General features: G+C 40.4%; 1 protein-coding gene across 1 annotated transcript; it reads left to right on the top strand.

The window, feature by feature from the left end:
* The first annotated feature begins 50,463 nt into the window (after window positions 1-50,463).
* On the top strand, window positions 50,464-71,442 carry syt9a (synaptotagmin IXa). The gene is made up of 7 exons (XM_087792916.1): window positions 50,464-50,959; window positions 60,351-60,846; window positions 61,154-61,709; window positions 66,836-66,956; window positions 67,027-67,198; window positions 67,277-67,406; window positions 70,835-71,442. The coding sequence occupies exons 1-7, from the start codon at window positions 50,812-50,814 to the stop codon at window positions 70,901-70,903; spliced, it is 1,692 nt and encodes a 563-aa protein (XP_087649042.1). The 5' UTR covers window positions 50,464-50,811; the 3' UTR covers window positions 70,904-71,442.
* The last annotated feature ends 647 nt before the right edge of the window (window positions 71,443-72,089 follow it).

Below are 72,089 nucleotides of genomic sequence, written 5' to 3'. Positions count from 1 at the left end.
ATAATCAAACTATCGAGTAAACTAATTTAAATATCTAGGGCTGGTCCTTGACCCCCAACTGAAGTTTGATAAATATATATAAAAAAAAATAAAAAAAAAAACAATCAAAAGCTATCTAAATTGTTTCAAACTAATCAGGCCGCCCAAGCTAGTCCGCCCTCCTGAACATGTATGCTATGATATTTTCACATATATCATAGCGTGCATGACAGCATGGGACTGAAGCGTTTCGCTCCCCCAGCCACAAAACACTTTGGCTCTTTGTACAATCAAGCCATGATCATTATGGACGAAAAGCCAATCCGCTCACATCACTGCAATATACTGTACTTGAAGAGCATACATTTCTCGGCTTTGAAAGCTTTGGCAATTTATGCTTTCTCAAATGAATATTCAAATTTACCATGATTTAATTTAAAATCATGCAACTTAAGTTATCTTTCTTTTCCAGTCAAGAAGACGTGTAAGAATGCATATTCATCTCCATCATAACTACAATTTCAAGGGTTTGGAAAATCTCCAGAAGAGAAGAAGAAGATACCAATTTTATTTTGCTTTCTTAATTCATCAGTAAGTACGTTTTTGCCTAATATAACATTAGGCTTTTGATCTACTAAATTTGTTTTCATGTTAATTGCTTGGAAAAGAAGGCTCGTGGGCCCATGCGGCTTAGGATGAATCTAAATGTGCCCCTGATAAATGTATATTGGCATCGCAGTGAAATAATGATATCATTTGGCAACACATTTTGGCTTACTTTACCGTCTTAGAAGATTTAAAGATGACTTCTTGGATTCAGTAAGTTTTAATGGTGGTGATGGGCTTATAAAGCTTAATGAATTATTTTCCTTATTTTTAGAAAACACACAGTGGCCCTGTGTTATATAATATTTGGTTTTAAGAAGCTTTTGATGAAACCATCTATAATTCTTTAAGCTAACGGTGCCATGAAGCTATCATAGGAGGAAAGTACATTACACGTTCTTTTTTTATTAAAGCAAAAACAGTGCTCTGGCTTCGTGCTATGCTAGAAAACTGATTTATTCGACATCCGTCTTACATCCTGATGACAAGCTGTAATTTGAATTTGCAATCTCAAACAATGACTTGAGATATTTGTCGCTGGCATTCATCTACAAGAAATAGAAGTTGGCAAATTACACTTTGGTTTGACATAGTCAGTCCCTTTAATTATCTCCATTGATTTTTTTCTCAGGGAACAGATGAAGAGTTTCTAGAAAGAGAGCAAAATAAACCAGTCACGTTCCTTGACAAACAAAAAGGAAATATAGGATTTCTCAAGCTAAATGAAAATCCATAAAGCGCCTGCCTCTGCAAGCTCCTAACTCCTTAAATGAATAGCCCAGTAGCTGAATTAATGATCTCCATTTTATCTCATGCTCAGAATTTAAAGCGTAGAAAGGTGAGAAATGTCTTTTCAACTATCTTGAGATTTGCAGACGAAGAGCAAATGGGGCAGTTTGATGTTGAGTCAAAGCATGTGAAGTCTTTCACTCACGATCAGCTCCCAGAAGGTTTATCTCATTATATGTCCCCGGTGAACATTGATTTCATAAGATGCAAATGGGTTTTATAGGTTTTTTCTTCCCTTCTTATTCAGGTAAACGTTCCAGTGTGCTCTCTTAAAGGAGACAAGGAAATTCCAGTGGAGAGCACAAAATGATTTTCCTGTCGTGTTGCCGGCCGTGTTGCTGGGGAAACAAATTGGACTGGAATTCACAGAGCAGTAATCTGAAATTGACTGCCGGAATCTCACCATGAGGCTGGGACATAGTTCTTCTCCATGAACACTATTGAAAGTTTGCACTTAGAGAAAGGATCCGTGTTTGTGCGCAAACAGAACCGAAACGTGAAGAGCACTTTTGATTCCCAACCAATGACTCATGAATAAAACGGCATAATTGAACTGTGCACATCTCGTGATAATCACAGCAGAGTGAACCACCTTGTGACCATTTTTTGTGGAGCTTGTATGTTCTCCTGTGTTGCGTGGGTTTACTCAAGGCACTCCTGTTTCCTCCCACAATCCTAAAACATACAGACGGCGATTGGGAATTTGGGGAAATTGTCCGTAGGTATTAGTTTGTGTGTGAATAGTTGTATGACTTTGTGTGGCATGTGACAGACCGTCCAGGGTGTCCCCCACCTCTCACCTGATGACACCGGGATAGGCTCCAACCTTTATGCTATTATTCAAGTTTTCCCAGCAGCAATAATGCCTCAAATGTAATTAATTTCTGAGGCAAATCCTTCATACAGTATTTCTCAATTCATAATTATGTGTCCTGGCAACTACGTGACACCACATTTAATCTCCTGAAGTAATTATTCTTTGTAAAGCTTATGGGTGTAAATGAGTTTTGCACGGTTCACTGAAGGATATTTTTTTCATGCTAATGCTCCTCAGTCTGTTTCTTTTTTAAAGAAAAACAAATCAAGACGGTTTTATGTGTCTTTAAATTAGTTCTGAAGTTATTGCCAAATAATATAAAAGCTTTTCATCCACAGCAGTGAAGCTATTTTAGTTCAATTTATAGTTTCAAAAACAAAATATTGGTGAAAGACACATCTTGCAGATGCGCTCGGACACATCAGTGACGCTCTATCCTGGGATCCTCTGGGGTTTCGGGTCTTTCAACCCCCTCAGCCCAGGGACCCGACCAGGGGTGATCAATCCCCGGCCTGTGTCCCAGCCTGCGGCTTCAGTTGCGGATCTGATGGCCATCTGTTTTGCCTCCCTGATGAGTCCTAGCTTTGTGAACCGCCCTGCAAATCCCCGGCAGCCCACCTCCAGAGGCTCACAGACAGACAGGCTTGCCTCCTGCACTCTTCCACTAGCTCCTGGTACTTGGCACGCTTCCTCTCATTGGCCTCGTCCATGCGTTCTTCCCATGGCACGATGAGCTCCAGAATGATCAGCTGCTTGGTGGAATCTGAGACAATGATTTTGTCTGGGTGAAGCCTGGTTGATGTTATCCTGGGAGGAAACTTCAGTTGTCTGCCCAAGTCTACTTCCAGTTGCCAGTCGTTGGTGGAGGTGAGAACGCCGAACTTTGCCCGTGGTGGTATACTAGGCTTCTCTCTAGCTCTGTGAAACTTGATGGTCTTTGGTTTGTGGTGGCCTTTGCTGGTGTTGATGGTGGTGGCGATGCTGTCAGCTACTGCTCTGAGCACCTGGTTGTGGCACCAGCGATAGTGCCCATCTCCGAGGGCCTTTGGACATCTGCTGAGTAGATGTTCCAGGGAGCCCCGTCCTGAGTAGCGGGGACAGGATGGTGTCTCCATTTTAACCCAGGCGTGAAGGTTTGCAGGCGCTCCTTGCCGAGGACGTTGTCAAACTCTAGTTGACGAAGTCATGTTGCTTTATTGTTTAAATAAATCAAGGTTGTCAACAATAATTATACGAAAAATATAATTCTTGATCGCTAAAAATAACTCGGTTCACCTTATGGGGAGAAATGTAGTACTGCATGTCTACATCTTGCTTCTCTGCACTTGATCGATCACCAGCGATCATTACATTTGAGACATTGACTGTAGAGATTCATGCACTAAAATAAATGTGTATGTTAAGTTGGAGATATGCTGAGGAAAGACCACACACAAGCGTCAATTTGGATTGGATCAGTCAGATAAACCTGTTATTAGCTGCCTCGAACTTCATTTTCAGACTAAATGCTGACACATTAACATTATTTAGACAAATATAATATCCGAAAATGTATGTTTAATCTTGTGTATCATCACACAAGTATATATTTTATTGGATATTGATTTAATTGGTAAAGCACTTTGTGACCCTGGTCTGGAAAAGCGCTCTACAAATATAAATGACTTACTTACTTACTGACATGGAGGTAATCGCTGTTCTTGTGAAGGTGCTGAACATATTGAAAAAAGAAAAATGCCCTGCTTTTCGTTTTACAATTTTCGTTTCAAAAATGAATATTAAATGAACGGAAGGTACACAGACCAATTTTTTTTACGACTGGCTCTAGGCTGCAAAAAATAATGAACTTCTTGTTTGATAAGCAGAAAAAGAGGCTGGTGTTAAACAAGAGCGAAGTTCAGACCTCTAACCCTGTTCCAAAAAGAACAAGAGGACATGCCAGAAATGAAAAATTGGCTCGAAAAAAGACACAGTGTGGATGGTTTGGATACACAATGGCACACATTTGATAAATTCATTCATGGTGACTTGGATTATCAAGAGAAAGCCATTTCCGAAAATAACGTTGCAGTAGGTGATCTTAATAATTCACTGAATTTTAGAATAGTAAGATTTGATCTTTAATCTTAGTTATTATTTATTGGGAAGAAGATAAAGATGGGGGTTATGATCAAAAGATTTAGTATTTTTATCCAACTGTGTTTCAGAGGAGATGCTTGTTGAAAGTTTTCTACTTTACATCACTGAAATAGCCAGAGATTTAGTTCACTTTGCTCTAAATAAAGATCTATCTAATGTAGAAAAAATGAAAAAAACAAGCTCCTGGACCTGATCGAATGTTTGAATATAGCAGTTCTACCTACCAGAGTAAATTGAAGCAACACACAAACGCCTCATACATAAACCTTGTTTAATGCTGTCAACAGATATTAGCACCCAGCACAATTTTTTTACCTTCCACAATTCCTCAGCATTTCTTGGCTTTTCTTCATTAACATCATTGTTTATGTCAGTCAAGAAGTGTTCTATGGGATTAAGGTCCATTACTTGAACTTTGTTTGTCCGGAACCATAATGTTTCTTGCTTGCTGTGTATTTGGGGTGATTGTCTTGTTGAAACACCCATTTCCTCTTCAGCATATGGCAACATGACTTTGTCCAGCATTCTGGTGATCCAGGATCCTTGGTATGCAATAAATCAAACATCTCCATATTGTGATACTTGCACCACCGTACTTGACCGTCTTCACTGTCTACTGTGTCAGACGTCCTGAAAACTGTCTGTGGCTCTTGGACTCGTCTTGTCTTTATTTTAACAATGGGACTTTGCGGGGCCTTCTTGCTGGTAGTTGGCTTCACATAGACATCGACTGATTGTTACAGTACTCACAGTCCATCTTGGATTCTTTGATCCTCGTCGAGCTGATCATTGGCTGAGCCTTTGCCCTTTTGGTTATTCTGCGATCCATCCAAATAGTTGTATTTTCATTTTCTTCCTCACTTTTCTGGTTTTTGCTGACATTTAAAAGCATTTGATATAATTTTAGCTGAACAGACTATCATTTTCTGCACTTCTGTATAGATTTTCCCATCTATTATTAATTTCTTAAGCAAAGAATGTCCTTAATTTCAACATTGTCTTGATCGACCCATATTAGTTTTCCAAAGAAGAATACACAGTCAGCATATGCAGCGTCAGTTGCCTCGATCTTTAAATAAGGGCCACCTGTTTAACGCCATTATTTCTTTCACATAAAAAACAATTGAGCTCAGTACTGCTATTTTTTTTAACACACCCCTTTTAATTAATGATTTAGTATCACAGAATTATAGGCATGCATATGATGTATATCGGTTTCTTTAATTTTATTAAACCTTCTAGAAATTTACTTAGTATTGAAGTTGAAATTCTAATAATATCAGCGGTTTATCTTGCTAATGCTGTGGGACTGATATTATTTTGAACACAACAACTATATTTAACAGTGTAAAACAACAGCAAACTTATTCATTTTCATATTGGTTTGTCTATGGTTGGTCTGTCTATGGTTGGTTTCATATTGGTTTGTCTAGAAATTTTAAACAATTTCCCGAAGGAGACCTCCTGAGTGATCAATAAAGTTTTACCTATATAAAGCAAAACTACCACCATCACAAAAATATATTGAGTGTAGGTTATTCCTAATATTTTTCTTAACATTCAAAAAGTGAAGAAAAAGCAAATTATAAAAAAAAAATCAGTTAAGTAAATCGTAGAGCTTCTGTATGTGAACACAGATGTAGAAGACAAACTACTTGGATATCAATTCTTTTTTGTAAAAGATTGACAGTTTCTTGAGTCACAATGTAAGCAGCTTGGCTACAGCTCAGATGGTGGAGCTTGTATCCATGGTGTCTTGTGTGTCCTTTTAATCTTTGGATGAGAAATTATTTCATTTCAAACGGATCACTCTCAGTTTTCCTCAACTAACTGATTTCTTTACGGGTAATGGTTTTCCACATTAAAGTCACATTTCAGTACCAAGCCTAAGATCTTTGAGTTTTATTCATGCATGTTTACTATTTTATATCAATTATGTATGACGTGAGGAAGGAGAGGCTTATGTAGTAGTAGCAGAAACTTAGGTGGGCCGTGAATTAATTGGTTGCGCTGTGCGAACGGACCGCGATTGATCTGATATAGCAGCAAATAATAATAATAAAAGGAAGTTGTATGAAGCCTGGATGATTGTTGATGTTTTGTGTGCCTCCTGAGAGAAATAAATAATAATTAAGCAAAAACATTGTACAGAGACAAGAATGTAAGTAAGTAATTAATTTTTATTTGTAGAGTACTTTTCCAGACTAGGGTAACAAAGGGCTTAAACAATCAAAATAATACTCAATAAAATATATGCTAAAAGGAGTCTCAGAAAATCATAATACACATCATAATCAAACATAAATCAACATAAAGAGCGGTTTATCTTGCTAATGCTGTGGGATTACAATGTAATTACTTGATGTACAAGATCAAGTGTCTTCATTACAGTATGTCCCAATTTTATTACCTGTTCTACTTTCTAGCTAACCTTTTGTGGGTTTTTTAGTTCACATAGGTACTTTTTGAATTGTGTGTTCATGTGTGTTTCTCCTGACCTCCTCTTCCTTTTCTTTTCAGTCTCCCTCGGTTTGTTTTCTCTGCAGGTTTTTGGTGCACTTTGTGGTGGACAGAGATATAGACTATTTTATTTGGTGGATCTTTTCGTTTGATGAATAGTGAGTGTGTAATTATTTTTTGAAATTCCCGCTTTTGTCTGTTTTCTTGTGATTCCAAACAGACTTAGGTCCGACTTGAATCACAACGTCACAATGGAGTTAAGAAACAGGGGAACCTGTTGTGGACATAAATCAAATATCAGCATCACAATTTATTTATTATTTATTTGAACATGATTTCTTTTACATAATTTTAGATCAACTATTTATGCCAAGGTATCGAACAAACAAACAAATGTTTTTCAACTGTATATGTTGTACTGATCTTTATCTTTTACTCTGTCTGCAGCCTTGAGCTAAAATGAGAGAATGAAAACAGTTTCATTAAGAAAAATGTACTAGGTTTAATCACAACAATAATATTAACCAATCAATACAACAACAATACTACTACTACTAATAATTCCACTATAGTGAATGAGTGCATATATTTTAGCACAGCAAGTGGATTGAGATCATAAGTGTTAGCGACAGAGTGTGTCAACATCACAAGAGGCACATCCAGGACTAGGTGCTGCTAGTCTTGAAGTGAGATGCATAGACGGATCACCTGCAATTCAATGAGACCGTTTATGTAGATGGTGTCTTTTATAGTATATAGTTTTAACTGTGTATTGTTCTTGATTGTTAGATCTTTGTGAGCCTGGTCTAGAAAGGCGCTTTAGAAATAACCATCACTTACTTACTACTCATCTCCACAGCTCGCAGACCCTCCAGGGTCATCAGTGCCCCCTCAATCATCACTTCCATGTTCAGAGTTCATTATCATCAAAGACAGCTATTCTCAATGATCCTCTTTTGAAGATGAATAATGATTCAGTTTGTTGCCCCGATATTAGTTCAAAGACACCTGGCAGTGTGAGTTTTTTTGTAAAACAGCAAAAAGGAGAGTTGTTGCGGTTGTCCTGAGAACACCCCATATCTGAGGGAAGGTGATCTACGCCTGGCCTTGGGAAATGGTTGGATTTCTTTATTGAAACCTATGCTTTAATTACCTCTGCCAAGAAGGTTATGTGAACGCTTGTGTTTTAAAAGTTTTTTTCACATTTGTCTTGGTTTAAAGCAGTTTGAGAGCTTAGGAAATTCTTCTTTGCTTGCTGTTGTGTCAGTAAGCAAAGAAGTATTGCTACTGCCACCTACTGCCCCATTAAGGCGATTTAAATAAATGATAGTTCAATTAAAAACAGTTATATAGGTATAGTAAATGTAGAGCAAGCAAGCATATATTCAATAGGAAACAGCTCAAGACCTTTGTGGTGACATTAAATAAATCATTATGAGCCTGTCCTAGCTACTTGGGAAGAAAGGTGCATCAGTTCATAATACTTTTGAAGATTACAACTTGGTGAAGATCCTGATGACTTGGTGTTGGAAGAAGGGGTAGATCACTTTTAAAAAATCACATCCTGTGAAGAGGTTTAAGATGATATCTCTTCACGTTTCACCTCATACACAACTTTCCCCGACTACAACCAAGGTTCTATTTTCCAAAACATTAATAATAATTCACTTTGTCTGTTATTTGTTTGTGAATACATTCAACGCTCCATAAATCCACAAGTTCTTGCTTAAACTGAGTTTTTTAAGAGCCTGAAGATTTCATTTTCCTGAAATTATTTGAAATGTTGCTTAGTATGTTTTGCAAAGAAGTGCCTCAATCCTAAAGTTTACAACTCAAACTTCAAATTAAATGCAAAAAGAAAATCAACACATTATAAACGGAGTAAGTAAAATAATCCTTTTTATATGGCCTAATTTTTCTCTCAGTGTGTTTCTGTGAAGAAAGAATTCATGGCTGGAGGATTCTTAGCTTCTTAGTGTTTTCACTGTGGTCCAGAGCCTCAGGTAAGTTCAATCCAAATGTTCTGCGTGAGCACCACCTTGATTTGACACTTGGCCGGCACTCTGGTGATCAATGCCTCTGCCTGAGAATGGAAATGTACATCCATAACCAGAGACATAGGCACTGGAGGTGCTTGCTGCACTGTTACCATGGTAACACACCATACAGCTGCTAGATGAGCTGTTGGTGGTTTGGTGCAATGGTTCAGCGCTGTGATCCGATGAGCAACACGGAGAGCAGTTGAGAAGGTTAGACATAAACAAGCAAAGGGTTTGTCACACACAGACCAAGCATCCCAGAACTCATCTGGAAAAAAAACATTTTTTAATGTCACACATTGCGTTAGCAGTACTGAAAGTGAAGTCTAAAAGAGACAGTGAATAAATCTATGGTTAAAAATTCATGCACCTTTACTTTCTATTTCATTCTACTAATGCATGTTAACATAATGAACCCATGAGACTCGCTGCCAAGAGAAAAACCTGCTACCCTGTGTATATAATGTGAATGCAATATAATCTAGGATGAGAGATGGATGAGTTCTACAATATGTGTACTTATACACATTAACACTTATTGCATACACACAAACAAAGGAGTGCTGCTGTGAAGCCCATCCTTGCTCCCTGGAGTCTACTTACAGAGCTCTTACAGAGATGCACTGAACCCCCTCGTGCTCAGGAGGCGACCCCATGAAAGAAGGATAGTTGCATCATTCTGTCTTTGCCCAGGGATGTGAGTCATGAATAATCAATTGATGGAGATCTGAGCATCCTGGTGTCTGATTTGCAAACATTTTACGTTGAATAGATTTACCTCACAGGTGAGAAATGTATTAATTATAGTGACAAACACACTCTGTCTCTCCCTTTAAGCCGCACTATACTTGTATCCTACATATTTCCACACGAGACCTTTAGTATGCAGCTTCCTTAAAAATACAAGAAGCACATCAACAGCTTAATTAGACACAATATTTTTCCCCATCTGGCCTTTTAATGACAGATTTTCTCCACCAATGCAGGGATAAGAAAAACTTAAACGTTCAGTCGTCTTACTTTGAGGTTTTATTTCAAAATACTATTACTTTACTATTATACGGTATTTTTCCTCAAGGTCTTCCAAAGGAAGTCTGCCTCCTTATGCTCACTCTTGCCCTTGTCCATGTGTCCGAAGGCGTTCCTAACTCTATCTGCAAAATCTCAGATATCTCAAAAAAGCTTCTTTCTGGTTACTCCTCGTAAAAAAGCGAGTATCTTTAACTGATTCTTCTAACTACCGTTGCTACACTTAGCAGTTGTCTGCACTGCCACAGTGATGGTATATCATCAACAAACATCATGGTTCATTTAGATGCCTCCCTGACCTGTGCTGTGTCTCAAATCGAGCAAGACAGTGCACATATCTCTGCAGTGCGCAAATTTTGATAGGGTAGTAGTCTCAAATTAAAACACTGCGGTTTGGCGTCCATTATAGGACATCGTCAGGTCACAGACCAAACTGGCTCAGACAAACCTTGTCAGACTAAACTGCCTCAGGCTTTCAAACAAAACAACATTAGGTGGATACCTTTATTTATTTATCTCCGTAGAAAAAAATCACAATTTTAGCAGCACCATTTACAGATAAACACCGTTCTTCTCACATAGCCTGGTTCTGGTGAAGCGTAGTGCGTAAGGTGTCCTTAAGTCTTTGTTCCTGGTCAAAATAAGCGGGAGCTCAACAATATGTCTTTCCAGGGACCGCATGAAAAACATCCTTTGTTCTTTTTCTTCCTTTTGATGTCTTTGCTCAACTGTGCTTTACAAAAACCCAGTTAAGCACATTTTGACCCTAATGTCCAAAAATCTGGAGTCAGAAATAGCTGCAATAAATCCCCAGGAGTTGTAGACTTGATATTCGGTCAAATTCATCTGCTCGTTTTATTCAATTATTTTTAAGAACTGCATTAGACTTCAGAGCATAGTAAGATTGTGTATCAAAAATGTTGGCACTCCACTGACAGATTTATCCGTACTGTTCAAAACCAAGGCACTGAACAAAGCAGCACTTGTTCTGTCCGTCCTGAGCCATCCCTTTGCTCCTGTATTTAAAATGTTGCTATCCGGATGCAGATTTATTGTGCCCAGGAGCAGGACTGAAAGAAATTCTTGGTTCCATTGGCCATTCGATTTCTAGATAGTGAATATCACAATAGTCTTTTAAGTCCCTGTTTTAATCCATTGTTCTTAAATATTTTTATCTAGTTTAATCCAATGTGGCACTCTGGCAAGTTTGCTTGTTAAATTCATGCTAACTGTTCCACCCCAGGTGTGTGAGGGTTATTTAAGGCGCCCCAATACAGTCTGGCATCCAAGTGGTGTTATTAATGTCATAACTATACATCAATGGCACTAAAATCTTGTGACCAAGACCAATTGCATCACACCCCATGAGCTGAATGTATCTGGTAAAACAATACATGCCCCCACTATACTCTGGCCACAGATGGAACCAGCGGAGCAGGACCAGAATTTGCTTCACGCCGTAGGAGTACAAGGCCACAGATTTTTAACACTGGAGTCCTAAGTTGGTGAGATAAGAATCTCCATACAAGGTCTCACTTCAATGATGGAACAATTGGCTGCTCACTTTTGGCCCGCTGTGGAATCTTCCACTGCTTCCCCTTCAGTAGCTACCCAAGAACCTACCATCCCACCTCCAGAAACATAAAAGACCCAGGACGGTGCAGCTGTTTTATTTTGCAGTGCAACTTAATGTTTGATCAGCAAACTTTTTCTTACTACTTCAACAGGGCTAAGTTCGCTTACAGTATGAACTTGTTGAGAGGTAAAGCAAGTGAGTGGGCTAATTCACTTTGTGAGGCTAGATCACCTGTTCTTGATTCTTTTGAAGATGTGTCGAGTCTTCGATCTACCCTATCGTAGTAGTACTGCCTCTTCTAGAAAATTGCTCAGTTTATCACAAGGCTCCTCCTCAGTTGGAAATTTTTTTCTTGATTTTAGAATTCTTGCTTCTGAGCGTAACTGGAATGAACCTGCTTTAAAGTCCGCATTTATTTTTGGGTTATCCGAGGAGATTAAGGATCAATTATCCACTAGTGACAAACCTGACTCCCTAGAGGGCCTGATTAGTCTTGCCATTAGAATAGACAACAGATTACGTTAGAGATGTTGTGAGCAGAGTGTCTAGCAGGAGCATGCCCCACAGCAAGTCTCTATACCCGACTTACCCACCCGATTCTACTTTTCCAGGACCCCTGGTTGTTTCACTGGAAAAACCTATGCAAGTTGGTCGCACTCGGCTAACACCGGAGGAACGTGGACGCAGATTTTCAGAGGGATTCTGCCTATACTGTGGTCAATCTGGACACGTACTCCCCCGGTGCCCTCATCGCAGCAACTCCCCCCCAGAGATTCCCAAGGCTTCGGTGAGTTGTGTAGCTGTTACACTTTCCCCTAGCTCCCGTGTTAACCGGCTAGCTATAATCTCTACTAGTCAGGGAACTTCTCAGGTTGAGGTCTTGGTGGACTCTGGGGCTGATTGGGGGTAATTTTATTGATTTTGCCAACACTAATAAGATTCCTTTGACTAGGCTGGACTCCTCCCAACCAGTGAGTGCTATCGAATGTCGACCTTTGTCTGATATAACTCACCAGACAGCTCCCCTATTTTTCACAGTTTCCGGTAATCATAGGGAACAAATATCCTTGTTAGTCATTTCTTCACCTTCTTCTCCCATTGTGTTAGGGCTACCTTGGTTACAACGTCAAAACCCCCACCTTGACTGGGTTAATTTTTCAGTCTCGGGTTGTAGCCCTTTCTGCTATTCTAATTGTCTGGGTTCAGCTCTATCCTCCTTTTCGGGTTTCTCGCCTCCACTTATGGCCCCTCTAGACCTTTCGCCAGTGCCTGTAGAATATCATGATCTTAGAGAGGTGGTTAGCAAGGAATGGGCCATGTCTCTTCCCCCTCTTCTCGTGGCCTGATCGCCACTGTTTTGTCAGATGCTTGCCACCGCTGTGCTCTGCCTCGTCACCAAGTGAATTGAAACCTTTTTTGATAATTTAATCTCAAATCTTGAATTTTATCCTAGACTCTTCTGTTGCTTCCGCTTCTGGATCCACTTGAACAAGACGTCACAAGTTCACCCATTTGCTTCATTAAAATGGATGTCATTTTTTCCTTTAACTCTAAAAGAGAAAAGATTACTCTCAAAATCATCCAAACCATTAGTCGACATGACGGTGAGTAGAAAATGAGTGAAGTTTTAGTTGATTTAAAAGTCAGTCCAAAGAATTTTTTTTTTCGGGCAATTTATTGTGCAGCCAGAAGCAAGAAAAACAGTTAAATACACAATATTGATAGAACGATGATGTGAACTAATAAAAAGAATGACAGTGGAATACAATATAGATGATATAGATGGATAGGTTTTCCTTTATCAGTCCCACAAGGGGAAATTTTAGTTACAGCAGCATCAGGGGAAAAAATACAATAAACATAAACAAACAAGAGCGCACAACAAAAATTGAATAAAATACTTAAATAAGAATACAATACAAATATAATTCTGAATTTAAAGACTTGGTATTACACACATATATAGAATATACAAAAATTACAATATTTACAAAAGTCCCTCTGTGTCATTTTCTGGTGCAGTTATTGTAGCAGCAGGAGGAAGGACCTCTATCGGGGTCAAAAGCAAGAGAAAAGCTCGCACACAGTGAACTTGTGGCGCAGAAACAGCGAGCACAAAAAGCTAACGTGGCGTGCCAAGCGTGAGGAGAAAAAAAGTTCAGAGAGCGCTCTGATCTCATGAGAGAGAGTGCGGTCGAACGGCCGATTCAGGGGCGAGCGAGTCATTGCTAAATGCACGCACGTTGATCCTTTTTAATCGCCACAACATCATGTTGGACGCCCCACGTGAGATTTTTGTGCATGCTTGTTTGTGTTTCTGCGCCACAAGTTCACTGTGTGCACGCTCTCTTGCTTTTGACCCCGATGTGACACCATAGTAGAGTGTAAAAAGTCTGAGTTTTTTCCATGGAGAAGGAGTAGTTTGTCTATTTTATTGGGCATAGAGTGGACATTCGCCAGGTGAATGGATGGAAGCGTAGGTTGGAGCCCCGCGCTGATGTACCTTCACCAGCGCTCCAGTGCGTTTGCCCCGTCTGCGTCTCCTCCATGTCCTATACAGAGCAGCCCCTACACCGACCAAAATCTCGTGAAAACCTTCAGGATTTGTGTAGAAAGTTGGTAAAACGAGGATGACACTGATTTTAACCAGTTCTTCTCTGCTTGTTCAAGAGGTTTACACGGCAAAAAGCAAAGAAAATAAAAATAAAAATAAAAATAAAAAAGGTAATGGTCTTCATGGGTAGAGACAGATTCAGTCCACAAACACAAGGGAGGACCTGCAAAATGTTTTTTTATAATCATATTTAAGTTCACATGTGCATGAATAACTGAATACTTGACTCAAGTCAAAAACAACACATGCATGCTCAATGCTGTTTGTTTTTCTCTCTTTTATGTTTTTTTTTTTGCATTTTCATTATTCTTTATTGTGATGTACTTTCTCTTATCATTGCTACAGAAGAAGCCCTGAACCAACTATCAAGTTCACTATTGTAGGGAGCTGTCAATCATTTCTACTGTCTTTTATTGCAGATTGCTTTACACATGGCATCAGAACCTAAACACTTCTAGACTTACAAAGACGAAGAGATACCACTATATCTAGAATTGAATCAAATCAGTGTTCCAGGATATAGCTTTATTCGTACCATTGTATGTTTTTATACATACTAAATAATCTGTTTCTCTGAAACACACTTCCAAGCCTTACTATGTATTCCATATAAATTACTTTGTCCTATTGTACCAGTTATTATGTTTCTTTTTTCATTCATTAATTTTGTTAAAAAAACAACACCACTGTTCAAACACATCTGCTGCAAAAAGAAAGAAGACGTGTGACTGAGGAGGGTTGTATCGACCAGCTGAGGGGAGGTTTTAAAAAGAAAAAAGGTACCTTTCATGGCCTCTTCAGGGTGAAGAGATTACCCTGCAGCTCCTTATTAACGTGGTTAAAGCATATTCCACAACCACTTTAGAAATCAACACAAACTCAGAGCAGCCTTTACTGTCATCATACATTTACTTGGAGTAATTGAATTACTGTTTTCAAAATACTGTTTTACTAAAATATTAGTTGGATTGTAAGAGCTGAGATCCTTCCAGCTACCTTTACATTTGTATTTACATTTGTATTCTTGATTTCTCCGTTTTTTTCTGTTAAGCTGAGTATTGTCACTGGTTCATTGAATAATTATAATAATCATAAGGTGACTAAAATAGTTATACTTCCAAAACATGTGGTTTAAGGGTTTGATCAGGGTTTTTTTCTGTAAACAATTAAAAACAAATAATTAATATGAAAACAAATATGACGCATGTGATGATTTTTCTCCTAATGTTTTTCCCTGTTCTCCCAACTCAGCTTTGCTTGAGCAAGTGGACAGAAGATGTCCACTTGTCAGAGATGACATCAGTGAAATCACTTGTTTACCTCACAACAACACAAATAATGATGTAGTTGGTGGCTGTGGTGAAGAGGACAGCATCATGTTTGTCAAGGGATGAACAAGCCGTTTTGTTTTCTCCTAATATTAAGTGGACAGCAGCTTCACCACAGATCTGCTTGCAGGTAGAGAGCTGTGGTGATCTGACTATACGAACAAAAAAATCTCTTTCTGTTTCTAATCTAATCTATACTCAGATAGGGTTGTGTTTTTCCATAAGATATCAGACACTCAGTGAAAAACTGCAATTAGAGTGAGTTTGCACTGATCGGCTGGGACTATAGATTGTGCTTTATATAGGACAGGAACCTTTACTATCCAATACATTTCAAGAGTCAGATGTTGCGAATGTGTAGAGGGTCAACATGAGTGCAGCCAAGATAGATAAGAAAAACAGATAGTTTCAGTAAAAATCAGACAGTTTCAGTAAAAGATCTATCCAGTTGGTTTTACTGATGATCACTTTTCACTTTAGACTTTCACACATCTTAAGCTAAATACAGCTTATACTGGCACATTTGGCTCCTCCTCTAGGATGCATATTTAAAGAAAAAAGAAAAGAACTTTGAATCAATTCATTCATTTTTATCACAACCTGGAAACAGGAATTACGTATTTAGAAGAAAGCATAGCCACTGATAACCACACAGGCTTCAATAGAAAAGATTCAGCTTATTTCTACAGAAAAGTGTAGTGAAAGGTTGTTAGGTCACGTTTCAAAAATGTCAAAAGAAAGTAACAATGACAACAAAGATAAAAACAATATACTGTAAGTACGGCTTCCAAGCACTTTTATGGAACAGGGAGAACAGAACATTCCATAGAAATATATTAATAAGGAACAGAAAATACATGGCAGGAAAGATGCTCACAGTAATGAAAACTGAATGAGAATACAGATAAGTAAATAAAACAAAGGACTGGCAAGCATGTAACAAAAAATGACTAAATGCAGAACAGAAAGCATGTGGCAAACCTAGCTCTTGAAATCAAATATCAAGCACAAGCACCAGAAAAATGAACACGAGGGAACAATTGGCAGAGAATATGTGGAAGTAATGTGTGAGCCCGGTGAGATGTTCCATATTTTTTTAAAGCCTTCTGGGCTATCCTTGGTTCACACAAGTAAAAACATGTTTGTGCATGAGATGTGTTGTGGGAATGTGTTCCAGCAGGTACTTGCCAAAGCAGAGCAGTATCCTTTTGACTTGACTGTAGCTGAACAAAAGTGCATTCTCACAGCTACAAAAGAGGCTGTTAGTAGCCCTGTCTTGACTCTTATCTTAGAACATGGTCGGCAACCTTTAGTTGTCATCATCTTCATCTTCCTCCAAAAAGACACTTACCACCACGGTGCTCGTCTGTAATGTCCATCTTTTATTGAAGCCTCAACGTGAGAAATTGTTTAGAAAAAACACATACAAATCTATAGTTTGAGCTGGTTTTTAGTGGAAGATCCCCGGCAATCATTATGAATCTTGTTCACTGACTCTTGCAATGTGTTTCAATGTGCAGTCACTTGTAGCTCGAGCCCGCTTTGTTTATACAAGGAGGTGGCGTCGCTCAGTATTGATGATGCACTGTGACGAATCCCGATGCTTGACCAAACAAACAAAGCGTTTTCAGTGGGTGGGGCTTAAGTGTTTTTATTACGTAATTATTTAAATTAAAAGAGAGTTTTGTGTAAACAGACACATATTGATGAGAACAATGAAGGTCGAAGATTAATATAAATCAACACACTAGTAATATTTTATTTTCAATTCGAAATTATATTATAGTATATTCTTAATTTTAAAAGGAATAAAAGACATTCTGAAGGGTTATCTTATCCTTGCTTACCAAACTAAAGTTAAGATCAATAATCATGGTTTATAAAAATGTACCAGACAAAGCCGGTCACTGATTAAAACAGAAAAGTGAGCTACAAATTGCAACAGAATACCACGGGCTAGATGCTGCCCACAGACCTTGAGTTTGACATGGCTGGTTTAAAGCTTACCTGATTTACTACAGAAGCCTAAATTATACATGTAATTTTGTTCTAAAGTACATTAAACAGACCCTGGCTCTAAAAACACCAAATGGTAGCTGATTGGCTGAGAAAAAAATATCTGCTCAGGCTTCAGTGTAAGTTAATTTAAAAGAAGCATAAAGTCATTTCTTATATCTAATTCAATCTAGTCCAATTCTCTTGGGCAGAAGGGAGACTGGAACTTGCATCGGTGCTATTTTTAGCATCATTCAAACTAAGATTTGCAGCCAAGCTGAAACAGTCGCAGCCACACTTTCATTCAGGTGCTCTCAACATTTCAAATTGAATCGAGCTGAGAGTAATGACTTTTGTGTAGCTCTTGCAATCAGATGATTTGAAATTCAATTGAGAAATTGGTTGCACAATTGGACACAATGGTAAGACTTTTGGACAAACCATTGCAGATAAGTGATGAAATTAAAGTTCAAGCTTCTGGCTGATTTAACAAGTCTTGAGCTTTGAGATATTCCTCCATGTTTAGAGGTTATATCATTCAGCAACTGAAGACTCAAAGTCTGTAGGACAATGAGCTCAGCATTTATTCTCTTTCAATGTGTAGAAGAGCTGGAGGGAAGTCAAGACCTCTTTGCTTATCCCTACAACCTGACAAAAGAAAATGCATGTGGATGGAAAACACATTTGTACTGATAATATGCATTTTGTCTTCCATGGTACAGCCAACTGTGCATATATCTTGATGTGTGAATTTCTGTCTGACCCGTGCATTCCACTTTTATATATGAATGTATATCACCCACGGATGCCCTCGCCCTAGATGGCGACCTTCTTAGTCAAGTGACTCATCACACCTCTCCAGTCAGCCTCTCTTTACATGAAGGCAACACAGAAAGTATCCAGCTGCATGTCCTCAATTCCTTGCTCCACTATGATCCTTGGGTGAGGTGGTCATTAAACTCCATCACTGAATGAACTGCTGTTTCAGAGCCACGTATGTGGTCTCTCCCGCCTCTTCGGTTAACCTGTCCACTGTCCGTTTTTGCTACCATGACCTCTGGGAGGTTTTCAGTAAGCCGCTCGCAGGGAATTTACCACCCCAATGTCCCCATGACTGTGCCATCAACTTGTTGCACGGTTCAAAGCCCCCTTGGGGCTGTTTATTATTATTATCCGAAACCTGAGACTGAGGCCATTGATGCTCCATTAAAGAGTTATTAGCTATTGTCATTATTTGCAGGCGTTTACTTTGTGTGTAAAAAATATTATCTGTTGATGAATCAACTGTTTGTTAAGGCAGAGAAATGCTATTTTCATGTTAAGTGGTCACCTAGTTGCATCATTCATCCTGGTAGCATTCAGAAGTTTTTGCTGTCGGAGATTGGTCGGTTCCAATCTCACATAAGGCATTGGAAACTTTGTACCCCCCTGGCTTTTTGAGTAAAGGCTCCACAATGGCATGTTTAAATGCATTGGGAAAGAACCCTGTGGAAACAGAGAGGTTTACCATTATGGTACCCAAGGGCCAATTACATCAAACACTTTAATAAAGAGCCTACATAAAGGAGGTCAGACGAGCAAGAGGAGAGTTTCATTTTGCTCACCAGTGCCGAAATATCAGCCAGAGTTATAGGTTTAAAGAAGGCCCACAAGGTGGAAACTTAGGCTCAGTGACTGCAGGGGTTCCACACAAAAGGGGGAGGGATTTTTCTCTTTGATCGATTAATGTTGTCTGTGAAAAATCTCAACATTGCATTGCTGAAGACAGGGGTAATTGGAGCAGCAGGACACACGAGATCATTTATCATGTCAAACAACCTTTTGGGTTTTTTTTTATTTACTTTTTTATTTTGACAAAGTCTAATTTTGCCACATGGGATATCAAATAGTGGGTGCAAAAGGGTTCCTTATACACCTCCTCCAGCTGCCTACCCTGCTACTAAAGTTCATCTTCAATCTCATGTGCTGTATTTGTGCCATTCTGCCAGGTTGCTTTCCTGATGCGTTAACATATCTGATGGCCTTACATGCTCAAGGATGTCTGGGATACGGTGTACATTTTAGGACATCGTCAGGTGTTAGACAAAACGGCTTCATCCGTCAGACGAAGCAGCCTCAGACAAAACGGCCTCAGACGAAGCAGCCTCAGACAAAACGGCCTCAGACAAACCTCCGTCAGAGCGAACTTTGTCAACCTTCAATATAAAATTCCCCAGACAAAACTACATCAGAAACAAAAAAAATCGCTCCTTTTTATTTCAAATAAAACAGGAAATGCATGTGATAACGACGTGATATTAGACAAAATGACATCAGATAGCATCTTGTGAAAAAAATAACGTACCGTTTTATTGCGAATGAAACCAGAAATTCACAAGATAACGATGTGATATCAGCCAAAAGGACATCGGATAGCATATAGAAGAAAAAATAAACGCATAATTTTATTTCGAATGAAAACCAAAATTCATGTGATAACTATACTACAAAATCCGATGGCATGTTGACGTGTGACGTCACATGTATTTCCGGTTTTATTCGAAATAAAATGGTCCGGTGATTTTTTTCCCAGATGCTATCTGATGTAGATTTGTCTAATATCACGTCATTATCACATGCACTTCCGGTTCAATTTGCAATAAAATGTTTCGCTTATTTTTTCCAGGCACTATCTGATGTAGTTTTGTCTGGGGACTTTTATTTTGAAGGTTGACAAAGTTCGATCTGACGGAGGTTTGTCTGAGGCTGCTTCGTCTGAGGCTGCTTCGTCTGAGGCCGTTTTGTCTGACGCCGTTTTGTCTGACGGAGGTTTTTCTGAGGCTGCTTCGTCTGAGGCCGTTCATTCTGAGGCTGCTTCGTCTGACGGAGGTTTTTCTGAGGCCGTTTGGTCTGATACCTGACTATGTACATTCCCAAAGTTAGCAAAACTTTGTATTCTTGCTTTTTATTTTTTTTAAATCTGTAAATCTTCTGCTTGAATTGTGAATTTCCGAACTCAGATAAATAAAATTATCTATTTAATTATCTATCTAATGTTGTTTTGTATGAAGCCTAAGGCTGCTTCGTCTGACGGATGTTTGTCTGAGGCTGCTTCGTCTGAAGGATGAAGCCGTTTGGTCTGATACCTGACGATGTCCTAAAATGTACACCGTACTGGGAGTAAGTCACTTCCTGCATAGTCTGTGCTGCCAGAAAGTCCTTTGGAATACACCACCTGGCAACGTCCACCCTTGTCATTTTCTCCTGGCCCTGGTCCCACATATCAAGGGACTCAAGACCCCTAGAGCATTACAATGGTCCTCGCAATGGTGGGCTGTTTTATAAAGATCTGAAATGCCAAGGAGACCCCTAAGGCAGTTCTGCATCTTCCGGATCATCGGTCTCCCTAGAGACCTGCTCCTCTACTGGTCTTTCCCGGTTCTACTTTGCTCATGGCCACCAACTACACCCATTTCTGACTTGGGGTGAGATGCCCAGGTTCTCTCTACCACAGCCTGGTTTATAAATAAAATATATATTATATATATTGATTATAATTTATGCAATTTGAATTGTGTTATTATTCAAGGTATTGTGTAATTATTTTCTTAAAGCAGTCATAGTTCCATCCTGGTGCCATGAAAAAATCCAGATGCCACAGTTAAGCCTTAGCAAACATCTCTTGAGCACTAAATGAATGAATATAATTTGATCAACCATTTAATTTGATCAGGAGACGAAGGAGACCAGGGAAAGTTCCTTAGCTCGCTTACATTCTTGGGCTAAGACATCTCAGTAATGGCAGCTGTCTTACTTGGGTCAGGGCTGATACCCGATGCAGAAATTATGTGACCTAAGAAAACCACCTTGTTCTTGGACAGTTTGCACTTTTCCACATTCAGAGTGACGCCTGCCTTTTTTCACTCTTTGTAGAACAGAATGGAGACGGTTGTCGAGCTCCTATTGGTCTTGGCCCCACACTAGCAGGTCATCATTGTGGTAAACAACACCTTCTAACCCCTCGATTACTTCTGCCATCATTTGCTGAAAGTGTTCTGGTGCAGAGTTAATACCAAAGGGAAGGCAATTAAAGTGGTCCCACCCAAAGGGAGTTATGAACGTGGTGTATTTCGAGGATTATTTTGTCAATGGAATCTGCCAGAATCCCATGTTAGCATCAAGTTGTTTATATATATATATATATTTTGGCAAATATGAGCATGTTTTGTTTAATGTTTGATGCTCTGTAAATGATGTTGTTATATATTCTGTTTGTGTTTGTTGTTTTGAATGTTGGGAAAATCGGGGAGGAGTTTTTTTAAGTGGTTGAGGGGAGGGGAGATGAGGTGGAAGGTGAGGGGAGCCACCTGTGTGGAACCAGGGGAACGCGGAAGAGAAGCACGATTCAGGTGGACAAACTATCCATACACATCAACCGGGGATTGTTCAATCTTTCATCACGCCGACACTACGGATAAGTAGTTTGTTTTTTCATCGATCGTTGTGGCAGTGATTGCGCGCTAGATTACGCGACTTCACGGCGGGCCGACTAGCGTCTCTGCACCTCACCGTGAGGGGTTTACTTTTGGATTTACTGCTCGCTGATCGCAGCCTCTTTTGGACCCTTAGTTGGACAAGAACATGGGACTTTGCCTCCTCCTCTTCAATATACTTGAGCACCTTACCTGTGAGCATCTTACCCTTTTTCCCACAGGAATGCGACATTAGCAGGGGACTCGTGTTTAGGGTGAGGTTGGCCTCCACATTTATAACACTGTGAGATATTCCGATTTTTATTCCATCTGCCACTGCCACTGCTGTTTTTGGGTCTTACGGTTTGTTGCCTGCTTTTAAAAATCTGTCCACAGAACACACATCACTCTGTATCACCGTGCTGGCCTCATTTCTCAAGGTGTTTTGCTTCTTTTTAATCTCTTCAGACTGTCACTCAACTTTAGTTCTCTGAGAACGTCATCTGCATCATCTCCCATGCAATGGGTTAGAGTATTCACTTGATTCTCCTCGGAACTTGATGACAGATTACTTGCTTGACGAAATCTCTCAAATCTCCAAATCCATTTTGTCCACTCATGTGATTTGGAAAAGTCGAAGGGCTCCGGTGGCTGAATGCTAAATGCAGCACTGGGTGCGCTCGTTCTCGCTGTCCCTCTCCATTGTAAGTCCTCTCTTTTCCTCCCAACAGTGGTAGACCGTATTATCTTCTTTTTTTTCATCTGCAGAGCACTTGTCGAATGTCGAATTTTAATACGTGTAGAAATAGACTTGTGAATCGCGACTGTGAGCTGACATGTTCACAACTTTATTGAACTCCCAAAAGCTCCCGGTCTTCCGCATCACGTGCCCAAAACACGCACAAGTCCACATTCACTTACACCACAGCCGTCTGGTTATATCAAGAGCTCTAGTTAATTCTTTTAATTGTTCATCTTATTTCACATTTACTGTACAGCTTATTAGAAAGTCATATTTCTGTCTTATATAGAAACATCGCAACCTGGTGACGAATGTAAACATGAGCTCAGCAAGGAGGTTGACTTATACAGCAGCGACAAAGAAGTCCTACAGGACACAATAAGCCCACATTAGAAGTCTGTATTTCTGTTATTACTTTTGTGTTAATGATCAATATTGCACCTGATGTTGTACTGCCATTATTGTCAATAGGTGTTCATAGTGCTTTAGATGCTGGATTTGGTTAGAAAGCACAGATTAAGCGACATACGTTGAAATATATGAAACACATTAGCACAGACATGTGGTGGTCATCTCTGTCACATCCATGTCCAATAGTCATCTGAGTTGCAGGTCTTAGAAGTAGAAATAAAATAAAAAGGAATGGCAAAGATAAATATTATAAAAATCTAAGACATACATTAATAAGAAATAAAATATTTTGATGATAATATGCTGCAAAAAGGCGTGTTATGTGTGTTAATGCATCAGGTGTATTAGTATTAATGGACATTTTTGTTATTCCACTTTTCAGATTCAAAACAGCAACACAGGCTTTAGTGAAGTGCAGAAGTGTTGCTAAAGACAGCGAGTTGGACACAGAGCTTTTTGCTTCGTTCCACATCAATCAGGGGAAATTGGATCGTACCAGTGTTCAGATTATCAAAGAGACCACGCCTAAAGATGCTGACGAAGATCAAGGACCGGACTCTAGCTCTTGCTCTCTGCAGCATGAGTCGACTTATGATCCTCTGTATACCTTGACGTAGCCATCCCAACTGAGGTAACACATTTCAAGTCTGTAGTATAGTGTATATATATATATATATACAGTATAAGTATAAGTATAAGTTAACCAACTTCGAAAAGGGACATTTGTGGAGTTCAAACAACTTGTCCCAGAATGTGAGCAAGTGGCAGAGACATCTGTGGGCAACATAATGACATCTGCAGCAGTTTATTTTACTGGTCAAACATTGAGCTAGCAAAGGTATTAAGATATAATTTTCATTCAGACATTCAACCATTATTTTCAACTTTGTGCACTTGTCTCAGGTAATAAAAAATAGGAATGTCGAGATCTCCAAGTACAATACTTTACGAGAACATGCTACTAACCAAATTAAACATGCCATCGTCCATAAGTGGAATTCAGAGCAACATTATTTACAGAACAGCTTCAAAAGAAAGACAAAATGGTGGTGATATGAGAGCTGACTCACCAGGTGATGATTTAAGAATCATCTCAGAGTGTTGAATGAGCCCAAAAACATGCATATTGAATATTATATGAATTCACAGACTACACCTGGCTGGTTTGCATCACAATGAGAATGTTGGATGAACTAAAGCCACGACTCAAGAGTGTACAGGTCGTCTTTTCTCAAGTACAAGAAAGGCCAAGGAACTGTCAAAGCCATGAGGGAAGCACTGACTTTAGGTAACCTTATGAAATAAAGAAAAAACAAGTTTAAATTAACAAAAGAATGATTGTTGATCTAAATCAAAATTATTTTTTGAATGATGTTTGAATTGTTTGTTTTTGTTTTTTTAAAGATCCTGATATTGATGAAAACTGTATTTGAAGAAGTTCTGGTGGAGCCACATACATTTGTGCATGAGTTGAAACAGATTAACATCCCGAATTCCCTGAGTGAGGAGCTTGTTGCCAGAAATGTGTCCCGGTTTGGAGAAGAACCAGAAGGTCACCAAATGTTATAGATATGTTGTAGTGGTTAAAAATTCAGACAATTTGGTTCAAATCACAGGTCTTCTGTGATGAACTTTACCTGATGAATCCACCTCAATACCTATAATTAAAAAGAGCATGTTACACAGATTTTACACTGCAATAGCCAGATTAAATTGGCTAATAAATGACGTTGAATTCACTTGACTATACTGAGATACATGTATTTAAACTTAGTATTTATTCTCCTAATGTTATTGTGAGGCCATGAGTGACAGCTGCTACACTGCATTCTCCCAACTTGGAAAAGTTCAAACTGAAATTCTCTGATATCACATTTAGCTGTAGTCACTCACCTTATTTATTTCTCTGCAGCAGATGTCCTGGGTGTTGGTTGCCATCATGATGCAATTCCCACACAAGCACCTCAAATTATTAAAGCAAATTATATGTATATATGTATGTATATTATATTAACATGTTGACGCAAAATCTATCACAGTATTTGATATACTGACGTCAGGTACTACCGTAGAATATGCCATGTATGATCTATGTTTGTTTGTCCCTGTAGGCAGCAGTCTGGAGAGTTGTGGTCTAGTCACTACCTACCTTTGAACCCTGACAGAAGAGTGGGCGTGGTTGCTTGCGCAAGACTTCATTTTAGCCAAAATCAACTGTTTTACTTAATTTCGAACACGAGTTTGTACTGCCATTTGCTGACATCAGGTCGTATCAAAAAATAAAATGGACGACATAGATTACAAACAATGCGTGGAATGTGACGCTTTCACAATGAAGAGGGATTTACACACCCGTTGCATTCGCTGTCTTGGCCGGAGACAAGCAGAAGCTGGCCTGTTGCACGACTGCTCAGCTTTGCCTCTACAGGTGATAAGCCACAGAGTGGCTCTATTTTCCGTCATGTACTGCTTCCGATCCTACGACGCAGACATAGTTTCTCCTCCTCTATTACCTCCTTCGCAGCTCTTGTAATCTTCGCGGGGGGCACCACAAAAGACCCGCTCTCCGGTACAAGCTTTCAGTGCTTGGTCAACGTTGGACACAGAGCCTGGATTAGGGCTACCTCACCTGTCTGAAACAAATATGACAAGCATCAAATGTGCTTCCCCCTCATCCTCCATCAACCACCACAAAGTTCCAAGTGGAGCTGGGACACATTCTCACACAAACGCGCACCTTAACAGTCACAAACGTGACCTCAGTGCCCTAAGAGGACCTGATGCCTCTTTTGAGGCCAGGACAATTTTTTACAACTACCCAGATTGTGCCTGTGACCCAACAGGCTCTACCGTGTGGCAGCAGAGTGAACAATTCTTTGACCAGTGGAGAAGCATGTGTCCTCTATCCCTGTGGTTAAAAAAGACACTAGAAAAGGGTTATGTATTGTAGTTCAACCAGTCACCTCCAGGATTCGCTGGTGTCATTCAGACGACAGACACAACTCGGACGATTTTCTCAGGGGAGGTCACCTCCTTGCTGAAGAAGGTGCCATTCGCCAGGTGAAAGCCGAGGAGGTGAACAGCGGGTTTTACTCAAGATATTTTCTCATTCCCAAGAATGACAACTGCTCACACCGTCCAGTATTGGACCTGAGAGCAATAAATATGAAATTTAAAAAGCTTTCACTCCGAATGTTAACACCGTCAACTGTTCAAGTCCATACGGAGGAGCGATTGGTTCACGTCTGTGGATCTAAAGGATGCTTACTTCCACATCTGGGTTTTGTGGTGAACTGGGAGAAGAGCACTCTGAGTCTTTCCCAGAACACAGTGTATTTGGGCCTCGAGCTGAACTCTGTGTCTATGAGAGCTCGTCTAACTTGGGAGAAAAAAAACAAGATCATTATCGCTGCCCTTGTGTTAGTTCAAAATCACACGGTCAGGGCACGGCAGGTAATGATTCTTCTAGGGTTGATGGCCGCGGCATCAACTGTGGTTCTGCTAGGTCTGCTGAAAATGAGACCTCTTCAAAGATGGTTTATAACTCAGCGTGTCAATACAATGAAGGATATGTCCAGGGTGCTGACCATTTCAGCACCATGCCTCCAAACCCTGGATTTCTGGCTGGTTGCGGCCCATCTGGGCGTAGGTGTACGGATGGGTCTTTGAAGAGTGATCACGACAGACGCTTCCCTCTACAGATGGGGCGCAGTCTGCGAGGGACGGACAATCAGGGGCAGATGGACTGGTTCGAGAACTGCCACATCAACGTTCTGGAGCCGTGTGGCTCCCTCTGAAACAGTTTGCGTCTCACTTGAAAAGGAGACACGTTTTGATACTATCAGACAACACAATCAATCGAGTACGATCACAGGCCATGCACCAGTTAGCAAAAAAGATATGCAGGTGGTCACACGGTCGGTTGTGTTCACTGTCAGCCCTCCAGATTCGGGGCAGTTGGAACTTGACTGCCAACCTTTTATCGAAAGGCAAACCCCTTGATGCGGACTGGTGCCTCCACCCTTATATGGTCCCATTTTGGTGGACAGTGGACTTATTTGCTTCTCGAGACACAGCTCATTGTCAGCTGTGGTTTTCCATTCAGAACGACAATCCACCTCTGGGTCAAGATGCGCTAGCTCATCTTTGGCCGAAGAGTCTGCTTTATGTGTTCCCAGCTTTTCCCTTAATAAAAGTGTTGGACAAGATGAGAGAAGAAGGAGCTCAGGTGATTTTGGTTACTCCGAATTAGCCAACTCAGTCATGGTTTGCAGACCTGAAGTCCTTGCTGTCAGGGACGCCATGGCCACTCCCTTTACATCACGATCAGGCGGGGGAGACATTTTTCATCCAGATCCGCAAAGGTGAAAGCTGGTTGCTTGGCCCCTGAACAGGATCACTATTGGGTGAAGGATTACCTCTGGTGGTTGTAGAGGTAACACAAAACGCCAGGGCTCCCTCCACTAGGACACAATATGCCTACAAGTGGAAGGTTTTTGAGCAATGGTGCACAGAGCAGAAGGTTGATCCTTTTTGTTGCAAGATAAATAGTATTCTACTCTTCTTGCACGGCCTTCAGAAGAAGGGTCTGTCGCTCAACACTCAAGGTTTATGTGGCGGCGATATCAGCATGCCATGTTGGCATTGATGGAAAATGACCAGGCTCACATACTTTGGTGGCTCGTTTCCTGCAGGGCTTTCGTAGGCTGCATGGTCCAAGCTGTTCATTAACTCCCTCATGGGATTTGATCACAGTCATTGATGCATTAACAAGGGCTCCATTTGAGCCTCTTCACAGTGTGGAGTTGAAGATGTTGTCTTTGAAAACAGCTTTTTTGGTTGCAGTTCTGAGTGGGAAACTTGGAAGCTCTGTCTGTTCATGACTCTTGCTTACGTTTCACTCTAGATAAGAGGAAAGTATCACTGCGTCCAAATCCTGCTTTTAACCCAAAAGCTTAAAAGCTTGGTTTAGATCTACTTACCTGGAATTTGCTGTGTTTTCCCCTCCTCCTTTTCTATCTAAGGAGGATGAAAGTTTGAATAATTTGTTCCCAGTTCGGGCTCTCTTTATTTATTTGGAGTGCACTAGGAATTTGAGTCAATCTAGACAACTCTGTCTGTTTTGGTTCTCAGACGGTTGGAAAGCCTGTGTCTAGAGAACTCTAGCCCGCTGGATAGTGGAGGCCATTTCCTTCTAGTGCAGGCTCAGTGCCTCCAGAGGGCCCGAGAGCTCACTCAACTTGAGTTATGGCTGCCACCTGGGCATTACTACAAGGAATTGCTTCACAAAAATATTTGTGAAGCTGCATCATGGTCTACTTCTCATACTTTTGTGAGGTTTTATAACTTGGATATGACTGACTGGTGTTGCACATTCCATTTTAAACGCAGCCAGAAAGTGAATTTTTAATAGCCATAAGCCTTATTTGTTGCTTCCAATGGTTCTGTCTATTGTGTCAGTAACAGGTGGGAGCACACAAAATGGCAGTACAAACTTGAGTTCGAAATGAAGTAAAATGTGGGGGTTGTGCTACAGCCCTGGTTTTACGAATGAGAAAGAGAGTTTTTACTAACAGGCCTGTCCAGCAGCCTTATCATTACTGCTAAAGGATGGTTAACAGACAGTGATGGGCATTATACTGGAGGCGGGACTGGTGACGTGTCTGCCCAGACCAATCACAGTCTGTCAAGGCAAATCGAATGGCTTGGTTGGGTGTCGCCAAGCCATCCCCCCAAAATATTTAATTATTACCATGAGGTGTCTCACTTTTAGGATTCATCAAATAGACACGTGTTCATGATCAGATCTGAGTGTTCCCCCTGGTTCATGAATCTGGAGTAGGTTTCTAATAGCAGAGACCTTTATGTGAAAATATGTGCAGGGATTTACTCACGCTTCATAAACGAGACACTTTATTATTATTTTCCAATGACATGTAGATGTTTCTGGCAGCTCATGATGACAAGCCTGGCAGTGGTCGTCTCTCTCTGCAAGCATCTGTGTCTAATTTTATTACCCACCTGCCACCTACCTGGCACATTTCTGCTGCATGTCCACCTGCGTCTGTTGCCTGATTACCCCTGTGACTCTGGCCTCCCTCCATGCGCCAGCTGAGTCTCATTATGTTGAATGCACAGTTGCATCCTGAGGGACTTGTCACATCCATGCCGCCTGATCCAGTTCAAGTGAATCTAATTAACATGCACGTTAACTGCTTCTGTAACTGTGTGTTGTTTATTTCCTGTAGTCCACATGAATGAATCATAATCCTGTGATCATGGTTTTCAGTATGCAAACTAGCTGAGCTATAGGTGCAGCCCTTGGATGGTACCTCCTCACAATAGACTCTTCCAAGGTTTAATTTCCCCTAAGACACTTTCCCTGGAAAATTGACTTTTTATTGAGAGAGCTTTGCAGTATGTTAGCCAGATCTTGATTACTCAGGATAAAACTGTTGGAATAGTCAGAGTGCTGGAAAAACCCAAGTGGTGTTCAGCTGATAACCCCTGAGTTATCTATCATAACCTCAGGTTCTACGAGTTGGTGCGAAGCCCTCTAACGGCTTCGCTATTGGTTTACCCCGAGGCACCGCCTCGTCTCTGAGAAAACTTAATGAACTCGCCACCCAGCAAGGGGCAGTCCACTTCCTATAAAGGCGGGAAGCACCCGCCGCACTTTCTCCAACTGAAAACTCAGCGAGAAGGGCGGCCGCTGGGCGACGAGGTTAGAGGGCTTCGCACCAACTCGTAGAACCTGAGGTTATGATAGATAACTCAGGGGTTCTACGTCATTGGTGCTCCGCCCTCTAACGGCTTCGCTATTGGTTTACCCAAAAGGCGAAGCCTGACGGGATAAATGTACCCCCAGCTGGACGCTGCTCCTGAAGCAGCATCGCTAGGGCCCCACCGGCCCAGGATCCAAGTCCACTGGAGCCGTGGGCCTCGAGGGGGGGCACAGCAGCGCTCAAAACCGTATGAGCTACTGATCCCGCCGTCATGTCGAAGAGATAGGCCTTAGCAAGGTAGACGTGGACGCCCAAGAAGCAGCTGAGCAGATATCCTCTGCTGCCACACCCCGCAAAAGAGCCATTGAGGCTGCCACGCCACGGGTGGAATGTGCCCTCAGACCGCTAGGAGCGGATCCACCCGCTGCTCGGTAGGCCCGGATAATGGCCGATCTCACCCAATGAGAGAACCTCTGGGGGGAGACCGCCTCTCCCCGTCGGCATCTACCGTGGCAGACAAAGAGGGCATCAGAGCGCCTAAACACGGCCACCCGCCGCAAGTACCAGGCCAACGCCCTCACTGGACACAACAGGTGGAGACGTTCCTGACCCGGGTCCGAGTGGGGCGGCGGGTGAAAGGCCCGCAGCGTGAAGGTCGTCGCCCGGAACAAGGAACTCAGAATCTTCGGGCGGAACGCTGGGTTAGGACGCAAAGACACCGAAGACTCCTCGACGCCAAAGGAAAGACACTCAGGGCTAATGGAGAGGGCACAAAGCTCACTTGCTCTCTTAGTGGTTGTTAGGGCCAGAAGGAGCGATACCTTGAAAGACAAGATATCCAGTGGGACTTGGTCAAGAGGCTCGAAGGTCGGGCCTGTGAGAGAGTCCAGTACCAACTGGAGATCCCACTGAGGGCTGGAAGGCCTTGCAGGAGGTCGAAGCCTGCAGGCACCCCGCAGGAAACGCGCCACCAAGGGGTGGGCGCGAACCGAAGCACCCTCAAAACCGACATGCCTCGTCGCTATGGCTGATGCGAACACTCTCAGTGTCACCACAGTCCGCCCGTTATCCAGCAAATGTTGCAGGAAAGACAGGATAGCGGAGACCAAACAAGAGCTGGGGTCCAAGGACCTGTCTGAACACCAGCGGGAAATCCCCCACTTTGAGGCATAAAGCCTGCGTGTTGACGGGGCCCAGGCGTTCTCCAGCGTGTGGAGAACGTCCGGGTCCAAAGTCCCGATCAGCTCGTCCCGTGCAGGAGCCACACCTTGAGAGGCCGGCCCAGCATCGGGGGCGCTGTCAGAGTCCCCCCCGCCTGACACAGGGCAGCGGGGCCCCAAGGGATGGCCCACGGGGCCCCGACCGCCATGCGCACCAGCTCTGGGAACCAGAGCGCCCCCGGGGAGTCTGGTGCTACTAGAATTAACCTCAGCCCCCCCCGCCTCGCCCTCCGAATCAAGGGGAGAAGGAGCCGCGGAGGAGGGAAGGCGAACAGTAGACCGACCGGCCACCTCGAATGGGCTAAGTGTCCACGCCTAGTGGGGGGCAATCCGAAGCCCTGAGGGAGAACCAAAGAGGGCATTTGAAGTTCTCCTTGCTGGCGAAGAGGTCTACAACCGGGTGACCGAATCGAGACCAGATCTCGCTTGCCACTGCCTCGGACAGACCCCATTCGTCCTGGACGGCCCCCCTCGACAGTCTGTCCGCTACTGCATTCAGCTCGCCCGGTACGTGCTCAGCTCTGAGCGAAAGCAGGTGACAGTCTGCCCACAGCCAAATCTTCTTTGCCACACTCAGAAGGGCTGGGGATCTGACTCCACATTGGCGATTTACGTACGCCACGGCGGTGGAGCTGTCGGATAGTACTAGGACGTTGGACCGTGACAGTTGGGGAGAGAGGTGAAGCAGGACAATGTGAATCGCCTTCAGCTCTAGCCAGTTTATGTGTCTGAGCACCGGACTGCTCCAGACCCCACTGGCGTAGGCCTGACCCAAGGTGCCTCCCCAACCTGTCAGAGAAGCGTCTGTAAACACTTGAGTGTAACGAAGGACGCAACCCAATGGAACTCTCCGCCTGAGGTTGGCTAGAGAGTTCCAAAACTGGATGTCCTGCAAAACCCGAGCGGGAAGGCGCACTTTCCGACCTCTTTCCCGCTTTAGGTCTAGCTTGAGACGACCAAACCATCTCTGAAGCTCCCTCATGTGCAGCAAGCCCAGCCGAACAACCGTGTGGGCTGCTGCCATGAGCCCCAGGAGGGACATAACAGTGCCTGCTGTTGTCACGTGACACCGAGCTTCCAGCAACTGTGTTGTCAGTCGGAGAATGGGCTGGATACGCACGTCCGGGAGGCGCGCGTATCCCTCCTCCGAGTTCAACAGTACCCCCAGGTAAACTAACTGTTGAACTGGAGTCAGAGCGCTCTTGCTGAGGTTCACTGTGAACCCCAGGGTGGCAATATGGCTCAACACCTTCTGTGTGTGAGCGTAACTTTCTGCCTCTGACCTGGCAAGGATCAACCAGTCGTCCAGATAGGTCAAGATCCTTACCCCACTCACTCTCAATGGCTCCACTGCCTCTTCCACACACTTGGTGAAGGTCCTGGGTGCCAGAGAGTAGCCGAACGGGAGTCGAGTGTATTGAAACACCCGACCCTCGAGGGCGAAACGCAAGTACTTTCGATGTCTCTTGACTATCGGTATGTGAAGTACGCGTCGGTCAGGTCGATAGATGTCATCCAATCTCCTGGACTTACACCTGAAAGCAGTTTCTTGACCGTCAACATGCGAAACGGGTGGGTAGCTATGAACTTGTTCAAATAGTTGAGGTCCAGAATGGGCCTCCAACCCCCGGTCTTCTTCGCCACGAGGAAGTACCGGGAGTAACCCTGTCATCATCTCGGCTGCAGGGACCAGTTCTACGACCTCCTTCTGCAGCAGAGTAGACACCTCGTTTCTCAAACAGGATCATTTCTCCTGCTCCGCCATACGCGTCCAGAGAATCCCTGAAAACGCGGGGGTTGACGGGCAAAAAGTAGCGCATAGCCCCACCTGATTACTCCCCCCAGCCAAGTGGGTCTTAGAAGTAAAACCAGGCGACTCCAAGCCGAAAAATGTTCTGTCAGAACCGCAGCCCTGGCGAACCTTGGGTAGTCCTCCGGCCCGCACCCCAAGGGCGGGCCGTAGACGAAAGGGCATCACACAAGCCGCGTCTCTATCTCTTGAATCCACAGAGCATGTACTCGAGTTGGATTCACTAGAACCCCCACTCTCATACATAAAACCGGCTCTGTGGGAGAAGCGCGCAAGTGCGCGTGAGACACCTCAGATGCGCGTCGTGCGTGTTCCCTCCCCCCCCCCGGAAGTCTTCCCAACTCCCTGAGCACTTCTTAGTGTCACCGGAGCTGACAAAACCCGCGATGTGGAGGAATGTGCTGGAGAATTAACCCGGAGCTGAAGTGAGTTAGGTCGCGCGCGCGTCGGCACCGCATCACTCACCCGGTCCCGTACATTCTCAAGCTCCGCTGGCGGTCCAGACCTGCTCGTCACTCGTGAGATCCGACCGCCACGCACCTCTCCAGTTGATCGACCAGATCTTCGCCCTCGCCTGGTCTCAGGACGGCGAGAAAACTCGCGCGTAAAACACCAGGTTGCGTCAGTTCCATGGCGTTTCTCCGCCGCCAAACGTGACGTCCTCCACGGTGCCAGTGCTTGTAAACAGCGCTGTGGGGGAAGGAACAACCTCCGGTCATCATAGACATGTCTGGACTAGTTCCACTCACCTCCGCTGTCAAGCTCTGTCGGGCACGAGCGCTGGTCGACGCGGAAGTAAACACAGCTGACTCAGCCGGTCTCGCGGACCTCTGCTCGTCTGTAAACAAAACACATGTGGTTGGAGTCTGCCCCTCATTTGTGTGGACAGACTCCGTTATTACAGTCTCGGCATGACCCGGGCGAAGGGGTTTAAACCCTCCTTCGAACTGTGTTCTGAGAGGAAACTCTCGCCGTCTATGAAAGGCGGAGCATGTTAGCTTAGCATTAGCGGCGAAAGTCTCTAATGACGCCTGTGAATACGTCACACTCACAGGCGGAGCCACATGCACACTACTAACATCTCTCAGAACGAACCACAGAAACGTCATACGTTCTCTTGTTTTATTCCCGACACATTCCCTTGAATGAATAGGGTGGAGGAGCCCTCGGCCGTCGACTCTGCTGCGGCTGCTGGCTCCCCGGCTCGCGCTGCGGATCTTGGCGACGCTCACTCGTCGCACGCTGCCGCTGTTGCCGATGTTGTTGGTGCTGCTGGGGTGGCTGGTCTCTGGTGACGCTTCCCCCCAGCACCAGATGATGATGCCGACGAACGGGATCTCCGTCTCCGCGTATCCCCGTCGCGCCTCGTCATCACGCCAAACGTGACGTCATCCATGACGTTTCTCCGCCAAACGTGACGTCATCCATGGCGCCGGGATTTTCTTGACAACGCTCATCGGCGGTCAAACCCCGTCAGCGCATGTCAACACGGAAGTAAACACAGCTGATCAAGCCGGTCTCGTGGACATTTGCTTATCAGGCCGACGAACGGGATCTCCGTCTCCGCGTATCCCCGTTGCGCCCCGTCATCACACCCATGCAGGTGATGGCGGAGCTGCGCCGCCTCCTGCCGGGCCATTCCTCTCAATGGTGCGTCCGTTCCATGGCGTTTCTCCGCCAAACGTGACGTCATCCATGACGTTTCTCCGCCAAACGTGACGTCATCCATGGCGCCGGGATTTTTTTGACAACGCTCATCGGCGGTCAAACCCCGTCAGTGCATGTCAACACGGAAGTGAAGTAAACACAGCTGATCAAGCCGGTCTCGTGGACATTTGCTTATCTGGAAACAAAGCACATGGTTGAGTCTGCCCTTCATTCGTGTGGACAGACTCAGTTATTACAGTCTCGGCATGACCCGGACAAAGGGGTTTAAAAACCTCCTCCGAACTGTGTTCTGAGAGGAAACTCTCGCCGTCTATGAACGGCGGAGCATGTTAGCTTAGCATTAGCGGCGAAAGTCTCTAATGACGCCTGTGAATACGTCACACTCACAGGCGGAGCCACATGCACACTAACGCCTCTCAAGTGAACCCGTCGAGTGCGCTGCAGGAGGGCCATGTGGCCTGCAAGAGATACTTACCTGATCGCTCTCGCATACCCCATGGTCGACTCCATGCAGCGAGCCAGTCGTCCTCCTAGTCGACGTCTGTTCATGATCGATGGACGACTCAGCTCGACTCATCAGGGCCCAACACGTTGGAACGTGAGCTTGTCGAGTGCAGCTCACAGGACTGCCATGTTGCTTTCTTAAACAACATGGCAGTCCTGTGTTGATCATAATCATGATCTGAGGCGGCGTGGGTCGACAAGCCTCGAACGCTTCCCATCAAAAACCGTGGGAAGCGCTCGGAAGGCCACATAATCATCACGTGTGATTTGGGCCTCTAGGCAAACGAAGCAGACATGTGTGTCTCCTCTTCAGGGAGTCTTCGTGCACACATGGTTCACTTCAATATTCATTCGCCATCATTACATTCCACTGTCAGGAGCTTTCTCGCTGAGTTGAAAAAGGAGAAAGTGCGGCGGGTGCTTCCCGCCTTTATAGGAAGTGGACTGCCCCCTGCTGGGTGGCGAGTTCATTAAGCTTTCTCAGAGACGAGGCGGTGCCTCGGGGTAAACCAATAGCGAAGCCGTTAGAGGGCGGAGCACCAATGACGTAGAACTGAAAAGACTTTATGTCCCATTCTGATGGGTTGATGACGCTTCATGAAGCAGTATCTTTTTCTTCCAAGCTCAATAGATGGCTCCGTTGGCTTGAAAAAAGTTAGGGGTTATTGATTAAAATTCGGGAGAACATACAACTAGAAGGGAACCAAACAAAATATGTTATCATGCTTACTTATCTAACGGGTAATTTTTTTTAGCACCATTAGGTTTGAGGTTACCTCACTAAAATAAAGGCTTTACATTTGCACAAATAAATATTCATGGCTCGAAGAAAAAAATGTATGACTAATTAAAAAAAATCTGTATTTAAGCAAACATTTATCATAATGTTTTATAGTTTGTCACTATTGTTATTAAAAATATATTTAATCAGTCTCTCCTACTTCATATGTGCTCTGCCCTGTACAGAGTGTCGTTATGGGTTACCTCTTGCTGAGAAAGATCAATCCACTTGGACATCATGGAGGTGAGGCCATTCTGCCCCACTTTCCAAACAGAAGGGGGCACCGCTCGTCAAGAAGATCATTGCCAGTTCATCATCATGGAAATTGATGCACCGCACATGTCAGGGTTTTGGTGTGACCCTATCTACTGCAGAGACTATGTTTTGTGTGGTTGGGTACCTCTCATACCTCGTACCTCTCAGGACCGACGTGGGGCCACTAGCCAGGAATGTGCTGTGGCACAAATATAGGGAGGACAATCGATGGAACAGGGCCAGTCCAGGCCAGCAGCTTGGTAAAGTCAAGGCGGTGGTGGCCTGCAGAGATCTAGCTCACTGACGCCGCCTCTAGTCTGACAGGCCCTGAACTGGTATGATGGGCGCACCCCAGGGATATTTCCAGCTAGTTGTAAATGTTGTGGAACCCTGTGAAGGTTCAAATCCTAATTTGTAGCACCTCCTGTTGTCAAGTGCCATACTCATCTCTTAAATGGCATCTATGGAAGAAGGGAGTCACTCTGGCCTTTGCGGTGGACCAACTGTGCTTAACATCCTGGTCCTACCTCTGTTCAGGTGAATCCAAGCTGGCTCCCTCAGTGATGCGGGACTGATCTTCTGTCATGTCTTGCGCCAGCAAGTAAATGGTGGCCCCAAGAGGAGTGGCCATTGCGTTAACTTATCCTCTGTTGCGTATCTGATTATGTTGATTATATCTCAGTTAAGATGCTGTGTGTGACAGCAGAATTAGTGAAAACAGCACAAAACTGCAGCATTTTTCCAGCGGTTTTCGGTCTGTCTTCTCTGGAAGAAGACATCTGGATCTCAATAAGCAGAACAGTTCATGTTCAACCTGTGGTTCTGACTTCAAAGTGTGTACTGGATTGCAGCAGCGTTGCTGTCATGTGTTGACTGTCTTATCACCCTGTCGCAATAACTCTGGACTGTGTCTGTCCAGTGTTATATTTCAGAATGAGTTTGTCTGAGTAGACTGCTATTGAATGGTGTTCCCCATAGAGACAGCCAGTATGTGGAAGGCAGTCCCAGCATTTCATTGAGCTTTCTCAGCAACAGGTCAGAGCCTCCAGAGGTAACTTACACAGACTGAGAGCGTCTAACACATGTGTAGAACCACTGGTATGTAAATGTGGATTATGCTGTTGTCTTACTGGGACACAGTGAATGGAATGACAGTTTCAATTATTAAATCATAAAACTCACTCCATTATCATGATTATTACAAATCACATCTTTGCTCAGAAGACAGTTTAGTGCTTCAATTAAAGAAATGACATTTCATCGCATTGTACCAGATGCAAAAGAGGAGCTGATGTCATTAATTGGCTGCTCAAAGGTAACAACAGAAACTGTTCTCATAGCTCTTGTGCAACAATTTATTAAGCAAAATACCCAAGTGTGGAAGAAGATAAAGATCAACTGCAAAGGTAACGATAAAACACAGTATAATCACAATACGATACAGTCAGTGACGTGTGGTAAGGTTCATGGTTGATCTCCTTCAGTGTCAGTTTTAAAAGTATGTAAACCCGAAAGGGAAGCTTATTCAATGAGGTACTGGTTATTTCATACACACACACACACACACGCATGGTCTTGGGTAAAAAAAATGTAAATGATAATATATATGATTTTATTAGACTGATGTCCTCACCGCAGTTATAGTATAAATATGTCATCTTTGACAATATCATATGACTAAGATGGTTTAAAATAATGTGATTTAATTAATTCTTTCTGAAAAAGTCTATATTGAATTGTGATGTTTTGTGGGATGCATCCTCCGATTCTTTGGTAGTCATCGATTGTGGATAAATATAAATTTTAAGCATCATAAACCTGTCAACTTTGACATTGACATAAGAATCATAGCTGAAATATGTTTTAATTAGCAATTTATTTAAAATTATATATTCAAAATCTTTAACCTCCCATATTTAATTATTTGAGACCTTTCAATTGGCTGAAAATCAAAATTCCTTTTAAACAATCAGTAGATATAGAAAAAAAAAAAAACTGATTCTAAACAGTAGAGAACGACCATGATATTAAAGAATTTCAAGACAGACACAGCTTATTAAATGCTCTTTATTTGAAAGCCGAACGTTTATTATACGTTATTAGTTTAAGTTACGACGACTCGATCACATGAAAGACCCGTCTTATGTTGCTTCTGATTGGTTAATATTGTGTGGTGCTCTCTGTGATAGGCTATATTTACACAAAACTGATTTTTTTTATTATCATGAAAATATAAAGACTGAGTTTGAAATGGGTCAATATAAGCGTCAGAAAAACAAAGAATATTTTATTTAAGGCCAAAACGTAGTTTTTAAATATTCTATTTTTCTTAGTCTTTCTTTTCTGGTCTTACCTTTGTAGATCTGTAGATAAACCTTTTACTTTGATGTAAAAGTCCAACTTTTCTTTCTTTAAAAGTCTCTCCGCCTCAATGGAGATGTGACGTGGTTCATTAGTGTTTGCCTCCAACTTTGCCTTTTCACTGCAGTTTTATTTCCGATCAGTGAAACTAAATAAGACCCTTACAAAAACTTTAATGATGAAAGACATCAGCCAGACTGTGGAAAATCAAGGCAAATAAACGTATCTGAGATATTGGTGACATTTAGAGATACGGCAATCGGCGCGCGTCAATTGCATGTATCAACGCATTTTGTGATGGATTGCGCATTGATTGAGGCACTGAATTATTTGAATGGTCCGAACATTCCCACCCCACATTTCTCTACCTCTCCTTTTTTATCTGCTCTTTCTTCTTCAGATTGTCCTCTCAACCCCATCCCCCACACAAACTACCTCCATTATTCTTGTTGTCTTTTTTTCATTTAGACAGTTCGAAGATTTAATCACGCTTTTCTCACGTACTGCCAAATACATTGAAATCCATTTTGCATTAAAAGCCAGGCCAGACATAAAGAGACATTAAGTGCAAAGTATTGTTCACTCCCCTCATATCTCCACAGCATCTTCATGAACCACTGTGTTCAATCAAAGAGTAGTAAAGTACCTGGGTGGAACACAAGACATTTGATGTAAAATAAATCATTATGAATCTCTTCAAATACATTTTCTTTTTCTTTATTATTATCACATTTTCGTTCAACAAAATATGTCACTTGGGCCTTTTCAAAGCGAAAGTGAAAAATATATTTTGCTAAACCTGAAAAATGTGCAGAATAGCATCATCATACAATGGATGTCCCAAAGTAAATCGAGGTGGTGGCTCATGGGGAAAGCTTCTAGTTCAAGGACTAGTGAGAAAGGGAAAAAAAAAGAAGTAAAAATAGGATCTGCACCTGCGGACATTTTTATTAATTTGATTTAATTAATTACTTATAAGTCACATCATTGCTGTGTATGTTACTTTAAAAAAGTAATGTAGTTACATTAGTTACTTATTTGGAAATTAACTTGGTTATTTTAAGTAACTCATTAATTTCAAAGTAACTAGTTACTAGAAAAGTTACTTTTTTGTAAGAGGTAGAAGGGCAAATTTGCCAAGCGTGAGGGCCAGATTAAGTTTTGATCAATAATAATAATCAATTCAGAAAAAAGGTAAAAACACTAAATCAAATAAACAAAAACAAATATTGATCACACAAACCTATTTAATAAAATCCTTCCCCGGCATCAATACGTGGTGGTGATAAAGAAGGACACAGACAAGAATGAGTTTAAGGGAAACTTGGAGAAATCTGTACTTTGAAGCTCTATACATCGACCATTATTAATTCAAATGATCTGAAACTTTTAGAGGTTCTTCATGTTCCATTTGTACACATATGTTTTCAAGGGCGTTTTTCTAGGTGCTTCCTGAAGCTACTTCCGGTTTGGGAGGAGTTATCATTATGGTTCCACGAGCATATGATTTAAGAGGTGTCAGAGGTCACGCAGACCAAGTTTCATATGTCTGAGGGTCACAGAGGTCACATAAGAGCAAAAGAGCAACAGTCATGAAAAATATGTTTTTGGCCCCAGTTCATTCCCAGCGGCCCCTGGGGGTCTCAAAATGAGCATGATAGTTCACACTAGCCTCAATATCAAACCTCTGTTAATTAATGTACATGTTATTGATTACTAATGTATGATTATGTTTGTACTTATGCAATTCATATTATTGATTACATTGATTATAGATGTAATTATTCCAATAGTAGTAAACTTTTAACTTTTGACACTGGATAAGCTATTAACTCCAATATGAATATTGTACATGAGATGCTATTTATCAACCTGTCATAATAAAAGATATGAAGTGTTATCATAAAAACTTCATTTAAATTTTTTAAGCATTCATTGGTATCAATTATAGGCATCTCTGAAGTTACAACTGCATTGATCATGTTGGGATGAATACTATGGGAGCATTATTCAAAATTATATCAAATTGTGCTTTATTACAGGTTTCATATCAAACAAATGAAGATCTGAAGATCCTTCAAAGCCTCACCAGTCAAGCCCATGGTGCATCTTAAAATAATAAGACAATAAGAATGAGCAGCTGTACTTCTGTTCTTCACTTGCTAAATAAAATCTTACCTTGCTGTGACGCTGCCATGCGAGACAACTCTTTCAGGGAATCACAACGACTTGACAGAGACCAGAGGTGGTTCATCTCCTTCTCAAGAATCTTTCACTTCCTGCCGTCTCAATCGAAAGCTCTTTGTCTGAAAGTCAACAGAACCTGGAAAACATTGTATTAATGAAGTCGTATGATTCTGATCATTTGAAGTGTAAAATCTATTGAAAAAGACTCTTCAGTCTAGTGTACCTTCCACCTTGACAGGCACGACCAAGTGTTTCCAACAACAGAAGCCAGAAAACCTTGACCATAAGCATGTCAGCATGTCAGTGCGTCCTGCCACAGAAATGTATTGATCATTATTATCAAACATGACTATTTTAATGACCAAAGTGTGTATGATGTAACCACCTCACCTGCTTTTGACATGTGTTGACCCCTTCCACCTCCGATGGTTAGTCCAGCACCTGATATGCAGCACTCCATCTCACCTAGAAAAGAACATAGAATTGCATTTTAGATTATTTCCATGATGGGATGTGCTGTAGGTTTACAAGTTTGTGTTCACTATGTTACAAATATTACTCACTTACTTCACATTTGAAATCATTTGTCAGGAACCACAGAGAGAAAGGTTTCATGTCAAGCAGGTCTGGAGTTCTGGGCAGTTCTTGCAGGTCACTTCCATGCAAAAACAAAACAAAAACATACTAGTGCTCCCTTTTGAACATAATAACTAAATAAATACAAGCAAGTATTGATCATTCAGAGATAAGCTCTCCATGTTTCCTTCATCCATTGTTTGATTGTGTTTCCATCTGGTTTACCTCTTTATGCTAGAATTTAAATTACTTTTCATTATTATTTTATATATATTCTTTCATTTAAAGAAAACAACGAAAGATCAAATCCCTCATCCAAAAGGGTTCAAATAATCTTATATTTATATAATTAAATACGATAAATATGTTATCTGTATTAATATGCGGAAGTGTTAAATGAAATCAATATCTTGAATATTAATAAAATAAATCGCCTACCATGACCTACCAATATAGCAAACTTTTTATTGGAATATAAATATATTTTCGTCCTTTAAAAATAAAAAACAAAATACGTGTGTGGGTTACATTTTAATTAAAAAAGCTAAGTTTTAGCGAACTAGCTCTTGTGTTAACGCACCACAGAAAGTTACATTACACGCAATGAAACATTATTTCTGAGTCTTAAAGCAATAATTATATCTTACCTCAATAGACGAGTGACGCGCACCTGGTTCCGTCAAGTTACTGCACAAACGTGTGGACAAAAACGCATGTTCTGGGACGAGTAACAACAAGTCTGACGTCATCACCCGGGGGTTTGGCGGAAGTTGCGTGTGCGGCAGTTTGAAAACTTTTTAGCTGACGCTAAATTTAAACTAAACTTAACTCGGCCTTTATACAAGCACACATCTACAATTGTATTCCATGGCGCTTTTAACAAACAAGCACAATATCTCATTTTATTCCTGTAGTGTGACGTCACCTCTGCACGATCAATTTATTAGCGTGTGTGACGTCACCGCTGCAGGATCGCGATTACTGTTGACAAACGTCACGTAGACGCTCATAATCGCAGCTAAATAAAAAGAAAACATACGTCCATAAACGCAATCTCAATGAAAGATTCTATTTTCATAGAAAAGCGCACCAGATTATAAAGAGGATCAAGCGAAATAGCACATCCAGACTTTATTTTACTCATTCATAAAACATTATGGAGTTGAAACACCTACAAATATACAATATAGTCACTTTTACAGGACCTTTTAAGCATGTATTAATCCGCGAGAGCCTCTTGACTTCTGCGATGCGTGAACAATCCAAGCTTCAAAAAATTAAAATTAAGCATTTTTACCGATTTATATTCACTCTGTACCTCCTTAAAGTGGTTTGAGGTCGTTAAGCACAATCGGGGTTAGAATCGCAGTGTTGACATGAAACATTTCAAGTGCGCTTCATAGTTCTAGAATTACGGTAGCCAAAGGACAACAGCGACACGTCACGTCACCATGGCAACGAAGAGGTGGGCGACGCGTCAAATGTAACCCGGGTCGTTTGAATCCGACGTCGGGGAGTGCTCTGTATATTACTGGGTGACCCGGGTAGGCGAAAACCGACGTTTTTGTCCATGGACATTGCACGGTGTCGGACGGTATGACGCCTTGGGTGTGAGGACGTGTTGATACCGCGGATGACAGGCACGTACACATGTGTGACACGTTCCATTTTTGTTTGTTTTCGTTGTTTATGTCCTCAGCAAGGGTTACCATAAACAAGTACTTATTGTATTGCTATGAACTATGAACTCACTTGTTTATTTTAACCAATAAAGATAATCCCTCAATGTTTTAAGATAAAAAGTTTCAGCATATTATCTCAAAATCAAACGTAAATTAGTGTTTATTGGTATAAAATCCTGAACAGACACTGAACACTGAACACAATATCTTGTCATTCTTCGAATCTGAATAAAACCAACATAAGGCTTAAATATGAGAAACTTTCAACAGTAGTTTCCTCTGATGTATTAATTTTTGTATTGCTTTGAAGACTCATTTAGATGTTAACGACACATATATATAAAATGACATTACTGAAAGACACACTGTTCATAAAACTGTATTTACATAAAACATCCAAACAACAAAAAGGAACAAACAAATTTAACCCAAACTATGAAATATAAAACTAATCTCTCTGTCATCGTGGTTTTCTGTCCTGCAATGATCTGGTTAGACGTGGATCTTCAAACTTCAATGTTGTAGGACTTTCATGGAAGTCCCCAAAGTTCTCCCTCAGAACCAGGTCCACCATCTCCTTATGGTTGGAAGGTCAGACTGGAAGACAAATATGTATTGGAAGAACTCAATGTTTGTTTGAGAAAACAACAGAGGTTAATATTTTCATTTGCACATCCTGCTGTGAAGTTGTTCGGTGCCGCAAGGCGTACTTAAAAAAAAACAATAAAAAAGATAAATTGGAAACAAGTTAAATGATAAACATATCAAGTAGAACCTGAATTTAAAATACTTAAACCATATCTCACCATCAGCATGAAGACTCCACAGTCAAGCCCACCAATTTGTTGTGGAGTGTCCCATATAAATATATTGAAAAATATATATTTTAAAAAATAAAGAAAGGTAAATGATAATGTGAGCTTTAACACACTTGTATTTGCCAAACCTTGTTTCACATCAGCTGTCAGGACTTACTTTGGATGATCTTACTGTGAAGATAACAGATTAGTTTGTTAGCGTTGTATGAAAAAGGTCCATTGGATTTTTAGTACTGAACACACACCAAAGAGTATTAATACTGATTACATTTTTCTGTTATTCAACATGTTTTAAAGATACAAACATCCATGCAACCATGACGGCTGTATCACCACAATACGGACAATAGTAGTGAGGTTCATCTGTGTTTGGTAAAGTCTGTCAAACATAACAATGGTTAGACTTTTAAGATCTAACATATGAGGAACTAACTAAAGATATATTGTACACACCTCCATGACACAGTGAAGTTATAAAAATAATAACTTTTCATCTTTGCTTAATTGCTGTCTGTATATATAATGGTATGTATATATATATATATACATATATATATATATATTATATATATACAGTATATACTGTATATATATTGCTTGAACCTTAATTGATTTACAAATATTAATAAGTCACTTACTTACTAATTAATAAACAAAAACAATGTTGTAAACCTACATTTGGCTGAGGTTATATATCTAGAAAAACAAGTAAACAGAAGCATTGCTGAAACTACGTGAAAACGTTATGACATGAAATGACAGTAAACATTTTAAAAAGCGTAAAAATTTTCATTTAACTACGTAAAAACTGTTACATGAAATGACAAACATTTTAAAAAGCGTAATAATAGTCATTTAACTACATGAAAACATTATGACATGAAATAAACATTTAAAATAAATTTGAAAATTGTCATTTGTTTATTTTACCATGTTGTCCGCCATGGTTGTCACAATTTTAATTGCTTTTGTTTCTTGTACAAATTCCTCCATCTTCGTCTTCGATAAGTCTTTCACGAAATAAAAAAAAAGGCGTAGTTAGTCTAAGGCTACTTCCGGTATTGGCCACGCCCTAAACGCTCGTCTAAACCCACTTCCTGTCTGAATCGACGTATATATTATATTCAGGTAAACGCCTTTAGTCATTTGTGCATGTATGATTGGTCAGATACTCTAAAAACTTGATCCCCTGATCGCATCATGTAATAATGATGTCATAAAACAAAGACAAGTCTGATTACAAAATAACAATCGTGAATCTGATCACGAGTTAAACAATAATCCGTGTAGTGCCACACAAAGATTACTTTGGTAAGAAAGCAACAGGCCCAACACAAAAATAATTTAATGAATGTGGAACGGTGATACATTGAGTATTTCTCTTAAATTAAAAAAAATTAAATGCTAACAATCAATTGAATTCTGGCTAATTCAACTACTACTTCAACTTTCCTGGTGATGTTGATCAAGTAAACTTCTTTTAAATTGAATAAGGAGAGAACCAATGGTTTCACATGAAGCCTTAAAGGATGTTCTACATGTTCTCCTGTTGCAATCAAAAGCCGCCACAGATGTAGTGAGCACTGTGCTTGGCAATACTAAAGGTTCTGCATATCATCCAAATGATGTTGCAGAGCTCATATAATGAAAGTGAGCTGCCCTTTATCTTCAAAGCTGCTTCCATCCATCTCTGGAATTAGAGTGAGTCAGTGACACGAGGAATGTAAAGGCTGATTTACAACTGATCAGAAATATATTAGCTTTCAGATTTAGATCATTCTTTTAATGGATATGAGGGGGGAACATGTGCATGTTCTTTCTATGTTTTACAACCTTCTGTACACATGTGACCTAAGTACAACTGCTAAAGGGGACAAACAAATGACCTGATAAGATTCTTTAAAGGGCTTCTATTTCAGTGTTGTTTGTCTATATTTTTACGTTATGATGAAGGTTAGTTTAACTTTTAAATCACTTCTTTCATACACAGAATTTCATCTTACACCACAAAGGAGTCCAGTCAGACAGTTAACCAAGTCAATCAAGTAACCTCCTTGGCAGAGGTAACAAACAGAAAGGAAATAGCTGAAGTATCACAAGATCAATTCATGAAGCAATTCATAAAAAGGTTCTGTGATAACAAACAGGTCCCAAATCATTCAGTCTGGGAAACAAACATCAGACTTAGACTAAATTGATAAGGCAAGCGTCAACAAACACTTGCAATCTGCACCAAGCTCATGTCTGACCTGAGTTAAGCATCAAGTAGCGCTTGATTCAGAAGGTAGGCCATCCAGGTTCCAGCTCTAGTGTTCTGTGTTCAAAGTGCAAAGATTGAGTGATATTTACATGTCAAACACTAAAATGGAGCCAGCAACATCTTCACAAAAGGCTGTTTGAGCAAACACTTATCATAGATCTCAATTGCTGCACTGACAAAGGAAATTGGGCTTGTAAATAATTGAATCGAAGTTATTGATGAGCATTTATAAATATACTAGTATTAAATTGTCCAGGTGCTGAACACATTATTTTAATTTTTACTATTGTTTATTAAATATGGTTATAGATGAGGAGCTTTTGCCTTCTTTTCCCCCTTTTTCCTTGACCTGATTGAGTTCTCCTGAACCCTAGAACCTTTACTGAGGTCAGTAATCTACATATTAATTTTCATGACATTTTGGCAAGAGGTATGGGAGTCTATATGCCATTAAGATTAGGTAGATACGCACACCTACACTTTTACATTAAGTGTAGAATAGTGTCAGAATCTGTTGCAGAATCCCATCTTCCATTCCTCCTTCTGCTACTCTGATTACATCTTTTACTGTTTGATCCAAAAACTTTGAAAAGTTTTGATGACTTGAAAATGTTGAGTTAATAATAATAATAATAATAATAATAATAATCTCTATTTATATAGCGCCTTTCTAGACCAGGGTCACAAAGCGCTTTGACAGCCATTCACACATACTGATGGGAGTAGGCTGCACCACACGGCACCGAATCTGCCCTCAGGAGCAATCAGGGTAAAGTGTCTTGCTCAGGGACACAACGACACAAGCTTGTCTGGAGCTGGGATTGAACCTGCAACCTTTTGGACTGCAGGCAACCACTCTACCATCTGAGCTATGACGCCCCCGATGTAATGTAATGTAACTTTTCTTGCATTTTGAGTATATTTAACTCAGATTCAAGTTAATTATTAAGTTATGACTAGTTTCAGATCAACTTAAAAAAACAACAAGTAATCTATGCATAAATGTTCTGCAAACTGCTATTCTAACTAACCTATTCACAATAGCGCGGTCAGAATGAAGTGGGTCAGAGATGAAGACTGAATGCTATTAGCATATATTCAGTTATTTGTGGATTTGTCTTCAGATTACTAAAATAAATGTCATGTCTCCTTTCTTTACAGTGAGAATACTAGTAAAAAGACTGATTTTATCTGTCTGATAATAAAAGATCATATTCAGTTAAATAATGCTTTCGTCACTTTTGAGTATGGAATTTGTGAAAATAAAGTGAAGAGCAAGGGTTAAGCCCAACGACAAGGAAACCCTTATTGCATGAAATTATTATTATTTTGATAGACTTTGATAGAATTTTTAATCTCATTTGTGTGATCTTGATGATAATTTGTTATGGATCGATTGATATACCTCTTATCCTTCTCACATTGGAGAAATGTAAGTTGTTTTAAATAGTTTAAAAAGCATACATACACATATTAGAACATACAGTACATGTGTCTAAAAAAATAAAAAATACCTAAAATGATAAAGAAGTAATATTTAATATAAATCAATAGATTAATCTTATTTCATCATTAAATGCAGGCCATTAGACAGGGGCAGTATGCTGTTGCATATTATGAACAAAGTAAAAAAAAGAAAATTAAATCTTGATTATTATTTTTTATTTATTAATTTTACTCTGATCTTAAACATTAACCTTACACACCCAGGTCCCTATCATTTAAATGTCCTTTGTGCAAATTTCAGCCCCCACTATCTGAATCGATGCTTTTTGGTTATCTTAGAAAACACTTAAAATGTCACAAAACAGTTTTGTGTCCATATAAGGTTTGCAACTATAGTACAAATGTCTACTCTTCATTCAATTCTCATAAAGGCAGAACACACCAAGCAAGTCGTATGTCAGATCTGAAAACGGGTCTAATCAGTGAGGATCCCTAAAGTCTCAGTGTCTGAACTTCTGATGTGGATATGCAAGAGACCAGTCCAGAGTATTCAGATGTTCAGATGATCTTGAGGCAGAATATTGTTGATGAAATCAAGATGACTGAAAAAGACCTGATTCTCATTAAAATAATGATGCAGACAACATTTGCCCTGTGCAGACGCAACATAGTGTCCGGCCCACATGTGATGGAGATGCTGGACCTCTGGCCTGCTCTCAAAATTGAATCTCAGCTAATTCAGTTCAGTGCTTAATACAAGGATTATCTAGATTATTAAAATTGATTGAAGAAATGGATAATTCATTACGTTTTGTTTTCGTTTCATAAAAGTGTATTCAGAGTGACCTGACCAACACGTTCTATGCTGAGCTTGACCGCCATCTTTCGCATCTGATGACCTTGTTCAGACGGAAGGCTTCCAAAACAGTGATTCACTTTTATCTTTTAGAGCTATTGTTTGTGTGACTGCTTTAAATATTTTAAAATGTTATCATTACATATGTCATATTATTTTCATGTTAATAGGAACTCCATGACATCCACACAAGGCGTACCACTGTCCTCCACTGACTTCCTGTGATTTTGTGTGAGGATCCCTCTGAGTTTTTCAGAACCTCCATGGTGAGTCACCACAATATTTCATTCTACGAGCATCAAAATATCATATTTTTCTTGATCTTCTAGAATAGTACATTTTCACTGATAAGAAGACATGTTCAGTATTCTTAAACATCAGCCAAATTGCTTGCAAATCTTGCTTCTAGAGTCAGTAGATTTACTCATGTGTGTTGATCATTGGGTGTGATTTTTAGAGTCTGGAGTTTAGCATGAAGTCTATAATATATGAACACGGAAACATTCCTACTTTGCTTTTCAAGAGTGATGTTTGAGTAAACTGTATATTAACCAACTGTTTAAAGAGGAGAGAATAGTTATATTACAGAATAGTAAGAAGAGTTGAAATTCATGTGACTGGTATACATTGATACAAAGTAGATTGTCTCACACATAAAATGTCAGGATGTAAATTCAGTGACTCCACTTCACTTGCGCAACAGAAAATTTTATTTTGTGTTCTTTTAATGTGGAAACTGCAGTGTTTGGTAACTATTTTGGATTATAGAACCTTTCCACTTTATTTCGTCTTATTGAAAACTTCTTATTTGAAGTACTGTTTACAATATCCACTTTATTTTTTAATTTAAAGATGTTTTGCCTCTAAAGTAAAATCATTACTTCTGTTCTCATCTAATTTATGCAAAATAAATGCTCCAAAACATTACATTATACATAGATTTGATTAGTTGTTTCAGTATAATTAACTTCAATACCCATTGAGAAAAAACTTCTGCTATATAATATATACAGTAAATACTTTTACTGTGAATTCAATTTATACCGCTGTATGTATTTAAAGTCATAGCACCCAGCACTTGTAAGTTGTTTATTACAAAAATGAAATTGAGCAGCTTGACCAAAAATTGTCTAACGATCTCTATCCTTCATTTAGGAAGACGAAGAGATGGAAGATGTGTCTGTGGCCCTTTTACTGTCATCAGTCCCCGGGACTCAAGTCCACTTCACTACCATCCTGTGAAAGTCTCAATCGTCATTGAAAGTGACATCGTTGACAGTTGCCCTGGTCATGTTTGGACTGATTTATGACCTTCATTTGAGTTATCCAAAAGATCTGACCAACACTTGAGTTCATTCAGAAGATTTTACTCGGTCTAGATGGTGCTAAACTGTCACCCATGTCGCTGACTCTCAAGAATTACTTTGTGAGACGTGAGTTAGTGCAGTAGTGTCTGCACAATGTGCCTTTGTTCTGGTGAACATTAAATTATTAATACCATTTTTTGGTATTCTACATCTTCTTTGAAGGTAATACAAATTACTGTAAAATGCATTTGAGATGTTTTGTCCTATTTTAGCAAGTTTGTTCATTTACTTTTAAGTTCAACTAACTTGTTAAACAAAAGGATTAAAACTGGTAAAATCAATTATTAATGTAAAACATTACAAAACTCAAAATTTAAAGTGACAGTAATTAAAATATTTCAGTTGGCCCAAAAATAAATGATCTGTTATCAAAAAGTACAAGTAGAAAATAATTATAATTTTAAAATTTTGAAATACTTGAAATAAAAAAGGTGTCAACTGATTGCCTCAAAAATGTTAAGTTCTGTGAACTTGTTTAGGTCTTGTCATTGGGTAAAGAGGCAAATCATTCTTTAGCTGTGGGAAAAGTGATGGATATTTAAGATAAATAGGAAATTCTACTGGCTGATGCTCAAATACAGCTTCTCCAAAGAAAAATGTAATTTGAAGGTTTTTTTTTATAAAGTCATGGTAAATGACTACGTGTATTTTACATGTATTTAATTGTAGCTCCCTCCTTCAGTTTTGAAATTAAATAGGATATATTGGATTGTCATCTGTCATTATTTATTAAAAAGCAATATTGCCAGATAAAATGTTTTCATTGGAAAGTGTTTAGCAACTATTATGATTTCATTTAAATTTAAAATGACTTCTGCGCCATTTTGACGGACTACACGTTCAAGTGTGGTCGCTTCTGATGAGAGGCTGCGAACGAGGGTGTGAATCTACTTGTCTCATGCCTCGCTCTGATTGGCTGGGCTCATCCACGTAAAACCTCACCAGTCGTAGTGAAGTGTTCGCTCGCGAGTGCATCTCTGAGGTTGAACAACCTTGCTCTACTTTCCTCGTCTCTTCGCTGTGCTCACGACGTGAAGCATGAGGACGGAGGCGCTTCTAATGCGGAGATTCACCGGAGCGAGAGTCCGGTGGTAACGCGCGCGCGCACGCCTCAGCAGCACCGGGCAAGGCGCGCATCGCCGCAGTGGATTCAACCGGTGGCAGCGGCGCCCACGGAACATTACGCGGAAAAATCGCACGACTTTCTAAATGCATATTGTGCATTGATCCATCGGAGCGTGTGCGAGCGACTGTGGAGTAGGTGAGTGCCGGGCGACTCCTTCCTCAGAGACCCTTCATTTCCAAGGATGCTGTTGGGAAATGCCTGGAGACGGAGATGATGAGATTTGTCAAAAGGCACTTGAACTCCTGTCAGATCTTTGTTCCAAAGGGGAAGTGCAAAACGAGAACTGCCTGGATTTTATCTACTATTTCCGAGACCTGGCTCGGCCACGCTACACGGACTCAGGTGAGCAACAGCTGGGCTCCATTCATTGAGGAATTCTGCTCAGGTATCAAGAATAGAAGATGCTTTTTGGTTATTCGTCTTGCAAAAAAGCCTCGTGAATTCATTGAAATTCATTTCCACTGTTATCTCATCACATACAAGCATCTCTGCAATGCTTTGCAAATGGTCCAGTAGACTGGTGTGTGGCCACATGATGCCTGGATAGTATTCTTGCTCCAGAGTGAGCAGCGTGCCGGTATACCGCACTTAAAGGCGCAGTCAGCAGTTCTAACAACCTTTACATAACAGCGTCAAATTATCTGGAGAAGAAGTCTGAGAGTCATAGTCACTGGACATCATCTGACTGTTGATTTTCCCGGTAATAAAGTAATAAAGCTCTCATCAGTGGAGGCTGGTGAATAATATTCTCGGTGGGGAGATTATCTGCTTATACCATTTAAATGAACAGTCGAAACTAGTGTTCTGATCTAAGACCATACTAATTGCTCGTATGAATCAGAACGTTGGCAAAAAAAATGAATTATGTAATAATGTAAATTTTGTTCATATCATTCAATTATTTTCCATTTGGCCTAATCTTCACACTTAGAGTGTGTCATCTTGTTCTTTCTTTTCATTTCTCTTATTTTTATGAATAATCGTCTGTATTGCTGTGTCCAATTGGAAAAACAATTTCCCGAAGGAGTTCTACCTAATCCCTTATGGGTGTTAAGAGTAAGATGGAGGCCATCTCAGTGTCATTGGGCGAGTGACGGGGGACACCCTGGAGAGGATGCCAGTGTGTCACAGGAAACCCACAAATACAGACAACCATACCTACGGACAAGTACTCAATCAACCTCTGTTTTTGAATGTGGGAGAAAACTGGAGTACCCCGGAGTAAATCCTTGCAACACAGGGAGAACATACAAACTCCACACAGAAAAGTCAAAAGTTGGCTCCCTTCGGACCTGGAAGTGGACCGGCAAGCTTCTTGTGAGGCGTCAACCACATGTTAAAAAATATATATAAGAAACCCATTCTCTGTGCCAGGACACCGGAGACACTTTCTAGCCACCAATCACAAATAAAATATATAAAAATATGTGAAATTGAAAATCCCAACGGTGGGAATTGTACTGTCGAAAGCCTGCCGAGCAAATTTCAAAGAGCTAGCAACTTACTGACTGGCAACTATCAGGGTCGCTACTTTCAGCCCCCGGAAATCATAAGAGACGACGCTGATTATTTTCTCATTACATTTGCACCAGTTATGATTGGCCTGGGTACAGAAACTTGATGGGCTCTCCAAACAAGCCCCGAGATAAACTCAATTTACCAGGATTATAGACAGAACAAGAATGTATAAATGCAAATATAGTTTAACAGTGTGATGAGTTCTACAAACATGGAAAATCAGTACTGTTCATGATCATTTTCTAATCAAAAGATACTTTTTAAAAAGATGTAAAAGTCTAAAAGCCAGCGGGAGGTTGGCACCCCAGCGCCCCCTATGGGTCAGCCGCCACTGGCATTTATCTTTCCATCGGTCCAAGCATTCATCCATCCATCCATCCATCCATCCATCCACCTACCCATCCATCCAGATTTTACTTTTACGCGACTATGAAGTTACATTTTTATTCCAACCAAAAAACAATAACTGACTGAAGGGAAGTGTCAGGACTTGGGGCAGGAAACCCAAATGCAGAGGCAGGTAACCGGAATGAAGAGTAAACTAATTTATTAACAAAAAGGCTAACAAAAAGAGCAGGCAAAAAGGCACAGAGAAAAAGGTACAATAACAAAAAAAAGCAGGCACTGACAAAAGGCAGATACATTGGCCAGAACTGAATAACTTGACTAGGGCAAAAACACACCACAGAGATTTGGCGTCACCACAGAGACTGCTTTTAAACACACAACAATCAAGGGGAACAGGGATCAGGTGAGACGAAGACACAGGTGACACAAATCAGGGCTATCACCGCATGAGGAAGTAAAAGAAGACAGGGATCAGGACTTCACAATAAGACCAGGAAGTGAGACGAAAGGGAACTTAAAAGAGAGAACATGACAGTATCCCCCCCATTGCTGACTACCAGGCAGCCAGACAAAAAATAAATAAAATAAACGATACACTTAGAATAACAATGCTGTGAGTGCCCTTACAAGAAACACAAAACAAACAGCTTGAACCAAGATATAGTCTCTTAGATTTATTAAAGTTTTTAATTAGTAAAGGGTCCAATACGACCCGAGCAGGAACCTAAGAACGTTCTTCGGGACCGTACCCCTGCCAATCCACGAGGTACTGAAAGCCGCGCCCTCGACGACGAGCGCCCAGGATTTTACGGACTGTACAAACAGCCTCGCCATCGATGATGCGGGAGGAGGTGGAACTAGGTCAGAGGTTTGGGCAGACGAGATACATGGAAGGTTGGATGGATACGCATAGATGAGGGAAGGCGTAGACAGACAGATACTGGGTTGATGACCTTGGAGATGGGAAAATTGAATGTCTCTTGTAGATAACTTTAACTAGCTTACCATCACTTAAAATATGAACATTAAAAAAGATTTGTTTTATACCTGTTTCATAACTTAGTTTGTTGATTCCATTGCTAAAAAGGTGCACTTAATGCACGCATTTCAAAATTCTGTTTAGTATCATTTTAACTTGTATAAAATTATGATTAATACCATTCTAAATATTTTTTACAATTTGATGTCATTTATTTGTTATTTTCACTCATTAGATAAAGTAAGTCTAACACCCCTTAGCACATGATAGATTGAGATTTAAGCCTCTTTTCCTCTGCCGTTAATCTATATTGAAGGCTATTTAAAATTCAGTTTTAGTTAAGCAAGATGCTACCTTATTCCCCCCATGCCAAACTGTCTATGATTGCCAAACACGCCATTATGCCACATATGACTGTCTATGATTTCATTATATGCCATATTTCCATATAAGGTAAGGTAAGGTAAGGTAAAACTTTATTGATCCCTCAGGAGGTCTCCTTCGGGAAATTGTTTTTTACCAATAGCCAGCAATTTTTCATAAACAATAAAAAATAATACATAAAAAATAAAATAAGAAGAAGAACATAAAGAGGAAGAACAAGATGACACAATCTAAGTCTAAAGATAAAGACAGAGAACATAGGTCAAGGAAAGAAAAACAACAAAGACAAAGGATACAAAGACTAACATGGAACAGAACATCCAGATACTCTCACTGCACTCCTGCCCCCGAACTCAGAATTGTACTGGGTAGGAGCATTCGTGCACTCATTCTGCTTCTCTGCTCACTGATGACAGTGTTCAGAGGATGACTGTCATCATCCATTATGGACAGTAGTTTGTTCAATGATCTCCTCTCAGCAACTGTCACCAGTGAGTCCAGCTTCATTCCAACCACAGAGCCAGCCCTCCTGATCAACCTGTCCAACCTGTTGACACTCCTCTTGGACACATTTCCACCCCAACACACCACAGCATAGAACATGACACTGGCCACCACAGACTGGTAGAACATGCAGAGGAGCTTCTTGCAGATGTTAAATGATCGAAGCCTCCTCAGAAAGTACAGTCTACTCTGAACCTTCTTATATACATGGTCTGTGTTGCAGGACCAGTCCAGTTTACTGTCCATCCACACACCGAGGTACCTATTGTTGTCCACTATCTCCACATCGTCGCCTCTGATGGACACTGGATGTGGCTTTGTCCTCGACCTCCTGAAGTCCAAGACCAGCTCCTTGGTCTTTGAGGTGTTCAGCTGCAAGTGGTTCCTCTCACTCCAGTCCACAAAGTCACGTATCAGACTCCTGTACTCGTCTTCGCTGTTGTCCCTGATGCATCCAACAATGGCAGTGTCGTCAGCATACTTCTGGACGAGACTCAGCTCTGAGTTGTAGCAGAAGTCCGAAGTGTACATGGTGAAGAGGAGAGGGGCCAGTACTGTCCCCTGAGGTGCTCCTGTACTGCACACCACAGTGTCAGACTTGATGTCCTTCAGCCTGACATACTGTGGTCGATCAGTAAGATAGTCCGTAATCCAGGAGACCAGACCAGGGTCCACATGCATCTTAGTCAGTTTGTCCTGCAGCAGAGTAGGTTGGATAGTGTTGAAGGCACTAGAAAAGTCCAGGAACAGGATTCTCACTGAACCGCTTCCTTTATCCAAGTGGGAGTAGGTCCGATGCAGGAGGTGAAGGATGGCATCTTCCACACCAACTGCTGGCTGGTTGGCAAACTGCAGGGGGTCTTGCGCGTGCTGGACTTGTGGCCTGAGATGTTTGAGGACCAGCCGCTCCAGTGTCTTCATCAGCTGCGATATAGGAACGTCTATGATTGCCATACATGCCATATTGCCAAATATGACTGTCACCCACCAACCCGCCCATCCATCCATCCATCCATCCATCCATCCATCCATCGATATATTCATTTATATACAGAACAGACTTTCACCTCCTGCTTGCTGCTTGTACCCTTTTATGCGATAGTATTACAGCTTAAAAACATTCCTAGTTGCATAATCTACTTGCAATTTTTCAAAATTGAAAACTCTTTATGTCTTTATTTGTTGACTCCTCTTTCAAACGGCACAATGTTCTAGAAGACAGAAGTTCCATATATTGCTTCTTCAGCACTGCAATTCCTCCTACACAACATCACAGCTGAAATAGCCAGCTTCTAAAAATGTCTGAGCCCCTTTGTACTCCGTTGGTCTAAAATCCTCCCAGGTGTCCTCACAAATGCAGGCACAGGCCCAATTTCTGCGGCGCTTTCCAGTACCACTTAGGGCTGAGAGTCTTCAGATGGTTAGTGGCTCATCTTTTCTCCCAAATCACACACATACAGTATCAATCCTCACACGTTCTCAGAGGACAGTTTGTCTGTTCCTGTGTGAGGCCTTTGGGCACCACCACCCACACACATTTACTTTTGAGCTTGTAAAATTAGAAAGGAAAAGGTTCATTATCAAAAACTTAAAGAGCGACTGACACAGCAAAGATAAAAGCTTTGTTCTGTGTATCATTGTGAATGTAGTCAGCAATTATGTAACATCAGTTTGGTGCAGAGAGAAGCACACATATTTTAGCAAGAAGGAACATGGATTTCTTTTGTCATATGAAACCCTACATAAACTCAAATTTAACACTGCGTCAGAGGGCCAGCTTGACAATGTGGTTGCAGTAGACTAAGAGAGATTTGCGACAATTGGATATATTTGGAGCCTGAAATGGTTTGTTGGCATGTACTCTTACTCTTGTATTATTCATGAGTTTCATTAAATCTGTTTTTTCTTTTGTGTGGTGTGTGTCAGAGAAGGCAAAATATATTCACACAACAGACAACAACATAAAGTACAGGGGTTTCCATGATTTATGAAACCAGCGTCAGTACCACATTTTACCAGCTTAAAGAAACACAATGGTTCTCAACTCATTTAACTCCTCTGAGACATTTCTGTGGTTACTATTGTAAATCCTGGCATCAACTGCTTTTGTTACCTTGGACGTACTTTTTTGCCCGACTCAGTCATTAGAGGATCAAACACAGAAGTCAGAACAAATGATGACACAACAAAAGGAAAGAGCGACAATAAAAAATACATTCTTACACACACATGAGGTGAAAATATGTGAAGACCCAATTTTATTATTCCACATTTCACAGTAAATGTAATTGTGCTACTTTTTTGTACTTGGCATATCATTGACTTGAAAATCTATCATTTGTTCGATTACAAGCAGGTTATTTAGCTAAACACAGTAGAGACAGTCAGATGGATTGGAATAGCGATAGTGGTTGGATTGTGTCGTGTCCTCTCTGAGCAAGACACTGATCCCAGATTGCTCCTCATGGCACACTGCATTGCAGCCTACTCCCATCAGTGTATGATGATCACATTCTTCGTGTGAATGATCAAGTGTGCAGAGATGGTGGTTTAAGAAACATTAACAGATAATTGCAGGCATCCGTAAAGAATGTTTGTGGCATGCAACAGTTGTCTGGACCGCCTTCTGATGAAGAAATCATGCAGCGATCCGCTGTGTTACTCAGTGATTTGTCAACACTTGTGTTTTCACTAAAGCTCCCAACCTGAGGCTATTGCAAGTGGGCCGCAAAATCGTTTCCAAAATGGTATAATTTTTTTGTGGGAGGGTGGATGTAATTATATCAAAATAAAAATACACATAATAATGTTAAGTTTAAAAGGATATTAAAAATATTCTTTTCATTATATTGTTTTTCCTTCGAGTATTATACGTGTGACAATGAAATGAGAACGTATTATAATGCCTTCGTATTTATGGGGTCGGAGGTGGGACGCAAAGGTTTTTGAGACTTAAAAGTGGGCCCTGAGTTGGAAAAGGTTGGGGACCACTGCACTAGCAGAATTGGGGCACTGACTACTTCTGTTCTCGGAGCATTTTGCTACTTCCTGTTTGGGGAGAGCCGTGTACTTCCTTTAGATCGCTTTGATTGCCGAATCAAAGGGTTAAAAATGTTACTAAAAACTAATTAGTGTTAAATTATTAGCAATAATTATAATTTCGATTTTCCTTGTCCATGCTAATCATGGTTACTTTATGTGACTTGTGATGAAAGTAGTGTAGGCTAAAGATGCGTGAGGAAAATTTAAAACAAAAGTAAACGTTAATTGTACATATAAAGTGCTATAAGTATGTATCGTCTAGTTTATCACTTCACTTCATTGGTGTTGGAAGGATGAAGTGAGACGTGACTGACTTGATAAAACAATGAGGCTTATTGTGACTTTGCAGCACTAGCAAGATAAAGGCAAACACTGCCCTCGGCCAATCACTATAAACCACAGTCCTCATCACATGCATTATCATTGACATCACTTGAAAGAAGGCTTTTATGAAACAAGCTGACATTGATATTGTTATCTTAAGACTGTTTGCATCCATTTCATCACACCTCCTGTCATCAGGTAACCCGACTCATTAAAGATATTTGGGTTGATTATCATATTGATTAATAACCTTTATCACATGTTTAGAATGTTTTTAAATGAGCATAATAAACATATGACACATGGTCACAAAGCTTTGTTCAACTAACAATGTTATGTTGCAGAGTCAGCACGTCGCAGGTCAGTCTCAGCGCCCGCACACAGAACGACGCACAGCAGGTTAATAATAGACAGCATTAGGATGATACCGCAGACTAATGCTATTACAACTCTGCAGTAGCATCCAAAACGACCGATCTCACATGACCCCTTAAAAACTATCAAAGGAACAAGCAAAGTGTAATTAAAATAAAAGTGGGATGGTCACACAGCTTTGTAATTTTGTTGCTGGACCTTACATGCACAATGGTATTCAACTAAAGTCCGTCAACCGAAAAAGTATTGATGGGCCACACCGACTGTAGATGTTTTATCACTAGGTCGTTATACAGTGCACACATACCACCACTAATAGAGTCAAAAGCTGTTTTAAAAGTCCCAATAATATTTAAAAATGGTTTATTGTGGAAATACTATGTAACCTTCCAAACAAGCTTCTAAATCATGTGTTAAAATCGTTTGATTTTGTACACAATATTATAGCTCCTGACAGACTCCCTCAAAAAATGTTTGGATCCAACTGCAAAACCAACAAAATGTAACCATCCGTTCCAAGTCCCATTGAAGCTAAAAGTTTCAAAAATATCACCGAAATAAATTTGTTTTCAGCCAGCAGTCCAGGAATATCATCAAACCTTCTTGGCAGAGTTAAAAAACATTCTAACCAATAACAAAAAGGGACTTAACATGATGAGAGTGGGCCAAATACAAACCTATAACAAAATGGCTTTGCTCCGTTGTATCAGAAAAACAGTAGAAGATCAAAGGGTTAATTGGTCAATTGTCTTTTAGTTTCTCTCTATTATTTATCAATAAATAAATCTCCTTCCTCAGGGTGAGGATTCCCTTCTGACTGGCTCTCAAAAGATCATCTATTTTCAGTGAGATGATTCATGATCTCATGATGCCGGTCCTGGTTCACACCTCACCTCCCTTTCTTGAGGGTGGTGAGCACAACCTGTGCTGAGATGAATAAATCCAGAGCAAAGCACTAAGTGTCTTTGATAGCAGAGATTCCAACACGGCACATCAAACTTGTAATGTTCACATGAAACATTATAACAGTTGTCAAATTTTTATGAGAATCGGAGCAGCAGCAGACACGATACAATTAAGGGTACTTTTTTAATTCATAATTCTGGATTTGTTTCAATGTGTCTTCTGACAGAATTCTTGTTCATTAGCTTCATGTCCCAGACGGTTAATCATATATTTTTAAAAAGAAAATAAATGGCTTATCTTAATATTAATCAACGAACAGACACTCAGGCTCGAAACCACTGCTGTACGGAGAGCCCTGAGGAAAGTAAATGCACAAAAAGCTTCAGGCCCTGATAACATCCTATGACGGCTGATCAACAAATGAGCAGACAAACTGGCCTGCGTTCTCACAGACATCTAAAACACGTCACTGATCCAGGACATTGTCCCCATGTGTCTTAATGTTTGCCTCGATCATCCTAGTGCCCAAGAAACCAACCCATGCCTTAATGACTTTTCCCCGATTGCAGTAACAATGACCATCATGAAGTGCTTCGAGCGGGTGGAAGGACCACATCCTATCTGTACTGCCCAAATCTTTTGACCCTTTACAGTTTGTGTACCAGCCCTTTGGGCCTCAAAACTGGCCTACAGGGAGGAGGTGCAACATTTGGTGGACTGGTGTGAGGTGAACAGCAGCATCTACATCTGGTCGGGGAGCTGCAAGGCCTCTGACTGGAAGTCTCTGTAGAGAGTGGTGAGGAACCACAGAGAAGATAATCGGGACACCACTCCCCCCCATTTAGGACGTTCCAGCAAAATCATGCTGCCTAAACAGAGCTCAAAGAATTCTGTCCGACCACGCCCTCTATGGACTGTTTTCTCTCCTGGCGTTTGGCAGAACTCACTGCAGAACAGAAAGATTCAGCAACAGCTTCTTCCCTCTGGCCATCAGACTACTAAATGCAATGTAAAATGAGCTATGCAATATTTAAAACATTATTTATTTATTTTATTTATACTATATTGCACTATTTTTAACTTATTCATATTTATATTATACTTTTTTGTATACATTCAATCTCTGCTGTGTTTTTTAACGGTTGCCACGCAACGGTGTTTTTCTGTGCAATGACAATAAAAGGAAGTCTAATCCAGTGACCAGTTTGACAATAATAAGTCTCATATTCGAATTTGATTTCTTATTTAGAAACAAAGTCTTTGTACCTGATCTATAGTACTCATTACAAAAGCCTCTAAAAAATGGTAACATAAAACCTAATCAAATTTTCATATTTTTCTGTGATTTCGCAGACGTGTCGGTGAGCCTCTTGTCCCTGGTAGTCACTGCCTGTGGCTTAGCCCTGTTTGGGGTCTCACTCTTTGTCTCCTGGAAGCTATGTTGGATCCCATGGAGGGAGCGGGTACTCTCGCCGACAACCAAGGAGCCTCAAGGCCACATCAATCCCGGCATGAGCCCTCTGCCACCTCAGCCTGTCCCCAGGCAGCCAGTCTACACCGCCGTGGATCCCCCTGTCCTGACCCGCCGTGAGTCCTCGCAATGCAGCATTCCGATGGAGCCTACTCCGATGGCATCTGTGGTGTCTGTAGAGGCTCCGGTCACACCAGTATCGCCTCCTTCTGTGGTCATGGCCACGCCGGAGGCAGCCATGAAAATCAGTTACACATCTCCAGACATTCCTTTGGATGCCCAGAACAAAACACGGGAGAATGGGGTTCACACTAACCCTCGTATACAAAGACAAACCACTGTACCTTCACCCTCCGGCCACTCCATGTCAGAAATGGGGTCAGTAGTTTTTTCTTTAATTTCATTAATTAATTCAATGATTTCACCTAGTTAAACTATTCTGAAGTAATGGAGGAATATTGACAAATGCATGTGTTTATTTGAAATAGATTTCTGAGGAAAACATTAACTTGTTATCATCTTCATCTTCTGCAAAAGTAATTCAAATGTAGGGTTAACTAATGAAACGACCTTGTTTGGTTGATGGTTTTACATTTTATTATTGAACATTTTTTTTCCATACTAGATCACCTTCTATTCTAACAACCCAAATAATGAATATGTGTCTTGTCTCCTGCTTCCTCAGACAAGGATCCATCCGCAGACACATGAATTTGTCAAACCCAGACTTTAATGTTGCTCAGTTCCAAAGGCAAGATTCTCTCACCGGCATGGGTCTAGGCCTGGGTCGCCTCAAACCTGAGCTCTACAAGCAACGCTCTTTTGAAGGGGAAGACGGCAGTAGGCGAGGAAGAGGCTGTGGACGTCTCATCTTCATTCTTAAGTTCGACTGCGACCTGGAACAGTTGATAGTGAAAATCCACAGAGCGGAGGACCTCCCGGCTAAAGACTTCTCTGGAACTTCTGACCCCTATGTAAAGATCTACTTGCTGCCAGATCGGATGACCAAGCACCAGACCAAGGTGCACCGCAAGACACTCAATCCCATTTTTGATGAGGTCTTCCTGTTTCCTGTGGCTTACTCTGAGCTTCCCACAAGAAAGCTGCACTTCAGTGTCTATGACTTTGATCGCTTTTCGCGTCATGACATTATTGGCCAAGTGGTGGTGGACAACTTCCTGGATCTTGCTGACTTCCCTCGAGAGACTAAACTGTGTCGTGAGATCCAGTATGTTTCTACGGTAAGTCTGGAGTCCATCATTGTCATCTTAGTTGTTTGCTTTCATTACAATATTACTCATGGGTATATTTTACATCTTCCAGGAAGTGATGTGCATTTACCAGAACCAAACAAAGTCTTAAGTGACCACATACCCTAGCTCAGGGTTAGGACTGTACTGCCTTGTTCAAATAGAAAGTGACTAATGACAGTTAAGATTAACATGTCAATGAAGCCGATGGAATGTTTACCTCATTTCTTGCTTTGTTTGTTAACAGCAGGATTGATTAAGAGACGCTTCGATTTCAGTGTTCTATTTTTCCATCTGGATTTAGGAAGGTTTTGAAAGTTTGGTCAATCACTGCGTCCATCTCCATTAAGAAATTATAAAAACATCTACATATTATTCCTTTAGAAGTACGAGTTTGACTCCACTTGCACGCAGAAGGTACCTTATTATAATTCTTTGGTGGAGTACAGTTTTAGTTTGGTTAAGATGGTGGACTATCTGACTTGGTCCTATAGGTCATCCAAAATCAATCAATCACTGACAACACCATTGGTGAAAATCTGATATAAATATAGATATAGTATACCACTTTCTTCAAAAATCATATAATGATTAATTAATGATTAGACAATAAGTGGTATCAATATCAATAAGTGGAGGTCATCTATGTCTTTATTTTTTAATGAACATATTTCTTCATTATTTATTATCTATGATGACATACATGTGCAAATTTAAAATGTAATCACAAAAACACTTTAATAAACTGAAAAAGTACTTCCTATTAGATAGCGAGGATATTAACAAGTAAGACAATCAATATTGATCTGGTGCATATAGATTGTATAGAAGACAATATTTTTTCTCTGTGCTTCACTGCACCTAAAACAGGACTCACAGTCACTTAGACTGACCCTGACAGTGAAGGTGACATCCCTTCTAAACATAGGCCTGTGTCACCATTTGACATGACATGACAGAAAATGTTCCTTAGCGTTCAATTCAATTCTACAGGTCCCACCTAATCACATTAAGCAACATTGGCAATGATAAACTTCCCTCTAACCGGTCAGAAACCTAGAGCAGAACTGGACCGGCTGGAAGGGAGAAGAGAGACAGGAGGATTGAGATAGCACTAAAGGGGGATAAGAGAGATTGTAAACTTCTGGCTGACCCTTCAATCAATAGAAACTTTATTGGGGACGAAAAATGATTTCATTTGGTTCCCAAAATCATTGATATTGACACCGTTTGCAGCAGAAAATCATTTGACAGTCGATGATCAGTAGCAATCTTCCTGATTGGTGTGATCAGTTATCACAATTAACGGTTTCTCAGCTCTCAGCTCTGATGCTACACTGAAATGCTTGTTATTTTCAAAACCACATATATTCACTGTTAACAAGCTAAACATAGAAGCAATGAAGCAGGGGTTTGACAGCCATAGCACCATTTTGTAAGAACGATAAAGAGGGAACATGACAATGGCATGTGCTTTGCTTTATTGCCACAGTTAATTTCAGAATGTGTTTTATGTAATGTGTTTGGAATCAACATATGTCCCCTAATATTGTTCCAAATAATCCTCGCCAATATGAACAATAATCTGCCCTTCCACAGGGGACGTGAACTACTGATTGCACAATTGTCCCCTCCTGTTCGTTGCCAGGTAATAAACCACAGACACCAGTTGCTATGGCTTTAAGATAAACCCAGGAGCATGAACTCTGTTGCAAGCTACATTTTACGTGTAAGAACTGGTGTTTGTAAGAGACGATTAAGAATGGAACAAAATGAGGAATTATGCAGAAAAGAATACGATTAAGATCTTAGATCAATTGGTTAAATCTATATAAAAAAATATCAGAAGCAAACAAACTTTTTGTTTATTTTAGTTTAGTTTACTTATTATTTTCATCATAATTCCTTTTAAGCCACTAAATATATTTAGATCTATCTATCTATGCACCGTCCATCCATCCATCCATCCATGCACCCACCCACCCACCCTGCCATCCATCCATCCATCCATATATAACAATCCCAGCAATAATAAGAAACTATTATAAAGCTACTCTAAACAGTGACAAAAGATGCCCCAAATGCTATAGTTAAAGCGTGAAAAGATCACCGACTCGTTTAAACATCTGGATTTGCGTGTACCATCGTTTTTAGTAGCAAATCAATTCAAAATAGAAGATGAGATCTTATTTATGTCTCATTTACATCTCCTAGATATAATTGAGCTCTAATCGAGACCAAAGTGGTTTTCTTATTCTTCTCAAATGTCTCTACTGAGAATTAAGCCTCACAGTGAGTACTGTGCAAGTTCTCTAAATACTCTCACAGCTTTCTCTTTTCCTGATCGCAACTGAGAAAAATGAAAAAAATTTCTCAATTTGATCTTAGTTATATCTCAGTGAGAAATACTGTCTCTCTCTGCTCACTATTTAAGTTCTCAGATTATCTTACAGTTATCACTTTTCTAGTGGATCAGCAAAACGAAAAATTAGTGCAAGCTCTCAAATGAATCTGAATATGAGCTCAAGAAAGCCTTTGTCGACAAATGTAGGGCCAGAGCAGGCCTGTTTATTGTTTTCAAAATAAAAGTTAGCTCAATGGTTCAAATGGTTAACATTTGTTTACTGGACATTTTCACTTTACTTGATATTTGCACTATACTAGATTTGCACTATTATGACACTTGTGACCGATTCACTGGTTTCTCATTTGTATGGATGGGAATTCAAGTTCAAATAAAAGAAACAAATAAACAAATATGAAGTACTATGTGATTATTAATTGATTAATTGAAATTAATTCAATCTACTGTGAAAATACTATACCGTTTCAACTTTTCAATATTTTGTATTGTTTTAACAGTCATTTCTAATTACTAAAAATAAGTAATTTTTAAATGTATTCTCAATTTGTTCTCGTATTTCTCAATACAGCCTGGATCAGGTGTTGCAAAGTGCTCGCTATCATTCTCATATAATGCACAAGTATGGAGTGTCATAGCTCAGATGGTTGAGTGTCGGCCCGTGCTATGTTCAATCTCAGCTCAGGACCAGAAGTGTATTGTGTATTGTTATAAAACTCTCAGATTGATCTCATGTTATTCTCTTTTAATTCTCATTCAAATAACCAACACATAATTAAGCTCAAGGGGATACAATTGTGAGATCTCCTCTGTTCATCCTGCTTCTCAAGTATCGCTCAAATGGTTTTCTCAATTCAACCTCCTTTGCCTTCCTGGTGTCTCTTTTTAGCTTATGCCTTGCTCCTAAGGGTCCCTTAGGAGAAGTAATTCAGAAGCAGAATGATATGAAAATGAAAATGAAAATTGATCTCAAGAGATTAGATTGAACAACAGATGAGCAACACATTTTTACTGTGGGTGAGGCCCCAGGTGTACGGGCCAGCCGAGGCACGCCCACTACTGCATAGACCCAAGAGTTTCTCAGCGCCAGATTGGCAGGACAAAGCCCAGCATTTTTCCAATGAGCGTCTAGTTTAGCTGCAATGGTAACACCTTCCCTATACTTCTCCATTAAAGGTCAATGGGATATTAAAGCATCAACAAGTTGATGTGGTCTGCCTCCTAATTACTTTTGAGACCCCTGATCAGGAGATTCAGATTTTTTTTTTGCATTGGACTCCACTACGCTCCTTAATCACAGCTCACATGACTGGCTGACAATGACTAATTAAACTCCGGCTTCCTGGCAAAGAGAAGCGAGAGAATGTGTTGTTAGGAGTTATCTTCAGCAGACACATTGTGCTGTCTGGTTCTCACCTCTTTATTGGAGTTATTTTGAGAGCAAGTGATAAGTGAGCTTCTCTCTGCAGCTGAGGGAAAGTTTCTATATCTAGAGAGTGGAAAAAGGAAGTCTTCAATAAGAAAACACAATTATTTTTGAGTTTTGAGTTTGAGATTGCTGCAGAAGTTCTAACAGTATTGCTGTTAACATGAAAGTCATTCAGCTCACACGATGGCGACAAGAGCTCAAATATGTGTTGTTTTGTTCTTTTTTATGTTTTGCTTGTGAATGTCATACTATGTTTACTCCTGAAAGGGAGATTTTTTGTATTCTTTTTGTACAATGTAGTTAAAAGAAAGAAAGAAGAAGTATAATTGACCATTTTGAAGAATCATTCCATGCATGATTCATAGGAGCTTTGTTGTTTTAAAATACATGTCAGCTTTAAAGACCTACTTTTGATATATGGATATACAGACCATGGTATAAAGGTTTTTCATTTATTTAATGTGTACATACATACGTAAATACATGTATACAAACATGTACACCCTCGATTTAGGTTTGCCAACTGCCAAAGCAATTTGATTGGTTGCTTGCTTTAATAGACTGAAATAATTCTTGTCTAATTCTCATTTCATGATTTTCACCTCAGAATGACTGTAATGATTTCTAAGGCTCCTATCATAGCAATATAGAACAGCAAACAGTGTCATCCAGTAGGCTCTGACAATGAGGGAAATGTTCTTGATGCATCATCACACCATCAGTAGTTTAAACTATATGGGCTCCTGAGTAGAAGGAAGAAAAATAAGGTATGGAATCTTCAGACCGAAAATACACCCACAAACTTTAGGAGCAAAATGACTGGCCTCTTTTTCCTAAAAGGTTAATCTATTTGGGAGATGCTCAAAATACCAGACAGCCTTTGCACATTGAATGGAAATAATTGGCATCGCATCTTGACAGGTCCCTTCCAAATTTCTCCCTGTTAAGGTTTTGGGTTCTTCTGTCCTTCTGAAGGGGAAAGACTGAGGAAGTACTTCATAGATTACATTGTGTTATTGACCAAAGATTCCATGAAATTCCCTCACAAACCGTACTTTGCACATACTATAAAAAGGGCTTTATGTCTTGTGCAAGTTATATATAATATGATATGGTTTATGTTTTTATTTTTTTTGTAACTTGGGATAAAATATGGAAAAGCTTGACCATATTTTAATGAAGTAAAAAGTAAAATTATACCAGTGGAGGTGTATTTGGGCCAGTGATAGTTGGTTGGAGATTCTTAGTGCAATGGGCACTAAGAATGCTGAAAATACTGAGTCACCATCAACCGTTGCAAAAACTATCTTTCTTGTAACTCCCCAGGACAATGTAGACCTTGGGGATCTTATGTTTTCCCTCTGCTATCTACCAACTGCGGGAAGACTGACGATAACAATGATAAAGGCTCGTAACCTCAAGGCCATGGACATCACGGGTGCCTCTGGTAATCATCAAGTCGATAACTTCACTAACATAATGTGTGCGTTGTTTTCTGACCTGTTCTATTTCCTCAGATCCTTACGTGAAGGTGTCGCTCATGTGTGAGGGTCGCAGGCTGAAAAAGAGGAAGACGTCCACAAAGAGGAACACTCTCAACCCAATCTACAATGAGGCCATTGTCTTTGATGTCCCGCCAGAGAACATTGAGCAGATCAGTCTCTTAATTGCAGTGATGGATTATGACCGGTCAGCAACATTTGTAGATTTTAGATGTTGAGTTCTGGTTGTGATTAAATATTGTTTTTTTCTTTTCACCACCTGTAGGGTCGGCCATAACGAGATCATTGGTGTGTGTCGGATTGGCAATGATGCAGATAATCTCGGCAGAAACCACTGGAGTGAAATGCTTACATATCCCAGAAAGCCTGTTGCCCACTGGCATCCACTTGTTGAGGTATATTCTTTGAACCATCTTTCTCAATTTTAAACTAACCTCCCTAGAAAATTATTCAACCCATTGTGGAATTGGTTGTCTTTAAATACTAATGTTTCAAATACATTTTTCCACAATCATTCATTATAATTGATAAAATGCTGATTTTACTGGAAATATACAGGAAATTATGTCAGAGGGTATTTACTGTATCTATGCAAATGCAGCTGTTCAGTACATTCGATAGATTATTTTGGAAAAATTAAAGGATTTCAACAAGCGCTTTCTTGCTGGTTGTCCCAATAAAGAATAATACACATTAGTTCAGTGGACTTTAATGATTTTACACTGCTGGCATTGACATCTTAGAAATCCCAGTTATGAAAATGTAACTTATACAAATTAAGTGGAAAAATAATGTTTTATTTGCTAAATAACAATATTTTTGGACTCTTAAAAGAAGATGCAGCATGGAACCCCAGTAACATGTCGAGTAGGGCTGTTGTATCGTGATATACTTTTATCACGTTACTGTATCGATGGTCAACCTTATTAAATAATGCAAAGCCAGAGTCAAACACTACACACATATCCTTGTTCCTATAGTATAGCAATATATTGTACTTCTGTCTCTGTATTGTGATACATATTGCATCACCAGATTCTAATACATACCTCTACTGTCTATGACTGCATACAGCTTTAATCTCCATTGCCAACAGAGTGAGCTGATCGTATATAAATCTCTATTAGCATTACTTTTTGTTTCATCATCCTTAACTCATACTAAGTAAATAATTGTAGATCCACACTTATTATATTTCTGAACCAATAAATGATCCAAAAGAACTTCATTAGCATTTATTCGTTGTTATTTGTTGCTTTATTTGGAGAATAAAAAGAAATATCTCTAAGCCATTCTTCAAGCACGGCTCCCATTACAAAAGCACTAATTTATGGGAAAAGGAAGAAGCATTACGCATTCCTGTTATTTAACAGTTATATTCTTCTTCCCACACTGATTAACATTATGACAACATTCAATAATGATCAAGGATATAAATATGTTGCTTGACAATAAATTTAGCTTGACAATAACTTTCAAAAGCAGCTGTAACTTCAAAGTAGGTCAGCACTGAAAGCAAGCTAATTAGTACACAGTAATAAAGCTTTGCGTTTGAGCAATGTTCTGAGGAGATAAAACATTTCCAATCGACCGACAAGCAAGAAATTATAGTGGATAAGTCACTCCAGTACAATAAAACTGTTGTTAAAAGAAACATCAATGAAAAAAAATCTTTAAATAAAAGAGAGACGTGAAATGTGGTGGTTAAACTCAGGTTCACTCTGCTCCTGTCCCCAAATTCAGAGTTAGCCTAAATAGCATGAGGAATGAATGGGTCCCTGAGTCTATTAGTGTTGGATCTAGGAAGGAGCATTCGTGCTCCATCTGCTTCTCTGCTCACTGATGACAGTGTTCAGAGGATGACTGTCATCATCCATGATGGACAGTAGTTTGTCCAGTGATCTCCTCTCAGCAACTGTCACCAGTGAGTCCAGCTTCATGCAAACCACAGAGCCAGCCCTCCTGATCAACCTGTCCAACCTGTTGACACTCCTCTTGGACACATTTACTCCACAGCGTAACTCAGTTATACGTCAACGAGACTATTTGACTCATTATGATTTCAAAAGCTTATTTAAGACCTAAACAGGAATAATTGCTCTAGAAGACATGACCACTGTCTTTGCTCCACCAGCTCTTTCCTGCTAAATCATGATCACCATGTGTCATACTTGTTCAGATATAATTCGGCCTCAGGCACGACTGATTTAAATCCATTTGAAGCCGTTGTGCAAGATTTGCAGTTATAAATGCAATTATTATAATGTCAAATCTCTGAGGAATGTAAATGTGAAAGCTGCATTTAAATATCCTGCTCAATGTGTCATGGTGTGATGACAATGTTCTCCTTGGTCAGCAAGAATGAATTACAGATTTCAATTTTTTAATTATTTTTGGTTACTTCGGTTTAGTAAAGTGCTTTTCTACTCAAGTTCTGTGGTATAATTTAGACTTGTCCACTTCATGTTTGAGCTTCAGACCTTTTTCTGTTTGAGGGCAAACACAGAAAGCAAATATCAAACTTATACAACAGTATTTTACTGCTCCTCTCTCCATTAATATACAGTATATGTTATCAATACAATCCAGAGCTTTGGTCCAGCTTTGGTTCTGTTTGTCATGGGGATTAAGGCTCATATTTTCAGATGGTTCCAGGCAGGTATTATTAATTCCAAATAGGTCATAATGAAATGCTGTATCACCCACAGTGATCCTGGAAAACTGAATAAACACAAGCCCCAATTATAACCTTCCTAATTCAAATGAGTGGGAAACACAGAACTACGCATATATTTCTGTGTTACTGCAATACTTGCAGGGAGCTTTAGAGTCATCCTTTGGTATCCAAATTTCAGTATCACAGTACACATTTCTGAGGTCTGGTAATGACAGCAATACAAAAGCACAACAAAAAACATGAGGAAAAACATAGAGCGGTGGAAGGATACATGAAATAGGCTTCATTCTGCACAAAAGAGATGTACACTCTTAAGTTTACATACCCTGGTATAATTTATGATTTATTTTGGCCATTCTTCAGGGAATATGACTGAAAACACAAAAACCTCTTTTGTGGTAGTTGTGGATGAGGTTCTTTATTTTCTCAACGATGTCAAAGCTGCCAATTCTTCTTGGCAAAGCCTTCAGTTCTTGTAAGTTATTGGGCTGTCTTGCATGATCTGAACGTTTGATATCTTCGCAGAGTAGCCCAAATATATTGAGTAAAGGAGATTGAGATGGGCACTCCAAAACCTTCACTTTGTTCTGCTGTAGCCCATAACAGGTCGACTTTTCCTTGTGTTTTAGATCATTGTAATGTTGCAATCTCCAAAAAGGTCGTATGCGCAGCTTCTGTTCTAATGAGTGCAAATTGTCTTCCAGTATTTTCTGATAACATGCTGCATTCATCTTGCCATCAATGTTGGCCAAATATCCTGTCCCTGTATCTCACACATCCCCAAAACATGAGTGATCCACCTCCATGTTCACAGTAGACATGATTTTCCTTTTATCGTAGACCTTGTTGACTCTTTTCCTTAATGTAACGTTTATGGTTGTGGCCACATGGTTAAATTTTGGTGTCATCACTTGTCATCCAAATTCTTTTGTTCCAGAGGTTCTGAGGCTTGCCTCTGTGCTGTTTTGTTCCAGTGGTCCAATAAAAAAACACAGCCCAATATTTAAAATAATCCAAATTGGGCATAACCGATCTGATCTCATAGCTCATACTTTTACTCTTATTTTGATATTTCCATCTTTGTGTTGTATTCGAAAAGTCGAAATCACACAATTATAACTTGTCTTTTCTTGTTCTTCATGATAGTACCAGGGGACGACAGGAAGTAGCCAAGGAGGATCCTGTAACTCTTTGAAAACGCCTCCATCTCCCTAACAGAAGGCGACTCCTCACAGAAGCACACGATAAATCCTACGCCTCGGCATGTCCTCTGGACACTGTCTCTTTAAGAATATCATAAACTTACGATGAAAAGGTCAAAATTAAAAGAAGATAATACTGTCTGGAGCACAGCTCAACTGGATCAGTTGCATGTTAAATGATTGCCAAGTTTTATTTAAAATATGTTCCTAGAGAGAAAAAAGCCAGACTTCCACAGACATTTTACGTCTGTGAATCTTAATTTTTACAATAGTTACTGTTTTTTTTACATTGTCATGTGCTTGTTTGATGAGGTAAGTCTGTATTTGCACAATGTACAACCAGTCAAACTGCCAGTTTTTGTTTTTTTTATTTGGTGGTGATTTGGTGCATGAGGTCTTGGCTTGGTGGGAAATCTCCCAATTGATTTGTGTCTGGATATACTTCCGGAGTACGGTGTGTTGTTCCGTATGTTAATGTGCAGTGACGATTGATTTTTAGAGAAAGTACCTGTACGATGTTAAATGTTGTCAATAAATTTGATTTAATCAAAAGCTTTGTATGTTTTTGTTGTTGTTGTTTTGTTGGCATATTGAGGGTCTGGTTGTTTTCAACTGGATTTATTATTTCTAAAAAAGTACATCTGTTTGAGAAATACCTCACCGGGAAAAATGTGCAGTTAAAATATGTTTTATTTTTGCTTAACTGTTTCATAGACAAGTAATGATATATTACATAAAATATTCAACAGAAAAAGGCAGAGCAGTTGTATTTGTTGAAGAGATGAAAACAAGCTTTTTTTTTCGATGTCTTGGTGGTTTCTTTTAGCTCACATTAAAGCCGTAAGCAACAGTATAAGCCTGAACCGCTTCTGCAAGCATATTTAGATGCCTGTGCACACAAGCAGTAGCATCACCAGCAGAAATATGCCATAAAAGCAAAGAAGGACATTTCCAGATAAAAGGAACAACATTGTTCTATTTATTTCCCTTGTAGGGAGCAGCTCATGTTGGCCCTCAGGCTGAGCACAGTCAAGGGAGACACAATGCTGCTGAGCAGTAATCTAAAACCTTTAAAAATGTTGGCTGCACAAGTGATACAAATGCACAGTTCTGTTGTTACATCCAGAGCTTTGGCTGATTTTAAAAATCCAAACAATTCAACAATGTTGAAGGGCCCTATTTCTTCTAAGACTTGGTAG

Source organism: Callionymus lyra, chromosome 6 (genome assembly GCF_982586985.1).
Source record: "Callionymus lyra chromosome 6, fCalLyr1.hap1.1, whole genome shotgun sequence".
Classification (NCBI taxonomy): Eukaryota; Metazoa; Chordata; class Actinopteri; order Syngnathiformes; family Callionymidae; genus Callionymus; species Callionymus lyra.
Note: the sequence above shows the minus strand (reverse complement) of the source record. Positions and strands in the feature narration are given on the sequence as shown.

Bases quoted from the DNA above. Each gene is read 5' to 3' on its own strand.
- syt9a (XM_087792916.1), top strand. From the start codon at position 50,812: ATGCCTGGAGACGGAGATGATGAGATTTGTCAAAAGGCACTTGAACTC. The intron at 60,847-61,153 runs GTCAGTAGTTTT...CTGCTTCCTCAG, and splicing joins CACTCCATGTCAGAAATGGG to ACAAGGATCCATCCGCAGAC. The intron at 61,710-66,835 runs GTAAGTCTGGAG...GTAACTCCCCAG, and splicing joins AGATCCAGTATGTTTCTACG to GACAATGTAGACCTTGGGGA.